At 43.2% G+C, this 59171-nt stretch overlaps 2 protein-coding genes across 4 annotated transcripts; both read right to left on the bottom strand.

Annotated features, from left to right (window-relative positions):
- Positions 1-11559: 11559 nt before the first annotated feature.
- Positions 11560-16569, bottom strand: Them5 (thioesterase superfamily member 5). Of its 2 annotated transcripts, XM_034500472.2 has the most exons (6): positions 16310-16568; positions 15242-15443; positions 14157-14295; positions 12642-12752; positions 12223-12347; positions 11560-11940 (listed from the first exon to the last, which is right to left on the bottom strand). In XM_034500472.2, the coding sequence occupies exons 1-6, from the start codon at positions 16430-16432 to the stop codon at positions 11891-11893; spliced, it is 750 nt and encodes a 249-aa protein (XP_034356363.1). In that variant the 5' UTR covers positions 16433-16568; the 3' UTR covers positions 11560-11890. The 2 variants fall into 2 exon arrangements, with proteins under 2 accessions (XP_034356363.1, XP_076788963.1); XM_076932848.1 differs by having other exon boundaries at positions 11560-12347; positions 16310-16569.
- Positions 16570-25232: 8663 nt separating this feature from the next.
- Positions 25233-57534, bottom strand: Them4 (thioesterase superfamily member 4). 2 transcript variants are annotated; one of them, XM_076932847.1, is made up of 7 exons: positions 57333-57495; positions 49392-49578; positions 42910-43069; positions 41801-41908; positions 34200-34324; positions 32656-32707; positions 25233-25348 (listed from the first exon to the last, which is right to left on the bottom strand). In XM_076932847.1, the coding sequence occupies exons 1-6, from the start codon at positions 57402-57404 to the stop codon at positions 32667-32669; spliced, it is 693 nt and encodes a 230-aa protein (XP_076788962.1). In that variant the 5' UTR covers positions 57405-57495; the 3' UTR covers positions 25233-25348; positions 32656-32666. The 2 variants fall into 2 exon arrangements, with proteins under 2 accessions (XP_076788962.1, XP_034356172.1); XM_034500281.2 differs by lacking the exon at positions 25233-25348 and having other exon boundaries at positions 31704-32707; positions 57333-57534.
- Positions 57535-59171: the final 1637 nt, after the last annotated feature.

Below are 59171 nucleotides of genomic sequence, written 5' to 3'. Positions count from 1 at the left end.
ACATAAATTGGTATAGTTATGCTCTAACTGTATTTTGATAGAAAAGTTTTATTTTAACAGGAAGGGTGATATGTAGGAGGAGCTAAGGTGGGAGGAGTAAGGAGAGGAGGAGGAGAAGGAGAGGAGGAGCTAGGTGATGAGAGAGAAAGAGAAAGGGGGCAGACATGGAGGCAGATGTTCACATGTCTCTCCCAGTCAAAGATAGTTGATATATCTAGGTTGGGTATTAGGTTACACTTCTGATTGATATTGAGCATTACCAAATTTATAAAGCCATTGGTTAATATTAAAAAAAATGTATAACAGCAAAAAGGAGAAGGGGATATGGGATAGGGGTTTTCTAGGGAGGGGAAATGGGGAAAGGGGATGGCATCTGAAATGTAAATAAAATATCCAATAAAAAAAATAAAAGAAATCTCTATGTAGTGGAAGAGGACCTCAAACTCTTGATTTTCCTGCCTTTGATCACCTTTCAATTGCTGGGATTACAGATATGCACTTTCACACCCAATTTATACAATAATAGAAATTGAACCTACAGTCTTACATGTGCTATGTAACTACCCCACCAACCGAGCCACACATTCAGTCCTAGTGTATGTGTATATGTATATGTATATGTATATGTGTCTGTCTATCTATCTATCTATCTATCTATCTATCTATCTATCTATCTATCTATCTATCTTGGTCTTTCAAGACAGGGTTTCTCTATGTAGCCCTTGCTGTCTGAACAGCCTGGCCTCAAATTCAGAGATCTACCTACCACTGTTGGGATCAAAGTGTGTGCCACTATTGCCCGGCTTGTGTGTTTTAAGATTTAATCTTTATTATTTTTTTGTGTGTCTGGGAGCTGGGGGAGAATGCCTGTGGAGATCAAGAGAGGACATCTGACTCCCTGGAACCAGAGTAGCAGGCAGTTGTGAGCTATTTGATGAGGGTGCTGGGATTCAAAATTGGATCCTTTGGAAGAGCAGCAAATGCTCTTGACTAAGTACCTTCTTTCTAGCCGTCAACTACAGATTTCCATGTGTGTGTGGTGGGGTGTTTTTTTGACACAGTGGTTAACAACTACATGTAACTTCAGTCCCAGATGACCCAGTGCCCCAGATATCTTGGAACTTCCTATGTAGACCAAGCTGGCCTTGGACTCACAGAGATCTGCTTGCCTCTGCTTCCAGAGCGCAATGATTTAAGGCGTGGTCTCTTTTTTTTTTTTTTTTTTTTTTTTTTTTTTAAGATAGGATCTCATGTAGTCTAGGCTGACCTTGAACTCACTACATAGCAGAGACTGTCCTTGTACTCCTGATCTTTCTGCCTCTGCCTCCAAAGTGCAAGCGTTACAGCACTCATCTCAGGAGAGTTTTTAACTGAGCCTTGTTTGTATGCTGATATGAAAAGTCCAATAGAAAAAGGTAAGAGTTGAGTTTAAGAATGTAATGTTAGAATCTAGCTGCTGTTTAGGCCACAAATCCTCTGCAATAGCTTTCGCCTTTACAGAGATACCAGCCAGAGCCCTGCTGAGATATTGTGAATTCCTAGCTAACAGACATCTGGGTGCTGGGCTCCTCACCCTGCTCTCTACCCACTGCCTTCTGCCTGGAATCAGAGAGCCTGGCTGCAGGCTTTTGTGAAACTTCCCCCATCTTTAGAAAGGTATGGAAACTCTCCTGCTGAGCTCTGAATCCTCTCTTGAGAGATCCTGCCATGCTGTTTCTTCTGTCTGTCCATGGTGTTGGTAACTTTTCTAAGAAATTCCTTACTCCCCAGGACTCTGTCTCAGTGCCCCTCTTGAAGTACCCCCATCTGAAACCATTCAGTGAGCTGCTTAGCAGCTGAAAGCTCTTGGCACTGCTACCATTCTTGACAATGTCTTAGTTCATTTCCATTGCTATAGCAAAGTTCCAGAGACTGGTTGGCTCTTAGAGAATCATTGTTTTGGCTCATGTTTTTGGAGACTGGAAAGTCTGAGAGCTTGGAGCTGGCCTCTCTGTAAGAGACTTGGGAACAGTGGGCATGCTGAGAAGAACATAAGGAATGACCTAACATGAACAACCTGAATAAACTTACCCTTTCTAGCTCTTTCTGAACCCTGGCTGGCTGGTCAACTACAGCTGTTCTGGCTCAAGACTCCTCTCCACACTAACTGATTCAATCTGGCTTCTGTCTCTCAGCCTGTCCCAAATTGCCTGGCTTGGTCTCATACTGACTTTTGCAATATGTTCCAATCTTCTGGCCCCGTTCATTCTCTGGCCCTTTCTGTCTTCGTGTGTGCCTCGCTTGTTATCTCTTTGCAACCTGTCTTTGTACAACTGTCCTGATAAAATTGCCACAGATCTCTCTGCAGGGCTCTTTCTTAAGTAGCTTCCCTCTTTCTTCTCTTGTGAGTGTTGGGCATATCCTATTCTGTCAAATCTTTCTCTGATTCATTACTTTGTCTGCCATTCAATTAGACATTGATTTTAAACATGGGTGCTTCCTTCTCCAAACCAACTTTATCTTCATTATTTGGGATTTAAAGTGTGTATTAAAGGTTTGTCTGTGCTCCAGCCAGAAGGATTAAAGGTATGTGCTAAGGGCTGAGCCACAACACAACTAGAACAGTTTTTTTTTTTTTTTTTTGTCAGTGAATTACACAATTTTGGGGGTCACAATGTGATCAAATATCCTGCAACACAATCCACTTTTACAAGAACAAATTCTTAAAGGAAAGGCATTGAATGCTCTAAACAAATAGATAGCTCAGTGGTTAAATGTGCCTGTTGCCAAGGCTGATGACCTGAGTTGGATCACTGGTGTAAGAATTTGAGTTGTTCTTGCAAACCCCACAGTTCTTATCTTAAAGGGAATAAGGGATAGTTTATTCTGGAGCCAGGTTGAGTGACTGTGCTTGGGAAACACATACTTAGTTTACTCCCCAAATTCCATGTTCCAGCATGAAAGCAGTGTCACAGAATTTTTATAGTTTTATAGAACAAAGGAATTAATAAACTAAGGCTGAAAGGATTTTTCTTTTGTATGTGTGTGTGTGTGTGTGTGTGAAAGAGTACCTTGATAATTGGGGCCAAGGAATGTTGCAAAATCACACCAGGAAACAAACCTCATGCAAAAGACTTACTGGGGGAGGGGGAGGATGCAAAAGGCTGCCTCTGAGTGGGGATGGAAAATGTGTGTGTGTGTGTGTGTGAGAGAGAGAGAGAGAGAGAGAGAGAGAGAGAGAGAGAGAGAGAGAGAGAGAGAGAGAGAGAGATGGTGTGGGACTTATAGGAGATATGAAGCATTTGAATGGGGAAAATTCGCAACAGTAGAAGTGTGTTCTATTAATGATGGATTGCAGTCGGGTTGGGGATGAAGAAGCACCTGGTTCCAGAATGTGGGTGGCTCTTAGTTGACTAACAAAGGGAATTTCAAAAGTTGGTCTGTATGTCAGAGACACAGGTACTTGAAGATGAGGACAGCTTTCCTGTATAGGCTCAGATGCTATCTGGTGTTGTTTTCAGATTTTGGATTGATAGAAGCTAGTTGCCTGCTAAATTATTAGATTCCAATCTCTCCATTTTTAATGAAATTTTAATCAGTCAATCAGTCTCTGCAGACTCAGACTCCTTTCAGGAGTTTGTTGTTGCTGTTGTTTTCTTTTGTTTTGTTCTTATTTTTCTGAGACTGGGTTTCCGAGCCTTGACTATCATGGAACTCACTCAGTACTCTAGGCTGGCCTCAAACTCAGAGAGCTGCCTACCTCTGCCTCCAGAGTGCTGGGACTAAAGGCATATGCTACCATGACCCAGCTCTTTTTGGAAAATTTGAACACAGAGTTTAATAGCTGGGCATAGTATCTTATGCTTTGTAATATCAGCAACCAGGAGGCAGAACTCTGAGTTCAAGGCCAGCTTGATTCTGAATAGCCAGAGCTACATAGAGAGACTTTGTCAGAAGAAGAGGAGGAGGAGGAGGAGGAGAAAGAGGAGAAGGGAGGAAGAATGAAGAAAGAATTTGAGTAAATGGCAAAATAAAGAATGAGAGTTCAACCTTAATGCTGAGACTAGCTTTATAGTCTAAGAGACAGTGCCCTGCCTGGACAGCCCTGCAGGGTTTGTAGTTGGAAATAGGGTGGGGCAAGGCTTTGCTAAACCCAGAAACTGCTTTTCTGGAAAAACAGCTTCTCCTGCCCCCACCCTCATGAGAATGGTTTCTCCTCCTTTCAAAAAAAAAAAAAAAAAAAAAAAAAAAAAAAAAAAAAAGTACAGAATGAGAGATCACCACCTCTTTTTGCAACCTTTGGGTTCCAGGGTTGTTGGCTACTTTTCAAATTTTCATGGATGGTATTTTTCTTGGAACCTTGGCTTGTTTTACAGTTCTAGTTTGGGGGACTTCCCTTGCCAGGGATCTGCATGGTAGAAAGAAAGAAAACTGACTTCTGTAGATTGTATGATTGTACGTATGTACACACATGTACACACACACACACACATATGCACACACTCACTGTAATAATGTAATGAAAAAAGGAAAACTCTCCCAATGGCCTAATTATCCCTTAAAACCTTACTTTCCAGTCCAGTCTAATGGAATCGAATTTCAACATGACTTTTAGAGGAGACAAAGCATGTTCAAACCATAGCAACTTCTCAGGTGTACCAATCTTGCTGGTGCCACTGCAGAACACTCGAAGGAGTGAGCTAGTACTGAGTCTTTCCCTGGGTCAGAGCCAGACAGGAGATTCATACAGCACAGGTCTTTGTTTCTAGGCAGACAACTGCTAAAGACTCCCTGTTAAACAGACAAAACAAAACAACAAAAAATTAAAAGCAAAAAACTAAACCACCACCACCACCATCACCCCCCCCCCCCAAAAAAAAAAAACAAGCTGCTTTTGGGTATTGCTCCATGTCTTGAGGGCTGTGGGGGCCTCAGGCAGAATGAATTGGCTCACTGGTGATCAACTATGTCTTATGGTTCCGACTGACACCCAGGACCTTTAATTACTGGCCTAGCTCTGCAATCTCAGTTCCAGGAAGGCTCTTTCTTTAGAAGCTGGTATGAGAAGCTGATGTCTTCTGGTTTCTTAGATGGCTAGATCTTGTGTGCAATGGCTGCTCGGTTTTTCTTGACTCCAGACTCAGGCTGACTCAGGCAGCATATCCTCTGCTTCAAGGAGAATAAGTTGTCACTTTTGTCTGGATGGTTGTCTTAGTCATTGTTCTATTGCTGTGAAGAGACACCATGACTAAGACAACTCTTATAAAAGAAAGTATTTAATTGGAGGTTTGCTGTAACTTTAATTTTTTTCAAATCATATTTTTAATGATGGTTCTTAAATGCTTTAACCTCCCTTGTAGCCCACAACCCACCAGAGGTAGTGGAAAAGAAAGGATATGGGGGAAGTGGACTTGTTTAGAATGGTTCTTTGGAGCAACTCCTGTCTATGTTGTCTGGAAATTGGCAGTTCTGTTTGCAGGTTAGCAGGCAGCCGAAGCTTGATCTACTTGCAAACACCTCATGGATACACCAGCAGTCCAGTTTGGTTGAGTCGGGTTAGCAACAGCCATGACATAACCTAGCAGAGTCAACAAAGCTAGACCTCAGCCTCTGCTTGAGTTAGCAGGAGGGACCAGCAGGAACACCAGAAGTTCTTGGCTGTGTCTCTCTCAGAGAAGGGAAGATCAGCGAAGATGTGAGACTGACAAGTGTTGCACAGCTAGCTGTACCAGCAAGCTAAGCTCTCTCTGTTACTCCATAGAGTCCTATTCGTACCCTCTAAAAATCATGTATCCTCTATGTGCCTTGATTCAGCACGGGTCTTGCCTCAGCATGTGCATCCAATCAGCCCAAGTCGGAGGAGTCCTGACAAATGGAGCTCAACTATACAATGTAAGGTGGACCAATACATACATGTTGTTAGCAAGGAATCCTTCATCACATGTGCTTTCACATGTTTGCTTTAGCAGAACATCCCCCCTTTGTGTCTGCTTCAGTGAAATTGAAGACCCCCAAACTCGGGAGACCCTGCCTCAAGTCTCAGGAAATCACGACCACCCAAAGATCACAAGAAACCATACCTGGATGCAATCAGCAGAGGTTTATTGGGGAGTTGGCTAATCAAGGTTAAAACTGCTTGTCCACGAAGGAACAGAATTTTGACAAAAGGCCAGCAAGCTGAGGGGTTTCTTTTATAGGGAAAGGGAGGAATTTTCACGCGGTTACACATGATTGGTTGCTTTACAAAGTTTGAACACCAACAGATTGTAACACTGGAAAGACCAAAGGGGGGGGGTGTAACCCAGAACAGTGGAACATTTCAGAGGAACCTACCCTAAACTATCATAATCAACTATTTCAGGTAAACTATTTTTCACTTCTTCTGGCTATAGCCCCACCTAGATGGCTTGCATCTTTCTCTGTGATCAGGAATGTGTCTTTCTAAGCCTTGGGCTTTTCCCACCCACAGGTGGGGTCTACTCCCTGAGGCTTGAGGAATGTAATCCAGTAAGTGTCCTCTGATTCAGGGATAATGTCCTCCACCTGGAATGTGTCCTGGGGCAGTGAAGGCCTGAAATCTTATTTTCAGTTCTGCATTCTGGAACCTGCACTTTTTCTGCCCAGGTCTAAGGGCAAAGAAAAAGTCTACATATTTCATAAAATGGTCTTTATAATTTTTCACTCTACAAAATGTTCCTTCATGAGTCTGCCTTAGTCTTTCACCTGTGTCCACTTCAGGGAAAACACTCCTTTACGTGTTTGCCCCAGCAAAACACCATCCAACACAACTGACTCTCCAAAGAACCCGTAAGTTTCCACTTGAGCTTGCTTGTAGTTTTAGAGGTTTAGTTCATTATGATAAGGTGGCATAAACAGTGCCATAAGCAGTAGCTGAGAACTACATCTGGATCCAAGGGCCAAGAGAGGGAATGGGCCTAACAGATCCCAGAGACACACTCTCTCTAACAAGGCCGTGCCTACTCCAACAGGGCCACACCTCCTAATCCTTCTCAAATAGTGCCACACCCTAATGACTAAGCATTCAAATATATGAGTCTATGGGGCCCATTCTTATCCAAACTGCCACAGTGATCTTCCTCTCAGTAGCTGTGTTCTAGATGGATACTATGTGAAGGAATAGGTTTGCAAGGAATAAGAGTCAGAATCTCATGTTTCACCTGGATGGGGCTGCCAAATCTGCTCCCGAAGGCCTCCACTGGTCGAACTGCTAGATACTAAAGAAGTGTCCTAATCCTGCTGATCTCTTTCCCTTTTAGAACCCCTGCATGCCAGCTAGCCTTGCCACGTCAGATCTGGCCATGGACCTGTGCCTGAGAGACTCCCAACTCTATAGATTTCCACAGTATGGCAAAGTGTCAAAATGCAACCAACTTATTTAACGTATTAAATATTCCATAGAACTCAAGCATAATGGTCTCTCTCCATTTTAACTGCTTAAGACAGATGAAATATATTCCTATTCTTCTGGGAGTTGTTTGGATGAATAATGAACTCAACTTGACTACGAGTAGAAAAAAAATCCATTTTTCAATATACAGTGGTTTAGACTCTGAATTTAACAGAATATTAAGGGCAACTGTGAAAGCACAAAGATGAAAGGAGAAAGGGTTTTAATAGAAGTGTGTGTGTGTGTGTGTGTGTGTGTGTGTGTGTGTGTGTTGCATTGGCTATCACAAAGTATCTCTGTCTCTAGCTTTTGGGAGGCACTGGGCCAAGGCCCTTCAAATCATGTCTATCTATCCTTTGACTATCACTTGAGACTGACTGCTTAGAAGCAGGTTCCTGGGAAGATCCATCTTTTTCACCACTGTTGCTCAGATTGTACACAACTCCATGTTACACCTGCAAAGGGTTTCATTCTCTCTAATCTCTCAGTCCAAGCCCCAGATCCTAGAACCCCAGTTTAGGTTTGAAACCAAATCCTTCACTTGTTAGTATAAGATTTTGAGCATAGATCCTCCTACCGACTCCTTTCAAACAGAGGCAGGAGCTACTACTATCAGCTTCCTTATTAAAACCATCTCTCTTTTATTTCTTTTTAAAATTAAAATACAATTTCATCATCCCCTCTTCTTTCTTCCTCCTCCCTCCATTTTGTATCTTTTAAATTTTTAATTATTTATTTTTATGTGTATGGGTGTTTTGCCTGCATGTATATGTATATATGTGTATATGTATATATGTGTGTCTGTGCACCACTTTCATGCCTGGTGCCAATGAAGGACAGAAGAGGGTGTCAGATCTCCAGATTGGTAGTTATATGTAGTTGTGAGCTGCTATGTGGATGCTGGGAATTGAACCTGGGCTCTCTGGAAAAGTGGTCAGTACTTTTAGCCATTGAGACATCTTTCCCTTTATCTTTTTAAGCAAAACAAAATTGGAATTTTTTACAGAGGGTTTTTTTAAACACAGGTTTAAGTGTGGGTGTCAAGGGAGTGAGGGAGCTTAGAAGAAGGGCAGTACACAGCATAAAATGCAGATGCAGGCTGTGTGTGTGTGTGTGTGTGTGTGTGTGTGTGTGTGTGAGAGAGAGAGAGAGAGAGAGAGAGAGAGAGAGAGAGAGAGAGTTGCCTCATTTCCCTCCTCTTTCTCTTCCTCTTCTTGCTTCTCCTCTTCTTCTTTTTCTTCTTTTGGTATTTTGAGACAGGGTTTCCCTGTGTAGCTCTTGATGTCTTGGAACTCACTCTGTAGACCAGGCTACTTTGAACTCAGAGATCTGCTTGCATCTTCCTCTCAAATACTAGATTTAATGTTGTATGTCACCATGCCTGGCTTCTCCTTCTTCTTTAAAATAAGTTAGATCATATTTTCAAAACAAAACAAACAAAAACAAACAAACAATAAGCACCAATTCTTAGCTTCGGGAGTACTTGAATAACTTTGAGGCCAGACCCCAGCATCCCTTCTATGTGGACTCTCCCTGCTTTTATCTGGACACTGGAAGCCAGTATGACTTTTGCAGTCATGGATTGAATATGGGAGAACTTTTGTCAGCCAAGAATGACTGCCTCCCAGAGCCTACTGTCTGGGATAAGAAACACTGTCTGTAGAAGATCTGTGTGAGGCTACAGAGATTTAAAACATTTGACCTTACCATATCTTTGTGATATAGCCATTTGAAACTTTCTGAATTTTAACTTTTTCCCAAACATTATCCGCTCACTGGCCATAATGGAGCCCTCTTCTTGTGCAGCCTGCCCTGTGGAGACCCCTTTCTCCCCTAGGTTCTAAGGAGACTCAGGCTTCTTCCAATGCCCGTTGCTCTGTCTATGCTGCTGTTCTCTTCCACAACAGGCATTTTCTCCTTAGACATGTGCACTGCCACACTGCCTCCATTACCACTGCTACACACAGCTTCTTGGCCGCCACCCTGGGCAGTACTGGCTGGCTCCCCCATTTGCTCTCACATGGGCTCATGCCACTCCAGATACTGTTTTCCACGAGAGCGGGGTACTCAGCATGACCATGTCATGGACTTGGTGAGCTGGGCTTCCTGAGGCCACAAAGGCTTTCCCAGTCCTCCTTCCCAGCCTTCTTTTCCATCAGAGGTCATGCCACTCACATTAGATGAAGCTGAGGTGCTCTGTTGTGTGTTTCCTCAATCCTTTTGATGCACTGTGTAACTTTTTGTAACTTTTGGTCTCAGAGTCACTTTGATGCTGTCCTGTGACGCCTGTCTCCATCTGTGTTCTTGGTTGTACTCAAAGATCAATTTTGAATCAATTTATAAGTATAGTCAAATTTTTTTCCTTAAGGAACAGTAACAACAAAATTCCCAGAAAGAAAAATATGTATTCACTTCCTCATTCCCCTTACATTTCCTCATTACTTTGTCTCCTTCCTTAATGTCATGCTCTGAAACCTCCCATTATTCCTAGTATCCCTCTTCCTCACCTTCTCTTCTTGTCTTTAGTAGGTCCTTGGTCTTCCACATGACTTTAAGCTTTCAAGTGGGCCCAGGGCCACCTTTGGCCCTCTCTGTTCTCCCATCTGCTCCCTTCAACATCATTCCTCCTGCTTCCTTTGACCTTTCACTGGGCATCAGCCACTTCCAGCGGGACCTCCCCCACTCCATGTTCCAGTACCCAGGCTCTTGGTACTTCCTACTGGGTGGGAGTTCCCTGAGCACTTCACACCCAATGTGGAATACCTTGAGTGCACTCTCAACCTCTGCTTCATACTTATCTTCTCCTTCCTAGGAATGCCACTTGGCACTCGCAAACCAGACAGCACCCTTCACAGATGCAGTCTGTAAACTGGTCTAAGTCCTGAACTTCTTTTATTCCCCAAAGCTCTCATGACAGTGAGTCTGACCTGTGTAGCCCTTACTATCTCCAGTTCAGAGACCCTCAGGGGTCTCCTATCTAATGCTTGGCCCTTGATCTTCTTGATTCTTTCCTGCCCCCAGTGTCATCTTGATAAAAACCAGAACTTTATGCTACCCATGCCCTCCCTAGAGCCTTTAAGGTTCCTGTTGCCTACAAGGCAAAGTTCAGGCTCAGGGTGAGGCTGGGAGCTTGGGGTGAGGGTTCTGAAGCATTCAGGGCCTGCACCTGCCCTGCTGTGAACCTCTTTCCTCTTGCCATTCAGTGTTTTGGGGTTCTTGAACCTTCCCCCTGTTCATTCACCCTACTGTGCCTCTGCTCTTACTATCTCTGTGCTTAGAAGAGCTTCTTCACCTTTGTTCTATCCACTGGTGCCACATGGCATTTTCCTTGCAGTGCTGGTGACAGAACCCTGGTCTTGTACACTCTAAGCTGCTACCCTACCACTGGGCTATGTTCTCAGCCCACCAACTCTCTGTCTGTCTGTCTGTCTGTCTGTCCATCTTTATGTGTACATATGAGTCAGTGTGGAGGCCCAGGTGTGTATGTAGGGAGGCTAGGGATCAACACTAGGGTCTTCTATCACTACTTTGGTTTTGAGGTAGTGTCTCTGACTAGATCTAGAACTTTCTATTTAGGTTAGACTGGCCCCAGCAAGTCCCAGGACATGGCTGTCTTCACCCCATCCCGGCTGGGGTTAAGATCCTTGTTGCCACTCTCATCCACCCCATCTCCAGCCCCCATGGGTTCTGGGGATCCAAACTCAAGTCTTCACACAAGCACTTTACTTACTGAACTTTACCCCATTCCCTGTTGTTTTAAGACAAAGCTTCACTATATAGCATAAGAAGGCTGGCGACTCAGGAGCCTCCTGTTTCACTCTCCCTACTTCTGGGATTACAGCCATGTCACCACACTACTTAGCTTTTGAGTTTAATTCAGTTTAGGCAAAGCTTCCTTCTGATTATCTCTGGTTCATGGATTAAATAGACCTGGCTCCTTTTTTTCCAGCATACACTGCTTTGCTGACAGGAACCAATGATGGATGGGAAGATCTTGATATGATGCCCTGTGCTCCTTCAGTGTGTGTCTCTAGGCCAGTAGCCCTGATTCGAATTGTAGTTCGCCAGGTGCCTGGTTCAGTGCCTGACACTTGGCAGGAGCTCTGTAAGTCTCCTCTGTTGGTACTGATGGGAGGAGGACATTGGAAGATTAAAAAAAAAAAAAACTAAAAAAGGTTTAAAACATTAATTTATTTTATGTATGTGGGTGTTTGGTTTGCATGAAAGGCACTGTATGCATGCCCGGTACTCCATGGGGGCCAAGAGAGGGCATTGGATTCCCTGGGACAGGAGTTACAGATGCTTGTGAACCACCATGTTGGTACTGGGATCAAGCAGCAGCCACTGTTCTTAACTGCTGAGCTATCTCTGGCCTATGGACAATTTTGATTCCAACAACAGAAGGTTCTTGGACTGACTATGGGGCCTTCTTTTCTCTCGTCTGCCACCCGATTCCTGGGGACCCTTGCCTGTTGTGTGGCTGCTGAGTCATCAAAGACACAGTCAGTGCTCCCTGGACTGCTCTTCTTCCAGCTGCAGCTGAAGGAAAACACCTGCAAGAAAGGAGTGAACGAAGCGCCTGGACCACGAGAGCAGGAGTTTGCCCTGGATTAGCTGTCACCTGAGACTGCCCTGCGTTGGCGCAGGCTGGGTAACCCTCACTTAGAAAAACATTCTACTTTTGCTCTTTCTCTGCAACCATGTCTCTAGCAAGAACACATTCCCACTCCTAAAAGTACTAGACTCTAGCTTAGGACTTGATCTTTAGCCCTCTTTCCTCCCCTTTGTTGTGGGTTGGGCAGTGGCAGGCAGGCCCAGGCTGCAGGTTTCTTTACCAGAGGATTTGGCATAGACTGTCTGCTTGTCTCTGCTCTGGGCGATGCAGGACATGTAGAGCTTCTGGTCCTCAATCTTTTCTACTTGAACGTCCAGAACAGCTAAAGAGCCCACGGGGATCAAGCTGGAAGAGGCGGGCGGGAAGTTGAGTTCGTTTCCCCACCTGCTCCCACACTGGCTCCATTCTTTGCTCACTTCACCCTGCCTCCCAGACTCAGAAGCAGCCCCAGGTCTGGGTCTATGTGTTGGCTTCTGGTGTTGAATGTCAGAGGTTGTATTCTGGCCTGGCTCTAGGGATATGCTTGCTGGGAAAGGAGGGAGACAGGCAGGATCTTCGCACTCAACTTGCAAAGCTTACATAAACTCATGATAAAAACAGAACCCAGACATCAGCCATGGCGAGAGGACCCGCACTTACTTTTTGAACTTGATGTTGAGACTTAGCGTGAATAGTCCTTCACCAGCCAGGTAGGCAGTTTTAGAATACGTCTCATCCATCAAGGCTGCCAGTGACCCTCCGTGAGCAAATCTAGGGATCAGGGTGGAAAACGAGACTAGGGTTAGGGCTGCTGGACAGACCCTATGCTGGCCTTCCTCTCCTTACTGTGCCAAACCTCCCAAGCATTTTTCTTTCTGAGAGTTCCCCAAAGGTGGATCTTCCATTCCAGGCAGCCAAACAGGAACGGACACAGAGATATGTCCTGTGGGCTTCACATAACTAACTTCCCTCCTTTTTGCTTCAGCATGTGTTAACTGCTGATACAAGCATTTTATTTTATCAACAGGATTTTTTTTTCCTTACAAAATTAATAGAGGCTATCTTTCTAATCTGTCACCTAGTTGCTGGCTGCAGCTGCCACATTTTAGAAGGTGGCACATGTTGAAAGGAGTGGGAAAAGCCCGAACTTTTTGACTTTGTCCTTTGTTGTTTTGTTTGTGGGAACCCAATCTCGCTCTGAAGTCTAGATTAGCCTTGAAAAACCTTCATTATCATTTATGTAAACTGACCTTCATGACACACCTTTGTCACTGTTGGTTAGACAGGGAGAAAGTATTGGGGCATCCTAAGTTAATATGCAAATGACATAAAACAGACCTGGGGTTGGAAAGTAAATACAATTTGTCATAGACCCAGGTCAGCCGCTCTTGCTGCTCTGCCAAGGCTGCAGTGGGATCCCAGGCCCCTCCCCTCCTGCTTAGGTGACATCACACCACCTGGCTGGATTCCTAGTTCTTGAACAACTTACTGAACCATTCTGAGCCTTTGTATTCTTACCAGGTATTGTAAATAAAAAGAATCACTATCTCATTGATTAACTTCCCCAAATCTCACCCACACCCCTGGGCACTTACCTCCATTACTGTGAAGAGAAAGTGAGTTGATGCCAAAGAACCCAGACCTTCTCTTGCCTCTTTCGTGTTCCCTGGCCAGACAAAGGATCTATTGGCAAAATGCTGATTCTGCAGAGCAGTTCTTAGCCAATGGGTAATTTCTTCCCATCCCCATGCCTGGGACCCAGTGGATGTCAATCTCTTCTCTGAACTCTCTTAGTCCACTGACTGGCCTCATCTGTTCTGCCTTTTTTTTTTTTTTTTTTTTTAAATAGTGCCACATATCTCTGAGTGAAATTCATCAACTCGTGCAACTTCTCTCTACCCTGTTTTGGGAATTTTGTTTTTAGAAAGGAAAAGATCCTTGGCCTCTCAGGACTTTTTGTTTTGGAACATTCTGCGGCTTCAATAAGGGGGTTCTTCATACATGCACAGTGGAGCCTGGATAAGCTAACCCAGATGGTCCTTCCAGACCTGGCATTGAAAAGTTCTTGGTACCCCATAGGTCTCTTAGAAACTCCAGGACCTGGTGAGTGCTGGACTCATCCTGCTGAGCCAAGCCTGGGAGGTATCATCCACCCTGGTTTGTGTGCAGTCTTACCCCGGTGCCCCCTCCAGGTAGGGGCCTGGCTGGAAAAGACAGACTGACTTCTTCTCAGATGGGTGGAAAAAGATGACATATTCATAGCCTTGTCCTTCCAGTTGGATGGACCTGGTAAAGAGGCGCCAGTCCTGTTTGTCTAGGGAGAGATCACAATTTGAAGCAGAGATACTTCAGGGCATGGGGACCTGTCAGGACATGTGAATTTAGCAAGAATGAGGAGAGAGAACCAGAAGACATCTAGGCTCTGTTGTTAGGGAGCCCTTCCACAGAGGAGGAGGGGGGCAAAACATGGTCCTTATCTTCAGCGGGGATGTGTCTTGGAGGAACAAACTCTAATAAAGCCCCCAGCTAGGGATGAAGGCAAGATCAGGACTAGACAAGTGTCCCATCACCTGAGCCATATCCTCAGTCTGGAAATAACAATTTTTGTTTTTCAAGCTCTGGATGTCTTAGAACTCATTCCAGCCAGACTTCAGCTGGATGTGCTCCCCTTCAGAGGGAAATAAAGGGGCCAGCCAGAGAAACCAGTGCAGACATGCTTCCCATACAAGGCTGGTTTGCAGAAGAGGGAGGTGTAGGTAGCATGGGAGAACTGGAGGGGGGCTCCTGCGTTTCCTTCCTGAATGTCTTAATTTTTTTTTTTGTAATTAATTCTTGGGGAATTTCATACATGTGTTTTAATCATATTCACCCTCTCCCCTTTGGAAAAAAAATTCTTACTCTGTAGTCCTGGGTGGCTTTGCAGACCGTATTTATCTGCCTCTGCATTCTGAGTGCTGGAGTTTGTATGTCACCATGGCTAGCCTTCCTGAATGTCTTCGAACCAGAGGAAGGCAGCAGGCTGAACTGACTGAGGGTTTCAGGCAGGGCTCCCTCTTTGTGTGTGTGTGTGTGTGTGTGCGCGCGCGCGCACGGAATTGTGAGTGTGTATGTGGTGGGGAGGGTATATGTGTTTGTGTGTGTGTAGTTGTGAGTGTGTATGTGGTGGGGAGGGTGTGTGTGTTCATGTGTGTGTGTATGTAGAGGTGTGTGTTGGGGGGTGCATGTGAGTGTGCTCCTGGATCTCTCAGACCTGGTCTTACCTGAGGCAGCTAGCAGCCCAAATGGGAGCTTAAGGCCCTGGATATGTTCTCTGTTGGACTTGAAGGAGGGTAGTTTAATCCAGCTGCCTGATTTGGTTTTCTCCAGAAATTCTTGGTACAGGCTCAGCATATCTGGACACCAGCTGGCATTGGGAAGAGCATAATCCTTCAAATCTGTCTTCTCTGGGCAGAATCTTGCAACCTAGGCAAGAAAATTCAGCATGACATGATGACATCTTGGAAGGTTGGGATGTTCTTGGGTAGGGGATGTCTCTTTCTGGGTTTGGGGCTTTCAGTCCTGTTGGCTGGGGTGCTGAGCTGAGAGAAAGACCCCATCTTCCTTATAAGGAGCTTGGGAACCTCTGTGGATAAGTAGGGTGTGAAAGACAAAGAAGTGGGGATGTCCGGGATGGAGATGGGGCTAGCCATTCCAGACAAGCTGTACGGAAGTGCAGCATTATTACTGTGGGTAGTTCCTTGAAGGGAGAACTGCTACTATTAGACCTGTTGAACAAATGGGGAAACTGGTGGACTATGATTTAAAGTTGTTACACTTGGGGGAGAAAGATGGTTGAGCTAGACACTGTTTTCCTGAGGGATAAGCCCACAGGTGGTGAGAGATATTTAATTAGCCCCTCACTACAGGGGCTAGTCAGCATGTGGGCCTGTCTAGCAGTTCCTTTGAAATGCTTTCAGGCACCAAGGAAGTGTGAAATTGTGGCCAGAGTGAGGAATAATGTGTTTATCTGCCAGATGTCATGTATTAGTCACTTCTGTGGATAATAAGCAAGCCGATTGCCAAAACCACAGGCAGGAGCTTCTGTCAGGGGATACCCTACCTATCGGTAGCAATGTAAACTCTATGAAATATTTTCCAATGGCCACACAGGATTTGGATAAGTATTTGTCCTAGTACTTTTAGTTCAGGATATGGCTTATGTAGTAACTACCTCAAAGCATTTTCCCTTTGCCAAACCAAACTGGTCCTTATCACCCCAGATATTTAGGGTGCTCAAGCCCTAGGCCCTTAGAGAGGAAGGGAGCTCATCTGACTGCCGGGGAACTTACCAGGGAATCTGTGGAGGATCCAAACGATGAGGCCAGGTGGAGTCTGGGCAGGATATGGGGGCTTCTGTAAAGAGCTTTGTGATGGACAAGTCTTGCCACCCCATGGAAACCTGTCCTCATCATGGCTGAGCGCCAGGATCCCGGCTTTCCTTGGATAAATAGTCCTCTGACTGCAGAGGACAAGTGAATGCCAGGCAGCCTTAGTTAGACCAGGCACTCCAAGCACGGGCTTTCTTCTAGCAGAGAGCTCCCACTGAAGAAAGGAAGACTGTGCAAGACTAGGCTGGGCTGGTGCAACACCCACAGGTGCTTTTAGCTAGCTCCAGAGCCCTGCCCAGTGCTGGGGTGGGGTAGATGTTGCTTGAACCTGAATGGGCAGGAGGCTTGGTCTGTGCACAAAGAGGTAGAGAGCAGCCCTGGGTTTCTGGGGGCAGAAGGCAAGAAAACTTCCAGAAAGATCACAGTACTTTTGTTAGAATCTAGATCAGACTGCACAAGCCACAATCCCTGAGGCAGCCCTTCCCTAGGACCTACAGATCCTGACAGGTCTGTGACTGTTACTCTTCTGCTCATAGACTCCCAGATTTCTCCCCTGGGGGATATCTGTGGGACATCTGTGGGTTCCTGCACATCAAAAGGCTATGAATGGCCACAAAGCCTGCTTCCCCTCCCCCTTCCCTGATGCCTGCTGGGAAATCAGAGAACCTGGCTGCTGTCTCATGCTGTAAATGCCTCTTCTTCCTCAGGGACCCAAGGAAGGAATCTCCATTTTGGCCTTGTGGGCCCTGATTCTACTGAACAGAGTCACCACACTGTCCTCAGAGTTCCTACCATTCTGTTTCTGTCAGTCTGTCCATAGCAAATAATGCTTCTTCTTCTTAAAAAAAAAAAATTATTTATGTATGTGAGTACACTGTAGCTGTCTTCAGACACACCAGAAGAGGGCATCAGATCCAATTACAGATGGTTGTGAGCCACCATGTGGTTGCTGAGAATTGAACTCAGGACCTCTGGAAGAGCAGCCAATGTTCTTAACAACTGAGCCACCTCTCCAGCCCCACAAATACTGCTTCTAGTAAACTCTATAACCCTAACCATCTGTCTCACTGTTCCACTTGAACCCCCCACATCTGAGACCTTGCACGTATGTCCCTCAGTGGGAGAGTTTGATGGAGCACTTGTGGCATGTGCTCTGCAGCACAATTTTGAAAGTTCTGATATGATCTGGGGACCCAATAAAACAAAGAAACAAACAAAAAACAAGAAACCCAGATCACAGCCTTAGATATTTTCTTCTATGTCCCAGGTAAGAGATAGCACAACAAGGCTTCTCTTTGCTTCTTCTTCTTGCCTAGTGATAGGAGGCGATGTGGAGTGGGAGTGGAGTGCAGAAGGTGGCTGAGAGGAAGCTGCTTAGCAAAGGACCTTGTGTGCACTGGAACTCCAGGAGGGGTAAAGGCAGCAGACAATGCACGAGGTGGGGTGGGCAGTGGAGGCATCGCCAGGTACACGTGTTACAGGAAACCCACTAGGGATGACCACTCAGACACAGTTATAGTTGATTGAACATGTTTATTCCAGCTGGCTGGGACTGCACTCAGGTATTTGGGGACTCAAGTGTAGCCCTGAGAATTTAGATCAAGGGGCTTTAAAGGCCTGATATTTTTCTCAGCAGCTGCAGGGGAAGGTTTACATAAGCAAGCAGTTTAACAGAAGCTAAGAAAAGTTGGCAGGGGTGGGGGTTGGGAGGGCATCTTGATTTTGGGTTCCTAGACTAGAGTTGGGTAGTTTTTTGTGGGGTTCTCCATCAAGGAGATCAAAATCTTGTTAAACCTGAAATGGCCTCAGCAGAAATACAAGCTGGAAGAACCTTTGCACTGTCTTTCTCTGTCCCACCAGCAAGCCTCAAAGCATTTGAAGCTCATGTGATGTGAAAGACTAGGAGTTAGACTAATTAGTAGTCTAGTCTACTAGTAGTAGTCTAGTCTACTAGTAGTAGTCTAGTCCCAGTCTAATTAGTAGGCAGCCAGATAGGGAGAGGGCCCATGACAAGTTCTAAAGGTGATGAATTTCCAAGATGGCTGGCCTCTTCCTTGCCTTTCTGACCTGGGACAAAAGCCTGGCAGCTTAAAAGAAAGGCCTTGTAGGTCTCTGTTTTCCACTAGCAAGGCTCCTGCTAATGGATCTTCTCAACAAGTTCAAGGCTGGTCAAGACACGTTACACAAGAGCCACAGACTAACCAGCCATCCTATCTTTATTTAACCACCCAAAGTAACAGGAGGGAAACTCTTCAGAAGTTATAAAACCCCAGCCCTTAAGAAAAGACTGGGTTTTCTTCTTTCTTCCTACATTGCTTTTCCTTTTTGCAATGACAATGTCCCATCTTTGTATATTGAAAGTACAAAGATTCAGTTTTTTTTTTTTTTTAAATTTTACGAGGGCTCACTGTTCCTGTTCTGCTTTGCAGAGGATGTTTGTCCGTATGTTTGCTGTGCACATGTGTTCATTCACCCCCAATAAACAACTTTTTTCACTGCTGATTTTGTCTACTGCTGTTTGCTGTGTTTGAGAGTTCTCTGTTGCCACCTGTTGTGTTCCACCTGTATTTCCCCCTGACTTTTAATTCTTCAACTGGCAGAGAAAATGAGTCCTATTAAGACTCCCAGACTGTATCAAGTGTTTAATCAATGCCTAAAAGGTTATGAATTTTTTTATTCTTTGGTGGCATTGTGGTTTTTGTTGTTTCATTGTTGTAAAATTAAAATCACTTTCTCCCTACCACTCTTTCTTTTATTCTTGAGAGAGGGTCTTGCTTTGTATCTTAGGTTGGCTTTGAACTCATGCTATGGCTTCCCAAGACTACAGGTGCATACTAACAGATCCAGCCAAAATTCCAGCTTTCAACAAAAGTTCTTAAAATAAAACATGTTCTAAAAAATCAGAACTGTACAAAGATAGGGTAATAGTGGAAATATTTTGGCTGGTCCTGAAAGATCAAAGTGATATATTATGAGTGGTAAAGGCTTGTTTAATTACCAACCAAGGCCATTTTATCAACCACACAAAATACCAACCAGGGAGAAAATGGTTTCAAGAAAGAGTTTACTAGGATCGATCCTTACTAGGATTTAATGCTTGCCCTGTTAGGTGTAATCCAGCTTTAGTCCATCCTTCTTGCTAATCTTATTTTCCCTTTTAGGAGTGGGAACGTTCACTATGTGCCTGTCCCATCATTGCATGTTGGAAGTGTATAGGTTTGCTTTTTAATTTTATAGGGGTTGTGCCTCAGAGTTTGTCTCAAGTCTCAGAGAAGATGTTGGACTTGAACCCTGAGCAATGCTGAGACTATTAAAACTATGGGGGCTCTTTGAGAGCCTCTGGACAAATTTTGCATTGTCAATGGCCTAGGGCCTTTGGGAATCAGGAATGAAATGTTGCAGCTTAGGTCTGGAGTGCTCATGCATTGAAGGCTTGGTGTCAATGCAACAATGATTACTGGTGATGCTTTTGGGAAAGAGATTGGATCTATGCATTAATTGGCAGGTGGGTTCATAGCTTGAGAAGGATGGGAAGGAAATGGCACTTAGGAGGTAGGACCTAGTTGTAGAAAATGGGTCACTGTAGCCACGTCCTGAGGGCCATGCCTTGCTCCTGGCCTCTCTGGTTGTCTTTCTCTGCTCTAAGTGGCATGAGGTGCGCTGGCTAGCTCCATCACACCTCTGCCTTTCCACAGATCTATAAGCAATAGAACTAGCCAACCATGGTGGAAAGCCTCTGAAGCCACGAATCAAAAGAAATAGATCTTTCCTCCTTTCAGTTGATTTTCTATGGTGTTTTGTCAGTGATGGAAGGCTGGTTAAATAAAATTTTAGGTATTTACATAATTATGGTTATGCAACTTTGTTCTCAGTCTTGCCACATACCTAATGATGGTCCCTTTCTTGTGTAACTTGTATTCTTCTTGTGTTGGTAATTAGTAAGGTTTGGCAGGAAAATATAGGAGAACAGCAGGAAACAAGTCATTGAGGTAACCAACCTTAATTTCCTAGCTGGGAAGAATGGACATTCAGAACGGGGAGAAAAAAATCCCTCTGGTGATATCTGTCATAGTTGGAGAACAGCCTTAGTGGACTCAGTGCACATTGAAGTAACTAGAAAGATAACTAGATAGAGACTCTGAATTAGAAGGCTGGAGAGGGGAAGAGCCTTGGAAAGCTATCTCAAATGAGGAAGACTTGGGCCTCAGAAAGCTACTGTTCCCCTCTTTGTTTCTGTCTACCACTACACGTATCATTGTGGATGCTTTTATGTCTTATGAATGCTTCCTGTAGAATGGGGCCCTTCTTAGCAAGGGCTTTGATTGAGGCCAGCTGTCCAGGGAGGTAGAGGGGGTGCTTGGCCAATGCCTCAGGTGAGTTTCATTAAATCATACACCCTGGTTCAGATCCTTCTCCATTTGTAGGAATTTAGTTTCAAGAAAAAAAAAAAAAGAATTTAGTTTCAAAACCAAAACAAAACACAAAAGCAAGTAGAAAAAGAGTGAAATCAGTGGGACTGACACAACCAGAAACTCCCGTCAAATTCAGATTAAGTTTGTTACCCTGTTTGGTCTGTTACCAGTTGTGTATCCAAGGGTGACTTGAGTTCTGTGTCTTTCTTTGCTGATTAAGGACTTGAACCTATAGGCATAACTTGGGTCTGGCAGTCTGGAGAGGACCCAGCAGTGGTATGCTGAGGCATACACACTAATCTGCTCTGGGGTTAGGGACAAGGCAGCAGTGACCATGAAGTCTGATTTGCAGAATTAGCCAATTTCTGTGGTACGGAAATTCCCTCTGTGGCTGATTTTCAGTCCCTGTCTCCACTGTATATCTGGACCTCAGTGTGCACAGTCAGTTTAGGTTAGTGGTGAGAACTGGCTGTTGTAGGTCACAGTTTGAGTGACAGGCTTGGGCTGAAGTGAAGCAACTGCCTTGACAAGGTCTCAGCAGGTTCAATAGACTGATCTTTGCTCCAGATCTGAACTCACTTCCATTTCAGTATGTTTTGGACTCTTGTCTTTCCAAGGATGACTAATGGTTAGGACTTAGTCTCTTTAGCTTATCCATTTTTTTAAATATTATTTTTATTTTATGTGTTTTGCCTGCATGTTTGTCAGATTTCTTGTAACTGGAGTTACAGACAGTTGTGAGCTGGCATGTGGGTGTTGGAAATTGAACCCAGGACCTCTGGAAGAGCAGCTAGTGTTCTTAACCATGGAGCCATCTCTCCAGCCCCACAGTCTTTATTCATTTTGTTGCCCCTCATACAAATGTATAGGATATTTAATCACTAAGGATAAACAGAAAAATTATCAACATTTCTAGAAATCTTGCCAAGTCTAACTTATCTTGGGTGGCTAGAAAGCCCTGCTCAGATAAATCTGAACACAGGACAGTGTTCCTCTGATGTTGGCTGGCTCTATGCTGTGATGTGGGATTCTCAGCACTTTGGGGGGTTCTGTCTGGGATGACTGCCCCCTCCCCCAGCCTTTCTGGATGAGGAATGAAGTTCCTAGATGCTATTCCTAGGAAACACTATACCCTCTGGAACTACATTCCCAACTCAGACATCAGTCCTAAGTTCAGAACCCCACTGAATGTATCCCGAAATCTTATCATGAGGCATCTTGTAAGGGTCTGTCTGGAATGGCTCATTTTTCTTTTAGCTATGGCTGGCTGCCATGCTCATGCTGAGACTGGCCTACTCTTACGTGAGCTCTGGATCCAAGGCCAAGTAGGCCAGAGTAGTTGTGCATTATAATGCTGGTAGGCTCCCACAGGTGGCTGAAATGGGACCACAACAACCCAGTTCCCCTCATACTGTAGGCCCAGATATAAATTCTGAGAATTTTTAGAGAACACTTGACCAGAACCTTTTGGCCTTGACTCAGGGTCTGGAGCTGCTATGAAACTTAAATGAGATCACACGGTGGTTACTATGTATAAGCTTAGCTCATAAGACTTTCACCACATATTTTCATGCTAAATAAAAGCTAATAGGCTGTTTCCTGAGACTTCTAGAAAAGTATCTGGGAAAGGAGAAGACCATATTCAAAGGTCATATGGATCTCAGCCTTAAGGATGAAGTCAGCAGGAAGAAAATCAAACCATGTTACACAAAGGAAACAGGGTTATCTCAAGGGCAGCATGGATCAAGCAGACAGCAGCCTTTGTCGGGGACAGCTCTGCCAAATGTTGGAACTTATATCTGGGCCTACAGTATGAGGGGAACTGGGTTGTTGTGGTCCCATTTCAGCCACCTGTGGGAGCCTACCAGCATTATAATGCACAACTACTCTGGCCTACTTGGCCTTGGATCCAGAGCTCACGTAAGAGTAGGCCAGTCTCAGCATGAGCATGGCAGCCAGCCATAGCTAAAAGAAATGTTGGAACTGCACTGCCCCAAGCTTTGGGGGCTAAATTGTCCTGGCTCATACTGCTGCTCTGGTCCAAGGGTCAGGATTCAGCAAGAGAGAGAGAGTGAGGGCAGATGTGAAGAATGGAGACCAGACAGAGTATGATTCAGTCCCATTTATTCTCAAGTCTCTCTTCTCTCTTTCCAAGTTTCTTGTTCCTAGTTCAAGTCCCAAGTCTCAAGTTCCTAGTCCCTAGTTCCTAGTCCCTAGTGCCTCCAAGTTCCAAGTTTCCAGTCCCCTCTTCTGTCTGCCTCTCGCCTTTTATAAGTCTCACTTCTTAAGTCATGCCTTTAAGTCACACACACACACACACACACACCCAAGGGAAAATCCTGGGTATATAAAACAAGATGTTATCAGAGTGTGCTCAGCTGTTGTAGGCTGTTGAAAACAAGTCTCTTATCAGGGTATATGGCTCAAGATGGCTGCAAGGATGATAGCCACCTTCTGTCGGCTCCCCACAAGCCTTGGGACTTATAGTGGGACCATAGCTCCTTATAGTGGGAAGAGTTGGATCCAAACCTGCAGCTCCCCCAAGGTCCTGGTCCCAGGCTATTCTGGCTTTGCCAAGCATGTTCCTGATTTAAAGAAGCAGCTATGTTCCTTCGAATTATCAGGGCTTAGGGAAAGCCTTAGGTTGGTACTCAATAACTACCCCTAAATTATTGAGGCAAGATACTGGAAGTTGTTGATACTTGACCATTCTGAGCTTCAAAAATGGCAGTTTCTCATGGTTTAGTCTAAACTTTCAGTAAAAAGAGAGAAAGGAAGAAAAGAGAAGCCCTCAAAGTATCAATTGCCTGCATCAAGAAGCAAAATGTGGCCCTGTGAGCTGTAGTAGTAACTGATGTGGAAAGCCATATCTGTGGATTCAGTCATGGTGCAGATGTTATGGGGGTAACCAACTGTTTATTGAGTGGATTTAAGGCCTTTGCCACAGGAGAAAACATATGTCTGGCACTATAAATATGGCCAAGAACCCATTGTTGGGGAGCTTTGTGGGCCCCCAGGTATCTACTATTATTTTGCTAAAAGTGTCTCTGTATACATAGATCAGTACCATTTCAGACTTCATCAAATAAGTTTCTTTGTGCAGTAGATGGTAGTTAACAAAGAAACTCTCAAATGGTTAAAGTATAGTGCACGAATGTCTGTGGAGTGCTCAGCTATGAATGGGTCTTCTATACCCTAGCCACTTCTCACAAGGCTCAGGGACCATTGTGGAAGAGGGGGAGGAAAAGACTGGTAAAGCCAGAGGTCAGGGAGGACTGGAGAAAAACCAGTGTCTTCTGAACATGATAGTGGTACTGTCCTCCCTGGAGCAAAACAGTGTTTTCTGAATATGACAGTAGTGCTGTCCTTCCTGGAGCAAAATGGTGTCTACTGGACATGACAGCACCACTGAATCCATGAACTGACAGCAGCTGTGGTTCCCTTCATAAGCCCCATACAAGATCAAACCAGTCAATATCCCAGAATGGCTTACAAGTCCCTAGCCCTAGCTAAGGAGCCACTGACAAGTGGGTATCTTCTCGGGGAGGGAAAAGTCACTTTTCTTTAAAAGGTTGTGGCTTTTAGTAGGTTGACCATGCTCCAGTGGATGGCCTCTCACTCACATGTGTATGGGTAACCAAAATTGGATTCAGTGGATTATTAATTTTAAAAAGAGAGAGTAGATAAAGTTGGGAGGCAGTAAGGGTGGATCTGAGAGGAGTTAGAGGGAGAAATGGGGGAGAAAATGAGCAAAATATATTGTATATATCTATAAAATTATCAAAGAATTAATAAAAATATTATATTAAAAAGTAAAACATTGGAGGCTAGAGAGATGGTGTGGCAATTAAAGAGCAAGTACGGTTCTTACAGAGGACTTGGGCTTGATTCCCAGTTCCAGAGATCTCACACCTTCTTCTGGCCTTTCCACACGCCCACGCACAATATACACTTACACATCCAGATACACATACACATAAATAAAAAGAAATTTTAAAACAGAGACTCACTTTGAATACCATACTGTCGAATTTACAGAGATCCACTTGTCTTTAACTCCTGACTGAAAGGATTTAAAGATGTATATCACCAACCAGGGCCAAAAATAAATCTTTAAATCAATCAGTCAATCAAACAAACAAGCAAGCAATAGCAAAATATGGTGGCTAAGCCCATAGTGTTAACAAACACCCTTAGCCCCAGTATTAAGAGGCAGAGGCAAGTGGATTTCTGTGAGTTCTAGGCTAGACAGCCTGGTCTAATTAGAAAGTTCCAGGAACCATCTCAAAAACCAAAACCAAAACCAAAATAAAAACAGACAAAAATGACCAAAAGAAAAACCAACCAACCAACCAACCAACCAGCCTCCTTCCAGTTCATACTTTTACCACAATCACAGATCTGCACCCAACTGCCCACCTGGAAGCTCCTCCTGGTTTCTACCTGGGACACCCAGGTGAGACACCCACACACCAATTCCTCCAACTGCTGGGATCCCAGTAAGCTCAGCAGATGTGAGCTCTGCCCCATCCTTCTGGAGCTCCATCTTTCTTCCAGTCCACACCTGTCTTAGTTAGGGTTTCCATTGCTGTGAAGAGACAACATGACCAAGGCTACTCTTATAAAGAAGAACATTTAATTGGGGCTAGCCTACAGGTTCAGTCCATTATCTTCAAGGCAGGAAGCATGGCAGTGTTTAGGCAGGCATAGCACTGGAGATGGAGCTGAGAGTTCTACATCTAGTTTTGAAGGGAACCAGAAGACTGACTCCTAAAGCAGCTAGGAGGAGGATCTTAAAGCCCAGCCCTACAGTGACACACTTCCTCTAGCAAGGCCACACCTATTCCAAGAAGGCCACACCTCCTAATAGTGCCACTTCCGGGGGCCAAGCATATTCAAACCACCACAATACCTGTACCTACAATTGCATATCTGTACCCTACTGCCCACCCCACAGCTCTGCATGCCTCCCAGAATACCTGCTCTCATTCAAGACATCCAGATGAGACACCCACGCCCCAATCTCCAGCCTGCAGGGACCCCAGCAAGCCCAGAAGCTGTGAGCTTTGCTACATCCTTTCAGAGCTCCATTTTCCTTTTGCAGCTCCATCTTCCTTCCAGTCCCCACCTCTACCTGAAATCACTCCCCAGCTCACAGCGCTGCCTCCATCCCAGAAGGCCAGCTTCCACTTGGGACACCCAGTACTATCCATCTTCTGGTCTACACCTCCACCTATAATCAAGGATCTGCACCCCACACCACAGCCCTCAGCTCTGCCTTTCTTTTGGGAGGCCTGCTGCCATCTGACACAACCAGTCCCAGAGGCTTGCTACTGCCAGGGATTACCAGGCCAGCCAAAGAGATTACCAGATGGCTAAAGATAAGCTCAAAAGGATAATCAACAGAACTCAGTACAATAAGGCACCATCAGAGCCCAGCTTTCCTACTACAGCAAGCCCTGGATATTCTAACACACCTGACTATATGTTAAGACTATGATCTTAAATCTCATCTAACAAAGATGATAGAGGCCTTTAAAGAGGATATAAATATATCCCTTAAAGAAATACAGGAAAATACGATCAAACAGGTGAAGGAAATGAATAAAATGGTCCAAGATCTAAAAATGTAAATAGAAGCAATAAAGAAAACACAAATGGGGACAACCTTGGAGATGAAAAACCTAGGAAAGATAACAGGAACTACAGACCCAAGTATCACCAACAGAATACAAGAGATGAAAGAGAATCTCAGATGCAGAAGATACAATCAGTCAAAGAAAATGTAAATGTAAAAAGTTTGTAACTCAAAACATCCAGGAAATTTGGGACACTATAAAAAGACCAAACCTAAGAATAATAGGAATAGAAGAGGAAGAAAATTCTCAGTTCAAAGGGCCAAAAAATATCTTCAACAAAATTATAGAAGAAAACTTCTGTAACCTAAAAAGAAGATGGCTATAGATGTATAAGTAGCCTACAGAACACCAAATATATTGAACCAGAAAAGAAAATCCTCCCACCACATAATAATCAAAGCACTAAATGTACAGAACAAAGAAAGAATATTAAAAGCTACAAGGGAAAAAGGCCAAGTAACATATAAAGGCAGACCTATCAGAATTACGTCTGACTTCTCAACAGAGACGTCAAAAGCTGTAAGATTCTGGACAAATGTCTTGAAGACCCTAAGAGACCACAGATGCCAGCCTGGACTACTATACCCAGCAAAACTTTTAACCACTATAGATGGAGAAACCAAAATATTCTATGACAAAATAAAATTTAAACATCTTTCTACTAATCCAGCCCTACAGAGGATACTAGAAGGAAAACTCCAACATAAGGAGGGTAATGACACCCAACAAAACAGGAAATTAATCATCTCACAGAAAAACTAAAGAAGAGAATCACATACTCACACAGAACCACCACCAACATCAAAATAACAGTAGCTAACAATCACTGCTCATTAATATTTCCCAACATTAATGGACTCAATTCACCAGTAAATAGACACAGGCTAACAGATCAAATACATAAACAGGATCCATCATTCTGAGACATACAAGAAACACATCTCAACAACAAAGATAGATAATACCTCAGGTTACAGGGATAGATAAAGGTCTTCCAAGCAAATAGACCCAAGAAACAAGCTGGAGTAGACATTCTAATATCTAAACAACAACAACAACAACAACAACAACAACAACAACACCCAAATAGACTTTCAACTGAAAAAAGTCAAAAGAGATGGGGAAGGGCACTTCATACTCATCAAAGAAAAAATCCATCAAGATAATGTCTCAATTCTGAACATCTATTTTTCTTTGAGAAAATCAACAAGATAGATAAACCCTTAGCCAAACTAACTAAAAGGCACAAAGACAATATCCAAATTAACAAAGCCAGAAATGATAGGGGAGATATAACAGAAACTGAAGAAATTCAAAATAATCATTAGAACTTACTACAAAAACCTATACTCTATAAAACTAGAAAATCTAAATGAAATGGCTGATTTTTTTCTAGACAGATACCACTTATCAAAGTTAAATCAAGATCTAGACAGTCCTATAACCCTTAAGAAAATAGAAGTAATCATTAAAAGTCTTTCAAACCCTCCCCCCACCCCCACCCCCCAAAAAAGCCCAGGGTCAGATGGTTTTAGTACAGACTTCTTCCAGACTTTCAAAGAAGAGCTAATACCAGCACTCTCAAATTATTCCACAAAATAGAAACAGAAGGAACACTGCCAGACTCATTCTATGAGGCCATAGTAACCATGACACCTAAATCACACAAAGACTCAACAAAGTAAGAGAATTTCAGACTAATTTCACTTATTGAAGACTTATTCATATGGAAGCAAAAATACTCAATAAAATTCTCACAACTGAATCCAAGAACACATTGAAAACATCATTTACCATGATCAAGTAGGCTTCATTCCAGGGATGTAGAGCTGGTTCAATATATAAAAATCTATCAACCTAATCTATTATATAAACAAACTGAAAGAAAAAAAATCACACGATCATCTCATTAGATGCTGAAAAAAGCCTTTGACAAAATCTAACACCCCTTCATGTTAAAAGTCTTGGAGAGAGCAGCAGGGATACAAAGCACATACCTAAACATAATAAAAGCAATATACAACAAGTGAATAGCCAACATTACATTAAATGAAGATAAACATAAAGCAATCCCACTAAAATCAGAGACAAGGCAAAGCTGCCCACTCTCTTCTTACCTATTCAATATAGTACTTGAAGTTCTAGCTAAAGCAATAGGACAAAAACAAAGGAGATTAAGAGGATACAAATAGGAAAGAAAGAAGTCAAGTAATCACTATTCAGGGGTAATATGATAGTATACATAAGCGGCCTCCAAAATTCCACCATAGAACTCTTAAGCTGATAAACAACTTCAGTAAAGTGGCTGGATACAAAATTAATTCAAAGAAACCAGTAGTCCTTCTTTATACAAATAATAAAAAGGCTGAGAAAGAAATCAGGGAAACAATGGTCTTCACAATAGACACCAATAATGTAAAATATCTTGGTGTAACTCTAACCAAGCAACTGAAAGACCTATATGACAAGAACTTCAAGCCCCTGAAGTAAGAAATTGAAGAAGATATCAGAAGATAGAAAGATCTCCCATATTCATGGGTCAGTGGGATTAAAATAGTGAAAATGATCATCTTATCAAAAGCAATCTACAGGTTTAAAGCAATTCCCATCAAAATCCCAACATAGTTCTTTTTTTTGAACATATACAGAGTATTCTTAACAGGCCTTGAAAGAGCAATTCTCAACTTCATATAGAAAAAGAAAAATCCAGGATAGCTAAATCAATTCTGAACAACAAAAGAACTTCTGGAGGAATCACTATCCCTGATCTGTATGTACTACAGAGCAATAGTGATAAAAAAAAAAAAAAAAAAAAACCCACATGGTATTGGTACAAAAACAGACAGGTTGATCAATGGAATCGAATAGAAGATCCAGAAATAAACCCACACACCTATGGACACTTGATTGTTGACAAAGAAGCCAAAGCCATACAACAGGAAAAAAAACCATCTTCAACAAATTGTGGTGGTCCAACTGGATGTCTGCATGTAGAAGAATGCACATAGATCCATATTTATCACCCTGCACAAAATTCAAGTCCATGTGAATCAAGGACCTCAACGTAAAACTGGATACACTAAGTCTAAAAGAAGAGAAAGTTGGATATACCCTTGAATGAATTGTTACAGGAGACAATTTCCTGAACAGATCACCATTGGCTTAGGGTCTAAGACCAACAATAAACAGGACCTCTTGAAATTGCAAAGCTTCTGTAAGGCAAAGGACACTGTCAAGAAGACAAAATGGTGGCCTACAGATGAGGGGTGGGGGAGATCTTCACTAACCCTACATCTGACAGAGGGCGAATATTCAAAATATATAAAGAACTCAAGAGGTTAGACTCCTGCAAACCAAATAATCCAGTTAAAATGGGGTTCAGAGCTAAACAGAGAATTCTCAACAGAGGAATCTCAAATGGCCTAGACGATCTTAAAGAAATGTTCAACATCCTTAGTCATCAGGGAAATGCAAATCAAAACAACCCAATCAGAATGGCTAAGATAAAAAATTCAAGTGACAGCACATGCTGGACAGGCTGTGGAGAAAGGGGAACTCTCCTCCATTGCTGGTGGGATTGCAAATTTGTACATTCACTCTGGAAATCAATTTGAAGTTTTCTCAGAAAGTTGGAAATAGTTCTATCTTAAGACCCAGCTATACTGCTCCTGCAAATATACCCAAAAGATGCTCCACCATACTACAAGGACACGTGCTCCCTTATGTTCATAGCAGCTTTATTTGTAATACCAGCAACTGGGAACAACCCAGATGTCCCTCAGCTGGAAACAGAAAATGTAGTTCATTTATACAATACAATACTATTCAGCTATTAAAAACAAGAATATCAGGAATTTTGCAGACAAATGGATGGAGCTAGAAAATATTTTCCTGAGTGAGGTAACCTAGACCCAAAAGGACATGCATGGTATATACTCACTTATAAGTGAATATTAGCCACTCCATGGACCTAAAGATCCTAAATAAAAAGGAAGGCCCAAGCAAGGATGTTTGAATTTCACTTCGAAGGTGTAATAAAATAGTCATAGGAGGCAGAGGGAGGGAGGGAATTGGATGGAAGGGGGGGGAGTGGAGTTTGGGGAGATTAGGATCAGGCATGGGGAGAGACAGGAGAGAGGCCCAGAGGGCCAGGAGAACTAATGGAAATCTGTAGTTCCTGGGGGTGAGGGATGTGGAGGGAATCTGTAGGCAGTCCCAGAGACCAGGGATGGGGGAGTCTCCCAGGAGTCAATGTAGATGACTGTACTTGAGATGCCTAAGAGTAGGGATATGGAGCCTAAAGAGGTCACCTCCTGTAGCCAGGCAGAACCCCTAGTGGAGGGATAAAGACACCAACCCACTCATAAAACTTTTGACCCAAGATTTGTCCCGTCTAAAAGAAATATAGGGACAAAGATGAAGCAGAGATTGAAGGAGTGGCCAACCAATATCCAGCTAAGCTGAAACCCATCCCACGGGTAAGCACCAATCCCTGACCCTATTAATGATGCTATTATGCTTGCAACAGGAGTCCAGCGTAATTACCCTCTGCGAGGCTCTGCCCAGCAGCTGACAGATACCCACAGCCAAAGATTGGAAGGAGGTCCGGGACTCTTAAGGAAGAGTTGGGGGAAGGACTGAAGGCTCTGAAGGGGATAGGAACTCCACAGGAAGCCCAACAGAGTCAACTAACCTGGACCCCTTGGAGCTCTCAGAGATTGAGCCACCAATCAACGAGCATATGTGGGCTGGGCCGAGGCCTCCAGTACATATGTAGCAGATGTGTAGCTCAGTTTCCAAGGTTGTCCCCCAACTGAAGCAGGGGCTGTACCTAAAGCTGGTGCCTGACTATGGAGTTCTTTTCCCAAGAGGTCTGCCTTGTCTGGCCTCAGTGGGAAAGGGTGAGCTTAATGCTGCAGAGACATGATGCACCAGGGTAGGGGATACCCAGAGGAGCTTACCCTCTCAGAGGAAAAGGGGGCAGGGGAGGAGGCACTCTGTGAGGGGAACAGTGTTTGGGATGTAAATAAATAATCAAAAAAAAAAAAAAAAAAAAAAAAGAAAAAAAAAAGAAAGAAAGAAAGAAAAGAAAAAGAAAACCAGATTTTAAACAGAGAGATGGGTCAGAGGGTAAAGGTACTTGCTAATAACTGATGACCTGAGTTCAGTCTTCAGGACCCACATATTGGACAGAGAGAACCAACTCCCTTAAGTTGTCCTTTGACTTCTCCACATACACTGTCATGACACACATGCTCCCACACATACTATACAAATAAATGTGAACACAAGAAGCAAATATGCTTTCTAGAACATTAATCTCCCAATTTATTTTAGCACCTGAACATACACAACACTCAGACGAATAAATAAATAAACTTTCACAGAGAGAAATTTGGATACAATAGAGAGAAGATGATAAAGAGATACAATTAGAAATTATGCTGTGACTAAAAGCCAAGGAAAGCCGGACACTTCCTTGGTAGAAGCCAGGAGAGAGATGTGAAAGTTCCCGCCAAGAACCTTGAGAAGCAACATTTTGTTAATACTTTTAGACTTCTGGTGTCTGGGACTCTGACAGTGACATTTTTGTTTGTTTAAACCACCTAGCTTGTAGTTCTTCATTATAGTCCCAGAAAGCTAACAGAGCCTTCTTCCAGGGATGACAAACTACAGTGTTTCAAGATACAATAGCACAGGCAGAAAAAAATGAACAGTATTTTAATCTCTAGGGCCCCAGACAACTGAGGTGTGGGGGCCATTCCCATGGAAATGAGCTGTGTTCCCTAATATGACCAGAGAGATGTTTGTTCAGATACAACAAACCTAGCTTTGTAACATGCAGTGTGGCTTGCGCACACATGCACCCCACTCACTACACTCCATACATTTGTCCCTGCCTTTGGTTGTCCTTGCATTTCCACATTTGTAGTCAAAGCTTCAACACAGTCTTTTTCCTCCCCCGCGGTCCACAGCAGAGCAGGTCATATGCTTGTTAGCTTTAAAGTCTGTTCACCTGTTAGGACCACACATTTGTCCTAGGGAGATACAGATTATTGTCAAGACTCTCCTGGGAAGTACTTCTTATGAAAAATCCAGAAGGTGGAGAGTGAGTCCCTGCAGCCTTATTTCAGAGGCTGTTCTGAAGGGGATTGAGGGCAGACTTTCCCTGGGGGATTCAGCCGCTGTGACAGGAGTGGAGATAGGTGCCGCTTCTGGAGGGGGAGAACCGCATGCAGAACAGTGTGGAACTCACCAGAAGTTCTTTTATGTCAAAGGTTTGTCAGGATCCAGCTTTATAAATAAGGCTAAACCAACACAAGAACAGATGATTGTAAGTCAACTGGTTTTTATTTGATGAAATCAAGCAAGGAGATACAGAAAGACATTTCTTGTATCTCTATCTTTCAACTTTCTTAAAAAACGTAATCAACTTTTGGCTGGTGGTAGTGACATACACATTTAATACCAGCTCACAGGAGGCAGAAGCAGGGTAATCTTTGTGAGTTCAAGGTAACCCTGGTTTTTATAGTGAGTTCTAGGCCAGTGAGGGCTACACAGTGAAACCCTGTCTCAAAAATAAATTAATTTTTGGCTCTTGAAATCATTACCTTCCTTCACCTTTACCATGTCCCCCACTACTTCATGATTCATTAATACTTCTATTAAGAGGTAGCCTGAGCCAGCTGATATGGAAGGGTTTAGTGAGTATCCTAATAAACTTTTCTTGTCAACCTCTCAGTCTTGGCACATGAGAAAGGGGTCTCAATTGAGGAATTGCCTATATCAGATTGGTCTGTGGGAGCACAAGTTCTGGGCTAAGAAGGCTAGGCATGAGCCTGCTCACTGAAGCAGCGTTCCTCTGTGGGACACTACCTTGAGTTCTTACCTGGACGTCCCTCAATGGTGGACTGTGACCTGAAGTGTGAGCTAAAATAAATCTTTTCTTTCTTTAAACTGAATTTGTCCAGGGCATTTTATTACAGCAACAGAAGCAATCTAGAATAGAAAGACTTGGACGACAAGCTTACAGCCTGGAATGGAGCTGCAAACCGACTGTGGACTCAGATCATTAATACCAGTTTTCCACTGACGTGAATCTATGCTTTGCTCATTTTTTTCTTTCAATTGAAAATGAAGTTGGGATGCACCAATCCTGGAACCATAGCAACCTCCTATGTTGCTATGCGATACAGTCCTGGAATTGGATCAAAGGATATCTCACTTCCAATTCTGATGGATACTGGCAAATAGGCCTTTCACTAGCAATCTATAAGAATGCCTATAGCCACAGATCTGGGTATATAGCTCAGTGGTCTAGTGCCTAGCATGCACAGCCTTGAGGTTTGATTAAGCACTGAAATATACCCTACCTGCAAAACCAAACCAAACCAAACCAAAAACCAAAATCAAAACCAAAAACAAAAAAAAACCAAAAAACAACAACAACAACAACAACAACAAAACCCAACAAACCTAAGCCAGGTTTGGTATCCTAATTCAAGTCTGTAATTCAGGTACTCAGGAAGTAGAGGCAGAGGATGGGAATTCAGTTATTCTTTGCCACATAGCAATTTCAAGGCCCCCCAGGTAAAAAAAAAAAAAAAAAAAAAAAAAAAAAAAAAAAAAAAAAAAAAAAACCTTGTCTCAAACAATAAACACTCAAATTAGAATCCAACTTCAAAGCATTTAACTTGTTCTGTGCATGGCATGAAAGTCAAAATTTCTGCGTGTTAAACAATGAAAGCAAACAATCCTAATGCAACCCAACCTCCAAAAGAGACAGCGGCAGCTTCTTACCTGTTGCCTCTGTGTATAAAGTCTTCTCATCAATACTTTGAATAGTACAGGAAATAAAAAGTTTCCTTCCTTCAATTTTTTGAAGTTGGCTATTTACCACAACAACAGAAAGAAGGGGGATAGGTCTGCAGAAGGGAGAAAAGTTTTTTTGTTAGATCTATGTAATACCAAAAGATTATCAGGTGCACAACAGAGTGGAAAGTCATACCCAATGCCAGTGAGTGGTGACTATGTTAGCTTGAACATTCCTTAGAGTTCCCACACCAACAGTTTCTCCTGCTTCCTTTCTCCCACACTACTGCCTGCAGGGAGGAGCAGGCATGTGGTCCCAGACTGGGCTTCTGGGCTTCAGTTCAAAGAGATTGTGGGAGAGATTTTCCCATTAGGAGACCCAGAACCTAGTCTGATGCCAGTATCATGAAGACAGGAAAACAGGCCATGGGGGTAGTCCTTGTCAGCTTCTCTCCTCTTCTCAACATTTCTTGGGCCAGTTAGATGGCTCAGTAGGTGAATACTTTTGCAGCCAAACCTAATGTCCTGAGTTCAGTCTCAGGGACACACATGGTAGAAGGAGATCCTGCAAGTTGGCCTCTGACCTCCACATGTATGCTGTGGCATACATGTACCCCACCCAGACATAATGAATATATAGATATAATTAAAATTTTTCTTATCTACTTCTTTTTGGAGCACTTGTCTAGCAACAGCCAGTGCTATCTGTAGAACTTGCTATGATGATATAAACATCCCATAGCTGAGCTGTCCAATGTGGTAGCCACATGTGGCTACATCAGATCACTTGAAATGTGGTTAGTATAAATGAGAAATTGAATCTTACAGTTTATTCCATTTTAATTAACATGTACTTAAATTTAAGTAGCTACATGTGCCTAGTGGCTAGTCATTTGGGGAATCCTGGAGACAGAATTGAGTATCATAATGAAAATGACCTTCTTTGAAGGTCAGAGGCTGATGTAAAAGTCATGGAAGTGTCCTGTGCTCCAACAGCACCACCATGTGGACGAAGGGACTCTAAGACACAAGGAAGTTGTCACTGTGACTGCCCACTGGCCCAGGTGTCCCTCTTGTGACCTTTTAACATGCCCTCTCCTTTAGCTTTTGCTGACCCCATTGATGGAGAGAGACATCAGGATTTCTTTTCTCTTGGTATCCCCTCAAGATTTGTCAAGGTCCTGGGTTGGGGATATTTTGCTTTCTTTTCTGTTCAGCATCAGATTTTCTTTTTAAAAAAATCTTTTTAAAATTTTAAAATTATGTAGGCTTGTTTTTGTGATAATATATGCAGGTTAGTGCAGTTTCCCAAAGAGGCCAGAGGAAGACACTAGATCCCCTGGAACTGGGTTACAGGTAGTTGTAAACTCAATAATGTGGGTGCTGGAAACTGAACTCTGGTCCTCTGCAGAGCAGTAAGTGCTCAGCCTCGCACCCATCTCTCCAGTTCCCTTTAAGACTTCTATTTACTTGTCTACTTACTTTTTGTGTGTGGATGTGTGTAGGGCAGATGTGTGTGTTTTATGGAGAATGTTTATAAGGGAGGCCAGAGAACAACTTTTGAGAGTTGTTTTTTTCCTACCTTGCTAAGGTAGGATCTACTCCAGGCTACTTGGCCTGCACATTGCTGGCTGATTCTATCTCTGTCTCCCGTTTTAATGCAGAAGTGCTGGGTTACAGATTCCTGCCATGCTCAGCTTGATTCTTTAATTATTCTGAAGCTGTTCTTCTGTACCTACTATCACTTTATTTATTTATTTTTGAGTACAAATTGATTTTTGCTTATCCCAGTTTTCTTCTGGTTAACTTTTGTCTGATATATCTTCCTTCTTTTAAAACTTTGCTGTGTCAGGCCAGGCATAGTGCTGGACACCCTTAACTTAGCACTCAGGAGGCAGAGGCAGGAAGTCTCTGTGAGTTCAAGGCCAGCCTGATCTATATACGGAGCTCTAGGCCAGCCAGGGATACATAGAGACCTTGTCTCAAAAACAAAAACAAACAAAAAAATCTCATTTTCCCTGTATTTTTAAATGTATCACATGGTTCTCAGCTTTTCATATTTAATTGGATTTTGTAACCTGTCTTCAGACTGATGTAAGTGTACTGACTTACTTGCTACACTATCTTACTTTGCCTTCTATCTGATTCACATTTTCTGATCTTTTTATTCTTCTAGAAAATTGAGGTTTTTCCTCGTTTTTATTTGTACTTTTCTACTGCTTCATTTATTAATTATCACTCATTTTAATCTGCTCCCTATTGAAAAATAAAAGGACTTCTGTTTGGCTTCTCTCCAACTCTGTCATTGTTCCCGTGTTTCTGCTTCTTGCTATTCTGCAGGATGCAGACACTTGCCCTGCTGCTGAGACCGTGTTCTGTACATGCACCATTGACTTGCCCACTGTCTTCTTCCATTGTCTGTCTCTGGTCATCCTGTCATGGCTTTCCCTTCTTCTGTGCTAGTCGTCTGTATGTTCTCTGAGCACTGCCCTATTTTTCCATAACCTTTCTCAAATTTTGGCTCAATGAAAACCACTTGAGGTGTAGACTTTGTCTCTGCTGTTGCTGTTGGAAGGTTTATTGCTAGGGTAATGGTGCCCTCTTGTGTCCGAGATAGCTCTCTTATGGATGCTGCTTCTTTGTCTCTGGTTGGTTGGTTTTTGTTTGTTTGTTTGTTGTTGTTTTTTCTTTTGTTTTTGTTTTTTTGTTTTTTGTTTTTTTTTTTTTGAGACAGGGTTTCTCTGTGTAGCCCTGGCTATCCTGGAACTCACTCTGTATATCAGGCTGGCCTCAAACTCAGAGATCCCCCTGCCCTCTGCCTCCCAAGTGCTGGGATTAAAGGTGCAGACCATCACACCAGAGCTGTCTCTAATACTTTTCAGAGCTCTGCAGCTTCTCTAGAATACCTGCATAGATTACTGTTATTTATCCTAATTGATACCTGTTGTGTTTTCTGTGGATTTAAATTGTTCTTTCATTCTAGACCAGAATATGTGTTGGGCCTTGGACTAGGTAACTCCATTTAACCTGTGGATCTTCAGTCATGTAGCACACAGGTAGAGGGCGTGATTAGCATGTCTCCACCTCCAGAGGTTAAAATATTAATGAGTTATCTAAAGGCTGGGGGGGGGGCATAGCTAATTAAGTTATTCCTGCCCCTTTTCCCTTTCCCTATAAAAAGCCAGGCCCCCTGACTTTTGGCGGGAAGCATACGCCATCTACACCCACTCACCACGCCATGAACAATAAAGCTTTGGAAAACCGGACTCCACGTGTCTCCTGGGCCTGCCGCTGCCAGGTTCCCAGCCCTTGGAACCTTGAACTGCAGCCACCAGCCCGAAGTGGCTGTGTGAATGTGGGGAAGGGTGCCCGGGACACCCCCCCCCCCCCCCGCTGTCGGACCCCCGCCGCTGGACTCTTCCTCCACCTCCCCGCGAGTTTTTTTTCCCCACAAATATGTTCATCCATCATTTTCTTCTTCTTTGTTTTCTTTGGAAACCATTACCCTTCACCCCCGACACACACACTATTTTGGGACTTTTACTGGAGCTTTGACCTGTTCCTGTTATATCCCACCCCCTTCTCTCTATACTGAATTCAAAGCATCTCTCTCCCTCCCCTTCATTCTTGAAATACTTTTAAGCCACTATTTACCATATTAAATTGCCATCTCTGTACATCAGTAGTCCTAACATCCTTCTAGGAAAGGTGCTCTCACCTCTAATTGGATCTGAAGGTCAGAGAGTAGCCAATGCTGTATTAACTTGGTAGAATCCATGTCAAGCTGACTGGAATTCTGCTTCTCACTTTGCATTTAAGCTTGGTATGTCTGCCATTAGTTTAGCTGCAGTGGGCATGTTAATAAAATTGTGGGATATACTTGAGCACCTCACTGAAATAATGGAGCAGATGAGTAATGCTCACCACCACCACCACCACCACCACCACCACCACCACCACCACCACCAAGCATTGCAGTCTGTTGAATGGAATCTGGAATAAATTTTAATAGAAGAGGAACCATCATGTAGGGAGATATGATTTGAGGTTACACTGGGTTATGAGATCATAGAGGTTATGAGATTATAGAGGATGTAAGTGAATTTTTGGTGAATAGCACAGGGCGGGATTTAATTCAATTGTGAGCTTCCCGAGTGTGTAACCAACTGCACACCCTGACCTGAACTTCTGAAAGGCATAGTATTCACACTGAGAACTCTGAGAACAAAGTATAGCTGAAACTCTTATGGGGACAAAACCCATCTAGCTAAGGATGCCTACAGCCATTCTCTTTTCTCTTAAAGAACAGGAGCAAAGCTTTGCTTTAAGTAATTGTAGTGGACTAGCTAGCATTACAGAGTGATTTTCTAAGCAGTAAGGATTCACTTTCATAACCCTCATGTGGTAGTGAGACCCTCTATTCAGATGTACCACAAGATGAGTCAATTACAACAGGAAAAGAAAAGGAAGCTTGGGCCATGGGTTTGAATTTCTCTCTCTCCCTGTCTCTCTCTCTCTGAGATAACGTTTCTCTGAGTTGTCCTGGCTGTCTTGGAACTTGCTCTGTATACCAGACTAGCCTTGGACTCAGAGATTCTCCTGCCTCTGCCTTTGCCTTCAGAGTGCTAGTATTAAAGGTGTGCACCACCACCATCCAGACAGTATTTCTGCTACATGAAATCAGAAAGCCCAATGTGATATGTCATGAAGCAGTTACAGGCTCAAACACAGCCCCTTTCTGTAAGCCGCTGACCTGATGGCTGACTAAACGGAGCCGCAGATCTGTCGGCTGACAGAAACGGTGCCTCAGATCTGCACATGTGCAGTGCACTTTGGAATTTGGCTCCAGCTCCTCCCAAATGGGGCATGCAAATGAGGTACCACTAGGGTACCACGAACCTGACCAATCACCCCCTCCCGGGTGGGATATGCTGAGGTGTATGCATATGAGGCACCGCAAATTGACCAATCGTGCACCTCCATGCGCTTTGCCCCGCCCAGGGCTGAGGGTATATAAACAGTCCGTTCTGGGCATTCAAGGTCTCTCCCAGAAATCTAAAAGAGCACTTCCAATAAAGGATGTTGAGAAGGATCCAGTTTGTTGCATCTTCCTTGCTGATCTATCATGGGCACGACACCTTTCAGCACCACCAGTTTTGAGCTGTTTTGTCCAATGTATTTAGAGACAAGAAAATAGCATAGATAGACTGGCTGGCTGGAAGCTGAGATGACTAAGTTTTGCTTCTTAAAAGTAAAAAGGTGACTGAGCACGGGGTCCCCAGTGGAGGAGATAGAGAAAGGACTGAAGGAGCTGAAGGGGTTTGCAACCCCATAGGAAGAACAATATCAACCAATCAGACACCCCAAAGTTCCCAGAGACTAAACTACCAACCAAAGAGTACACATAGAGGGACCCATGGCTCCAGCCACATATGTAGCAGAGGATGGCCTTGTCGGATATCAATGGGAGGAGAGTTTGAAGGCTCAACGTCCCAGTGTAGGGGAATGCCAGGGCAAGGAGCTGCGAGTGGGTAGATGGGTGGGTGGGTGGGGGAACACCTTCATAGAAGCAGGAGGAGGGCAGATAGGATAGAGGACTCTGGGGGGGGGGAAACCAGGAAAGGGGGTAATATTTGAAATATAAATACAGAAAATATCCAAAAAAAAAAAAAAAGTAAAAAGGTGTGGGACTGGAGAGACGGCTCAGTGGTTAAGAGCACTGACTGCCTTTTCAGAGGACCTAGGTTCAAATCCTAGCACCCATATGGCAGCTCATAACTGTCTGCAACTTCAAGATCTGACATTCTTACACAGAATGCATTTGTGCAAAACACAAATGCACAGAAAAGAAAATAATTAAAATAAAAGAACACCCAACCTTTTTTCAAAAATTAAAAATGCTATTCTGTGACTTGGGTGGGAACACAACCCATCCCATTAGAGTGACCTTGAGAAAGAAGAAAGCTGGCTGCAGCACAATATTTGTTGATTTCAGAATACATTACAAAGCTGGACAGTGGTGGCACAGGCCTTTGAGGGGCTCAGTGTCTGGTGTCTTTCTTTCCATTTTATTTTCTGAGCCAGGGTCTCTTACTGAACCTGGAGCTCACTGACCTGCTGAGACTGTCTGGTTAGCAAGCCAAAGACTCCTCCTATGTCCATCTCCCCAGCACTGTAACTGCAGTCATGGGCACTGTGCCTAGCCTTTTCTAAAGTGGGTGCTGGGGTTCTGCACTCAAGACTCTCATGCATGCACAGCACAACCCTGACCAACTGAGGAATCTTTCCTACCCCATAGTAAGGGTCAAGAATGGGCACAATGGGGAAAATACAAGTGGAAAAACTGGATATTTATATGTAAAAGAATGAATGTAGACCCTCATCTGTGGGAGCCTGAGTGGCTTGAGACACCTTTCCTAATTGCTCTTAGATGATAAAGTGTATAAGTAATTTTAATTTGAGGTTACTATTATTGGCCACTAGAGAAGAAGAGTTAAAATAGCAACCCCTGCTTTTGTTGGAGGGAAGGTAAGGGGCAGCAGAAACTACAAAAGAAGGCAAGTAGCTCTGTCCCCTTTCTAACTGGGCTTCTGGGTAAACAGTGCAGGGCTTGGCAACTACAATGGCTATGGTTTTATAAATGAAGTTTTATTCGGACAAAGCTATCCCTGCACACTATCAGAAAGTCCTTCTGTGCTTCCATGGCTGTGTCTCAGCCTACACAGATCACAAATATAAAATATTAACAGAAAAAATTTCCTCACCTCTGAAATAAACTTTTCTATAGGATGATCTTAGTGTACTATAGCTAAGGGTTATCTATAGAGAGTAAACTTACAATCTATGAAACATGGCTTCCAGACACTAGTAGTCAAGTAATACAGCTTTTGTGGCCCTATAGTTCAGTCTCTATCCCTTGATAGAGGCTGTTCTGTCGTTTGGTGTAGGACTGTAGCTGGATGGTGAAGATCATGGTGAACCTCCCTTTTGATGGATTCAAACTCATCTTAACTCAAAATCAAAATCATCGATTTTTCTGTGTGAAGTTATGAGAAATCTCTCTCTCTCTCTTTTTTAACAGGTGGGGAATATTTGGTTGCTGCTGAGCCTGAGGGTCTGGGTTTAATCTGTGGGATCCACATGGTAGAAAAAAAGAGCTGACTCCCATGGGTTGTCCTCTGACCTCTGTATGCACAACATGACATGTGCCCTTCTCTCATATATACAAGGTAATTAAAAAATAAAAACGAATTATTTCCCTAGATAATGTTCTATTTGAACACAGAGAGCCAGGGCAGTCCTCATCCTACAACTGGCATTGATTCCAGCCACCTTACTGATGGAAGAACTAATTCTGAAGCATACATTTCTCTTTTCAGAACTTCTTTGTACAGTTTGTCTGAAGCTCTCTGCAGAACTTTGAGAGCTCAGTCTTGGTGGCTTCCTCAATGTCCCTGTTCCTGCTTCTCCATGTCCCTTGCCAGTCCTTGGGGAGTACTTACTGGATAGCAACAGCCATACATCTTGACTTAGGATCTGCCGCTGGGCAATCTGACTTAAGAACGTAAGGAGAATTATCACAGACTTACTTTTTGTAGTTGATGTTGAGGTTGGCAGTCATGGCAACGCCCTCAGCAATTGCACACATGCCGGTAGTGATGTCAATGATGGTTGCAATAGCACCTCCATGAACAAATCTAGTCACAACAGCAGCGGAAGAGAAAGTTTAAGAAGTTCAGGAAACAGCCTCTCAAGATAGAAATTATTTAAGTGTCTTTATACATTTACCTTATCTTCAGTATATTTAAAATTAAATAAAATCCATAAGCTTAACTTTGTCCATAGCAGAAAGGATACTTATAATAAAACTGGAGCTTAGTGGTAATCATATCCACAGCACAAAAAGCTAAAATTCATGTAAGAAACACTATGCTTGTATGTATACACATTCCTTGTTTAAGTTTAAAAAGTGAGGCTGGAGCTGTGGCTTAGCAGTTAAGAGCATGTACCCTTGCCGAGGACCGAAGCCCAGTTCCCAGAACCCATGCTGGGTAACTCACAAACACCTGCAACTCCAGCTCCAGCAGGATCTGACACTTACATGAGTGTGCATATAAACACACATATACACTCACACACATACACACACTCATATGCACACACACACAATCAAATGCACACATACCTGCACAGATACACTCACACACACACATACACTCACATACACACACATACACACTCATATGCACACATACATACTCACTCATACACACATACACACTCATATGCACACATACATACTCACTCATACACACACACATACACACACATGCACACACACAGAGTTTAAAATAATAATAATAAAACAAATCTTTAAAGTTTAGGAAGTACAGATAAATAGAAGGAAGAAACCTTAAGGACCTTAATACTACCATTACGTCATGGCCAAACCAATACAAATGTGTTCATGATACTCCATTGCTCTATGTCCTGTAACAATATATTATATGCATCATTTAATAGTATGTTGACATTTTCAAATGTAACCAATATAGATAATTTTCAATAGTATGCTATAGACATCTTCCCATTTCAATAAATATATATCTACATTACCATTTTAATATCATCTTTGTAGTCCCTGGATATGTGAGAATAAAATGGTATCAGCTTGATGCTGCTAGGACACGGCTCTTACCCAGGTGCTCCTTGCAGGTGAAGACCTCCTTGAAACAAGCAGACCATCCTCTTCTCAACGTTATTATAGAACATCACATACTCAAAGCCTTGCCCTTCCTCTAAGCTTCTGGAGAACTGTTGGGCCTTGGACATTTGTTCTTCTTTCTTAAACTTCGAGTCTGTAAAGAAATTGGGATATGGGTAGAGGAGAGAAAAAACCAGATATAAGATAAATGCCATGCAAGAATTAAGCTCCTATACCCTGACAAAATCATATGTGGATGGATAACTGATTAAAAGGAATGGAGACGTCACAAGGAATAGCACAGTGGCCAGGGATGTGGTTTAATTGGCAGAGTGCATGCCTAGCATGCTCAAAGCTCTAGTTTCTTGAACTCCAGTACCACATAAAACTGTATGGAATAGATGATTATAATGTTGGCATTAGGAAGTAGACGATGAGAAGTTCAAGGTCGTCCTTGGCTACATGGTGAGTTTGAGGCTAGTCGGGACTACATGAAACCTTGTCTCAAAACTAAACAAAACTCTGGGTGGTGGTGGCACACGCCTTTAATCCCAGCACTCAGGAGGCAGAGGCAGATGGATCCTTGAGTTTGAGGCCAGCCTGGTCTACAGAGCAAGTTCCAGGACAGCCAGGGCTACATACAGAAACCTTGTCTTGAAAAATTAAAAACAAAACCAAACAAACTAACAAGTCAACCTACCAAAAACCAATAATAAAAGCAAAGAAACAAAACATACATGTGAACATGCATGGACAGAATAAAAAAGAAAGCAAAGTACCTACACACACATAAAGTACCTACACACACATGAAGTACCTACACACACACACAGGCATTAGTGAATATGGTAAATAAGTGCTAATAGTAAACTGAGCAAAATTGTGAGGTACAGTCAGAAACCCTTTTCGGTGTAAGTCCGGTTTAATGGACTTCAACAAGAACGAATAACCCAATACAAAGGAAATAGGTTTCCTGGTGGACGTGAATGTAATCTGCTATCCTGAATCAGTAACAGGAGTAGTTCAGCCCAATAAGTTACTGTATTTGGGTTAGAACCATTCAGGCTCCTGAAATCAGCTTAGGAGTTCAACATTTGTGGTCAAGAGCATCAAACTGTGAGGGATCTCGTAAAAATGAGAAAAATAAGTCAAACAGATTTGATAAGAGAGTTTGAGCTTCTGGTTCTACCCCTGCTTAACTGAGGCAGAATCTGTTCTTCTGTCAAAATTCCCAGGGGTGTAATATTTGGGTTAAAGCCCAAGACTGGAGATCACTGAGGCAGTAGAGCAACAGCAGGAGACTGCACAATGAAGCACATGACTACGGGTGGGAGGAGGGATCAGATGAAGTACAAGAGGTGAGGGCCAACTTTACACTAGAAAATGAATAATGGCCACCAAAATTGTCACGTAGACCAGTAGTAATGGTTTCCATGTTTAGATCATTTCAGTAAAGCTGACCAGGTAGAAGCCAGTTTCCACCATGTCACAAAAGCTGTATTACTTGAGTACTAGTTTTGGAAGCCATGCTTCATAGATTGTAAGTTTACTGTCTATAGAGAATTCTCAGTTGTATTATGCTAAGATCATCCTATAGAAAAGTTACGGGCATTCAATGAATTGTGTGATGTCAGAATAATTTTAATTGAAAAAAACAATACTATTTTTATAGTGCCAGGGATCAGACCCAGGCACTATAAAATACACTGTGCACACTAGTCAACTCTTCTAAAAAAGTGAATCTGGTGGAATGGGGCAGGGGTTGGTTTCAGTTAGGACTGGATCTATGTAGCCCAGGATGGTCTCAAATTCTCATCCTTCTGTCTGTGTCTACCGAGTATTGTAACTAGAGACATCCTCTACCATACACAGCATTACAATTTTTTTTTTTTTAGGTAATTTAATAGGTAAAATTTAATAATGTTAGTTACTTAAAAGTTCTTTTTTTTCCCCTTTGATAAATAGACTAACTCTTGGCTCTAAACTGAAGAATCTAAACAGACACCTGAAAATGACCAACTATTCTTTTAAAGTAATTTAACCTTTGTTTCCTTTACCCCTTCAGCCATGAGGACACAGAGACATAGAATGGGAAAGTACTTTACCCAAGCTCACAGTTTTCTGTGCTGTGCAGAACCAAAATTCTAACCTAAGTGTGTATGAAACTTAAGTGTTGTGGTTAGTATCTGACACAAGCTGAAGTCATTAGGGAAGAGGGAACCTTAACTGAGAGACTGCCTCCATCATACTGCCCAAGGTCAAGCTCCAGGGAAATTTTCATTGATTGATTTGGGAGGGCCTAGCCCACTGTGAGTGGGCACATCCTTGGGTCCTGGGTGGTATAAGAAAATGGGCTGAATAAGCCACACGGAGTGTTGTGGCCTGCTCTGTTCTGCAGGTCAGGGTTTAGCAAGAGAGAGAGTGGGGGGAAGAAGGGGAAGAGACTCGAAAAATAGAGACAAGCCAAAGGATCTGTAGTCAAGTCTCCTTTATTGTCTCTCACAGACTATATTCACACCTCCTACTGACCACCACACACACACCACTCCACCTACTATTACTACACCACACCCTTATAAGGAAATCCTGGGTATTTATAAGTACAAACAGGAGAACACAGGTGAAAACATTTTACCACATGCACCATGCAGCTGGGGTCACTAAACAGCAAAACAAACTATGTGGGATAAACAAGATATTTATCAGAGTGTGCTTCAGCTGTTGTAGGCTATTGAAAAACAAGTTTCTCATCAGGGTATATGGCTCCAGATGGCTGCAAAGTTGATAGCTGCTTTCTAGCCACTTTCTGATTAAAGTCAGCTCCTAACAATGGAGTAAGTCAGAAAGCAACCTTCCTCTGTGGCTTCTGTTCTTGCTTCACTTTATGACTGGTTTTTAAGCAGTAAACATGAAATAAACCCATTCCTCCTCAAGTTGCTTCTAGTCATGGTGTTTACAACAGAAAACAAGCCAGTTCACTAAGTTTCAATGATTAACTTGAGAAATGATCAGCTTTTGAACAGCTCCTAGGACCATGAGACCAAAGAGAATTACAATGATAAAGAATACTGTGTACTGCAGAGCTTACCCTGCTTATAGGAGTTTGTGGTAAGCTGGCCCAAGAGTGTGAGCATGGGAGAGTTGGCCCTGCCACTTGTCTGCCTTGGGGTGGGGTGGCATGGGCAAAGGAGAGATGCCCACCCCCCAGCCCTAACCCCCGAGTAACCCTGACCCTGGGTAACCCTAACAGTAGCCACCCTCTACCCCCACTACCTACAGTAGATAGATGATGTACTGGCTGGTTTTGTGTGTCAGCTTGACATAAGCTGGAGTTATCACAGAGAAAGGAGCCTCCCTTGAGGAAATGCCTCTATGAGATGCATTTTCTCAATTAGTGATCAAGGGGGGAGGATCCAGCCCACTGTGGGTGATGCCATCCCTGGGCTGGTAGTCCTGGGTTTTATAAAAAAGCAAGCTGAGCAAGCCAAGGGAAGAAATTTAGTAAGTAGCACCCCTCCATGGTCTCTGCCTCAACTCCTGCCTCCAAGTTCCTACCCCATGTGAGTTCCTGTCTTGACCTTTGGTGATGAACAGCCATGGGGAAGTATAAGCTGAGTAAACCCTTTCCTCTCCAAGTTGCTTCTTGGTCATGAAGTTTTATGCAGGAATACAAACCCTGACTAAGACAGATGAGTTGGCCCCAGGGGTTAAGAGAGCTGAAGAGCTAGCCCTGTTCCTCACAGGCTGTAGCACTTGGGAAAGCAGGCACTGTACCTGGGCTGGGCAGCACAACAGAGCTGACCCTGCTGGTGTGGGCAAGGGTGAGCTATCCCCAATGGCATGATAGCAGGGGAGCTGGCTTGCTTCTTGCTGGCTGTATCACTGGATGAGCTAGGTGGGGCAGGGCTGGAGAGCTTTCCCACATGGTGTGGGTGCAGGAGAGTTGGCTCAGCTACCATCCAGGTCTAGATCCAGGGTTTTTGAGTTGGTCTACTCCAACATCTACCCCATCGATAAACTGCTAGAGCATGTAAAGAGGCCAGTTCTACATATCCAAAGCTGCAGGATCTCTATGACACATGGCAACAACAGGATAGCCAAGAAAAGTCGTAGTGAGGATCCAATGTTGATAGTATAGCAGAAACCAGGGGTCTTGAACCAGACCAATGACTCATTGTAATGAACACTTGCAAGTAAAGCTATGTGGACAAAAGGGTACACTGTGGGACACAGTGTGACACACTACTGCTTCCACAATGAGATTTTCTTTTTTTGTGTGTGGGAGGTTGCAAGGGTGGAGGCAGGCATGAGAGGATAGAGAAATGAGTGGGATTGGGGTGCATGATGTGAGATTCACAAAGAAGCAATAAAAACTAAATTAAAAAAAGAATACTGTGTACTGAGAAATGGGTACACCCTATGAGAGTTGGGATGGTGGTGTATTGGAGAATTCCTGAGAGACTAGGAGGAGTAATGCAGTTGTGGAAGGTCTGTTGCTGACAAGGTGTAGCAGGGAGGAATGTCCAGAGCAGGCCAAGGGAAGGGGACACAGTGCACAAGTCATTCATGGTCAGTTCATTCTTGCAGGGCAGAAGCAGATCAAGCTTAGTATAAAGAGGAGGGGACAAGAGGTGGAGAGAGCTTGGAAATGTTCCTCTGTTGGCTTTCATTTTCATGTAGTGAAATAGAAAGCAAGACCTGCTGAGAGACCAGGGAAGAATTAGAGGTGTGAGTAAAAAGAAAGGCAAGAAGCAGGCATCCAGAAGAGCAGGGGAGTCAATAGACCAGGAAAACAGGAGCCAGACTGTCAGGAAACATTAAGGGCTAATTTGAAGTCATCAACTTCAGAGAACCAACCAACCAACCAACCACCCACCCACCCACCCACCCACCCAACCAAATAAACCTCTCTGAAAATTAAAATACTTATTTGATTCAAAGTATGTTTAAAAAGCAAGCAAGCAAACAAACAAACTCAGAATGTCAGGAAGTGTAATTTCTGAGTGTTGGGAATGAGGTAGGTTGTCATTGGGTTTAAAGTCTGAGAGATTAGAGGGTGTGCTGGCTAGTTTATGTGAACTTGACACAAATTAGAGTCATTAGAGAAGAGGGAGCCTTAATTGAGAAAATGTTCCAGTAAGATCTGACTGTAGGGCATTTTCTTAATTAGTGATCAGTGAGGGAGGGCACATCCCATCTTGGATCTATGATCCTGGGTTCTATAAGAAAGCAGCTTAAGCAAGCCATGAGAAGCAAGCTCGTATGCAGCACTCCTCCATTGTCTCTCTATCAGCTCTTGCCTCCAGGTTCCTGCCCAGTTTCAGTTCCTTTCCTCACTTCCTTTATAGATGATATGTAACGTGCAAATGTAAGCCAAAGAAACCCTTTCCTCCTCAACTTGGTAGGTGAGATCATGGTGTTTCATTACAGCAACAGTAACTCCAACTACCACAGATGGTGATTCAAGTGTTCTGACCTTCTCAGAGTGATGGAGCCAGATTCTGAGATAAAGAGAAAAGAAATTGGTGGTATCAGCCTCAAGATGCCAGGTTGGGATTGTAACTGTTGCAGTTCTGAAGAGAAAGGCTTTGCCTGCAGTTACAGCTCTGCTCTGGCTGTGGAGAAGGTTTCCCCAATGCAAGTGTAACAAGTCTGTTCCAAGAGGTATCCTGGCAATCGGGAGCCAAGGAATACTACAAAGTTACACTGCACAACAAACCTCACAGAATAAATTTATTGCAAGGGAAAATTCCCCTAGGGTGACTTCTAGATGCTGCAGGGAACTGAACAGAAGCCAAGGGTTACATGAGATTTCTTTGGAGTTGGGGTGGGGTAGTGGAGCTTCCTAGGGTGGAAATTTCCAGAGTGAGAACTGATGGGATTTCAAGTGCTGAGGTTGGGGTGAGATCAGGGATTGGTGGGTTTTTTTTGTGCTCATGGATTGGCAGCATTCTGTGGCAAGCTTGGTGATTGGTGGGATTCTGTTTCTTGGCCCTGGATTTGGGCTTGGGGGTCAAGTTCAGGGTATTTTTCTTTGGGCCCTTTTATCCTACAGGGATCATCTCATTTTTGACAGTATGTTTTATACTCTCTCATAATCCACAAAATTTAGCGAGATTTCAGGCCTATAAAACTGGGGACTATCTTTCTCTATAACCTGCTTTCCATGTTCTTTCTTCTTTCTTTACCTTTCAGTCTCTCCTTGCTCTGCTTTCCACCCCCTCCTTTTATACTTCCTCCCCATCCGGAAAGGGGTCTTTCTATGTAGCCCATGGTCTGGAACATGCTGTGTGGTCAGGCTGGCCTTGTGTTCAGGATAGTCCTGCCTCATTCTACTGAGAGGGATTATACACATGGAAGATATACCATGTCTAGCTCTTCCTTCTCAATAAGTAGTAATCAGTGCATCAGTATGTAACACTTCACACTGATATTCAAATATTATTTATGGGGAATAATTTATGGATCATTCTTACCAACAAACCGGGTTTGGAACTCTTGAAGGGTTTGAGTAGGGGTTTGTCTGTATGAAGGCAAACGTTTCCAGGAGCCATCTTCACATTTCTTCATGAACTGGTCAAAAAGGAGTCTCAGGTCCTTAGTCCAGCTGGGGTTAGGGAGAGCATAGTCCTTACGAATGACTTTCTCAGAAGAAAATAACCTCTAAAAGACAGAGACAAGAAAAAGAAGAATAGGAGGCACATAGTATTTCATACTTTCTGCAACTTCCTAAGACTACAATGCTGCTTTTCTTATTGCTAGAAAATGATCACTTCAAAATGGTTGGGAACTTCAGAGCTCATTTGTCCCACATCCCTTCACAGAAATGAGAATGACAAAGAGTCAGTGATTTGCCTAACTTCTCCCAGCTAGTTACTGGTGGGGATAGCATTAGGCCCAAGTGACCAGTCACCAGACATAGAGAGATGGATAGATATTATCAAAAGCACACAGGCGAGGCCCACATAGGAGGTTGGAACACAAGGGAATAAATAGTATTGCTTCAGTATTTGGCTCTTTGACATGAATACTAACAAACAGAAAGTATCATCTGGAAAGAGTAGTGTATGTAAAACCAAAACCAAAACCAACCAAGTAAACAACAACAACAACAAAATCCAAAACTAATTTGTACAAATCAAGGAGGCATGAAATAGTTTTGAAGGGTTTTATTATATTCTATGCAGTAGGAACTGACAATTATCCCCATTTTACAGATGATAATATTAAAGTCTACAAGAAGCTAGGCAATGTTAAAGTGTAAGAGAAGGAACAGAGTCCTGAGGGCCTCCCCTATTCCAGGTCTCTGTAAGTTTTTAGAGGTTCCTCCCACTCCAGCCCCAGCCCTGGCAGCTGTATATTTTCATTCATTCTCCTGGCCCTCTGGGCTTCTTTCCTGTCTTTCCCCCCTCATACCTGATCTTACCCCCTTTCCCCCTCCTCCTTCCCTCACCCATGCAGGTCCCTCCCTGCCTCTGTCTCTCATGATGATTTTGGACTCAATGTGAATGACCTTAGCTAAAATGCCCAATGGTGGAGAGATGGAACCTGAAGAGACCACCTACTGAAGTTAGACAGGACCCCCAGTGGAGGGATGGGGACACCAACCTACCTTCAAATTTTTTTGACCCAAAATTGTTCCTGACTAAAAGAAATGCAGGGACAAAAATGTAGCAGAGAACTGAAGGTAAGGCTGTCCAGTGACTGGCCCAACTTAGATCCATTCCATGGGTGGATACCAAACCCTGACACTATTTCTGATGCTATGTTGTGCTTGCAGACAGGAGCCTAGCATATCTGCATTCTGAGAGGCGCTATCAGCAGCTGATTGAGAGAGATACAGATATAAGAGCCAAGCATTGGGCTGTGGTTGGAGACCCCTATGGAAGAGTTAGGGGAAGGATTGAAGGAACTGAAGGGGATGGCAACTCCATGGAAAGATCAACAGTGTCAACTAACCTGGACCCCTGGGAGCTCCCAGAGACTAAGCCACTAACCAAAGACCATACATGGGCTGGTCAGAAGCCTCTGGCACATATGTAGCAAAGGACTGCCTTGTCTGGCTTCAGTGGAAGAGGATGTGTCTAATCCTGTAGAGACTTGATGGCTCAGGAATGAGGGATACTCGGGATGTGGGGGAGGACCTCTCAGAGTTGAAGGGGAGGGGGAAGAACTCTGTGAGGGGGGACCAGAAGAGGGGGCAACATTTGGTATGTAAATAAAATAATTTATTAATAGAAAAAGAGAAGGAGCAGAAGGATGTAGAGGTATAGGCAAAGCCCCAGTGCTAAGCTAACTGGTTTGAATTCTATCTGCAGCACTCTCAGATTATTTAAGCAGGAGTGATGTGATCAGACTTGGCCATAATAGAAGAGTGGCAATGTCCAAGATTTGCAAATGAAGGGTTCTACTTGGAGACAGCTGGGTAACTCAGTGAGAATTATGAGATTGTAAAGCAGAACTTAGGAACAACTTCCATAAAGCAAGGAAGAAATAAGATAAATGCTGCAGCCAGTCCCTGGTGTATGAGTGGCACTGTGGAAATAAATGACAGTTAATTACAATAAAGAATACAAGAGGGACAAGAGGAAGCCAGGAGAAGAGAGGTTGGTGTCATGGTAACTGCGACTTCCAGCTACAATACTTATTTGGAGCACTGAGTGTTGCCACTGTTCCAGTCAACAACTGGAAGGTTGGAGGCCCAGGAAGACAGGGTGTGATCTACAGAAGAGCATATTCACATGCTCCCAGACAGCAGACAGGAAAGCTGCTGCAGAAACCTCACAACAGTTATGACTACAGATGGTATGTACATGTGGGGTTCTACTTGTAGCCACCATTCTGATTACTGTATGTGTCACTTGGACCACACCCCTGACACCATGCTGCACTCACTGATGGGAGAATCAGCTTCTGCTGATGCCTGGGCTGACTCCAATCCTGGTTCAATAGGAAAAACAGAGGGAACCTGTCTCAAGTACTCTATGAAAATGAAAACAACAACAACAACAACAACAACAACAACAAACTTGATTGATGAGATGGCTTGGTGGGTAAAGGGTAAAGCCTGTACCAGACCTGATGACCCCTAGCTGGATCCTTGAAACTTGTATGTTGGGAGGAGTGAATGAACAGTTGTCCACAAAGTTCCACTCATAAATACATAAATGTAAACAGATCAACAACCAAACCCTTTGTCAGAAATAAAAAGGAAGTCCTGATTTTTGTGGTACTAGGGAATTGAGGAAACAAACAGAAATAACACTTGCCTGTAGCTCAGGATAAGTAACTTTATTTTCTATGCCACTTTGATCATTTTATCCTTTCAGAACCCAGCCTAGATAATCTGAGCAAGACAGACAAACTCCACCCATTATTTCTTACTCTAAATACAACTATGGTAAAATACTGATGCATTTCCTCCAATGTCTTTCCATTTACTGCCACACCTGGATTTATACTGTTAAGGTAGTGCAGTTTACATTTTCTTGGCAAGCCTCTGGCAGCAAAGACCTTCTTGCATAGTTCCCAAATAGTAAACTTCATTCATCAGGTTTTTTTTTCTTTTTATACTGCTCATTCCCATTGAAGTTGCCATCCATATTTTGTTTAGTTTTTCAGTGAAAAAAGTTTTAAAGGAGTGGACATATTATAAAAGCCAGAGGATCAGGGCTTTGCTATGAGGCTCTGTTTCCTAGTAATGTCACAAGCTAGTAAAATCTCGAGTAAAATCTCACAACGTGATTGCCCAAACCTGAGCTGGACAGGGAGGACACCAATAAATATGCTAAACTACCACAGTGAACAGCCCAAGAGGCTTCGGCCCTACACAAAGAACTAGGAGAGAGAGAGAGGTGGTCTTCCCCAGGGATTCCCCAAACAAATCAGCACTCAAAACATACATACAAGCGACATCATATGGACTCAACAGGCTATATGTCTGGGATTATGTACGAATATATAAATGCATATAAACATACAGAAACAACTGATCTTAAAAGAGGTTATGAATTTAAAGAAGAATGGGGAGAGGATATGAGGTGCTTAGAGGGTAAAAGGGAAGGAAGAAATGATGTAATTAAAAAGGAATCTCAAAAATAAATTAAAAAATTTATTTTATTTTGTTTTTGAGGCAGGGTGTTGCTATAGTCTTAAGTTTGTGATCTTCCTGTCTCCCAAATACTGGGATCACAGGCATGTACAATGGTGTCTAGCTTGAAACCAATCTATCTAATTTTCCTCTTTCTTTCTTTCTCTCTTTCTTTCTTATTTATGTATTTATTTACAGATAGGGTCTCACTATATGTAGCCTTGCTTGGCCTGGTACTCAATATATAGACCAGGCTGGCCTTGAACTCAAAAATCCAACTACCTTTGCCTCCCAAGTGCTGGGATTAAAGGCATGCCCCACCATACCTGACCTTGTTGGAGGAGGTGTGTCCCTAGGTGAGGGTTTTGATATCTTTAAGCTCAGACATTCCAAGTTAGCTCTTTGCCTCCTACTTTCAGGCAAGGGGGTACGCCCTCTGCAGCACCATGCCTGCCTGCTACCATGCACTCCACTGTGACAGCCATGGACTCAACCTCTAAAACTGTAAGCCCCCAATATACTCCTTCTATAAGTTGCCTTGGTCATGGTATCTTCACAGCAATACAAAAGTAACTGAGACAGGCAGGAAGAACTCTTAACCACTAAGTCATCTCTCTAGGATCCAGGAATAACCGTTTTTGTTTGCTTGTTTTGATGCAGGGTCTCATTATGTAGCCCTGGCTGTCCTGAAATTCACAATTATGGTCAGGTTGGCTTCAAACTCACAGAGGTCAGTCTCCCTTTGCCTTTGGAGTGCTGTGATTAAAGGTGTGTGTCATATCGCAATGCTCAGTTTAGACATCACCCCACTATCCCCCTTTTTGAGACAGAATTTCTCTGTGTAGCCCTAGCTGTCCTGGAACTTGGTCTGTAGACAAGGATGGCCTCAGAGATCTACCTGCCTCTGCCTTCTGAGTGCTGGGATTAAAGGCATGTGGCCTCTTCCACCACAATCAGAAAAATAGTTATACTCTTCTGACTGGGATTTGAACCCCAGCCACACCAGGGAGAGTACTGAATCCTAACCACTAGACCACCACGGATGCTGGTTTGTAATTATGAATCTGGGTTCATTTCATCCTCAGGTCTCTTTTCTTTTTTAATATTTATTAGTATGTATGTGTGTGTGGTATGTGTGTGTATGTATGTGTACATGCCATGGCACTCATGTTAAGGTCATAGGAGAACTTTGTGGAGTCAATTATTTCCTTCCATCTTTACATGAGTTCCTAGGATTGAATTCAGGTTGTCAGGTTGCAGGACAGATACCTAGCAAGCCATCTTGTTGGTTCCATTCAGATCTCTCAGTTAGGAAACCCCTGCTTAGATCAGTTTTCACATCCTCTTATGGGATAGAGAAATAGAGCTAATTGAAGACTTTTAGCCATCAGAATGCTCCCTGGGCTCTTCTACTTATCTAACTTACAGTTTTATTATTCGAGACAGGGTCTCATTGCTCTGAATCTTCCTGTGTAGACCAGGTTAGCCTACCTACTTCTGCTCTACCTACTGCTTCCTGAGTGCTGCTGGAATTGAAGGTATGCTCCACCACACCCAGTCTGATTTTAGCTTTTAAACTAAAATCCAATAAATTGTTCTGAGTTCTATTATGTACCTTCTTTTTATACAGGGGACAGGAAAGACAAAAAAAGAAAAGACCTAGGCTCTGCCTTTAAGTGTGAGCAGCCTCAGATAATGGGAAATACAATTAGACACAGATATGGATACAAGTGCTTTCATGGAATACTTAAACAAACAAACAACAGGCATCAACAAGAGACCCAGACTGATTTCTTCCAGCCAAAGTTCCGGAAAGAGAGAACTAAAGGCTACTCTAAGCAAAGGCCCAGAGGATGAAATGGCTACAGACACACTGGAGGGCTGCTAGGATCTCAGTCTTCACACATGAAAAGTGCACAGAAAGAGGTGCAGCCAAACATGGTTGACAATACAAAAGAGGGTTCACAACTCGGGTCTTGAATTTAACCTTCTAGGTTAATGGTTAAAAAAACAATCAGTGTGAAAGGTGATTTTAGGTAGCACAAGAACAAAGATAAACATATGTTTTAAATACTATAAGTAACATAGTATATAATTACAGTAATAAAAATACTTTATATATTCTTATGTAACACAGAAGAAAATGAATAGCACATTACACTTGTTATAGCAAAAGTGTTTTTACTTGGGATGAAACTACATAAAGAGGCAATCATGGGGCTGGAGAGCTGGCTCAATGGTTAACAGCACTGGTTGTTCTTCCAGAGAATGCAGGGTCAATTTCCTGCACCCACATGGCTGCACAACTGTCCATAACTCCATCCTAGAGAGATACAACACCCTCATCTGGTCTCTATAGGCACTGCCACAGACATACAAGAGGCAGTGCACACATAAATAAGCAAATTTAAAAATAAATTAAGTTTTTCCCTGCTTTTGCATAGCTTTGTTTGTTTTTATTTTTATTTATTTATTTATTTTGGAGACAGAGTTTTCTTGTGTAGCCCTGGTTGTCCTGGAACTTCCTCTATAGACCTCAAGGTCATAGAGATCCTCCTGCCTCTGCCTCCTGAGAGCTGGGCTTAAAGGCGTGCACCACCACTGCCCAGCTCTTTTTTTTTCCTTTTTCATAAATGGCAATCATGAAGTTGGTGTGTTGAAATGTTGACTTTCAAAAATGAGCCTTTAGCAAAATAACAACATTGGTTTTTAGAAAGTTTCACCAAGTGCAAAGGATGAGTTAAAATGGTGAGAAAAAAGAGAAAGTAGCACAGATCGATAGACATCAGGGTTAGCTATGGCCCAGAGCTGAGCTAGGTACAGAGAAACAAGAAGAAAAGGTTTAAGTGACATCCAGTACTAGAACCCAGGGAAATGGCAACTATTAACCTCTGGACAGAGTCTCGGGTGATTCCAGACTTGTGGCTTGGATGGCAACGTTAGAAGGAAAAGATGCTTGTTAGCGTGCAAGTGCAGATGGCTGAGAATGGGAGTGGAGCTACTAATTTTAGTTGGAGGTATGCCAAGTTACCTTAGATGGACTCTACAGTGTTGTGGGAAATAAAAGCAACTCAATTTTCGGTTCAAAGAGGTGAGACCTAAGCGCTGCTTGTGGTGAATGCACTTGTAAATTCATAGCACAGACTATGAATGAAAAACGAGCTGTAGGGATGATCATTACTCTTTGTTCTCAGTAGAGGAAAGGTCATGCTTGATCTTTAGTTATACATTTATGAAAGTTGGGTTTGTAAGTAAAGTTATAACTTTTTATGCCTCCTTTTAAGAGATAAGTTACTGAATCGAAAGCAGCACAGATAAAGCCTGTACGTGCTGCTGCTTAAATGGTCTCAGCACAGACTGCCGGGTTCCAACGTGCAATTAAACTAAGTTATATTTCTTGTAAGATTAGCACAGATCATTTTCTTTCCTCATCGGTAAGATGGTACCTGACTGATGACAAGCCATCAACATTCACTATTATTTTAAAATTGTGTGTGTGTCCATCACTGAGGGCCTCCAGTCCTCTCTTATTGTCTAGCAGGAAGCTGCAATAGCTTGAGAGAGATGCCACAGTCACCTAATAACCAAAGTTCTTTTTTTCCATTCTCAATACAGAACGGTTCCCGGTTGTTCTTTATTATAACACACAGTATACAAACATTTGATTTGGCAAGTCAAAATGACCCCATTCTCTCTAGACCGTAAATTCCTTGAGGAAAACGTTTTTTCTTTTTCCTTATCTAACTACAACACGTCTTACTTATCATCAGTGGCCAATCACACCTGACATACAGTTGGAGCTCAACAAGTATTGATCACATCAGTGAAACAAAGCAGGGAAAAAATAAGGGCAGACAACATTTAAGATTTACATTCCAGGTATGCTAAATGCTTCCCTTGCATTATCTCATTATAGTCAGTCCTATAACACCCTCCAAGATGGTGAAAACGGGCTAGAGAAGGTGTAATTGATTATCTGACAATCAAAAGTCTCCTCTCTCTTCCTGAATTGGTTATAACGAATCAGAGTCTATTAGGAGTAGATCCCTGATAAGGATAAGTGGTCTTCTCCAGGGGTCAGTAATGGTTCTTTCACGGTTTTCTGGGTGACCTTGCTTATCCTTTATTATTATCTCAGTAGTAGTAGTAGTGGCGATCCCATCCCTGCTGGCCTATTTCAACCTTGAGTCACTTTCCCTTCCGGCTCCTCCTGATTCGAATCTCAGGGCTGAAGATACCGTGATTACAGCTGGGGACAGGTGTTAGCTTAGCCTCAGTTGGGCTGTCTCCCCTTATCGACCCACGAAAGCAGCGTCCCGGGACTTACCCTCGCTGCTCCAGGGCGCCTCGCAGGCGTGGCCCCAAAAGTGCGCAGGCGCATAGCGCAGCGTCTCAGCATTGCTCAAGCCAAGGGCAGGACGCTGCTGTCTCCTCTCATCCAGAAAGAGCCACACTATCGCACAAGCTGATTCCGGACTATTAACTGTGGAGGCGGGTGGAGGGCGGAGCCACGCGCCGCCTTGGACGCTGGCGCCTCCCCGAAGCCGGGCGGACCAAGTCCTCGCTGCCCGCCTTTGGTTCCGGGAGATTTTGCATCCGGCTCTCAACAGGCGCGGCTAGACAGCCGATACATTTAGTTCCTTGTTTCCAGACAATTAACGCTCCAGACAGCAAAAGACTCATCTCGGTCGGACAGCAGCACAGACGAAGCGAGGATAGCCACTGGGTGCTGGTTAATGGTGTTGAAATTTGATCTTCTGGTTGTAGGACACTTGCACGTTTAAAACTGTCAGTCTCTTCTATTTAACGTGACACTCTTCAGTTGTCCCCTCTCTTTCCGTGTGTGTGTGTGTGTGTGTGTGTGTGTGTGTGCGCGCGCGCATGTGCGTGTGTGTGTGTGTATTCGCGCGGATGTGTGTTTGTGTACTGAAATTGTATACATCAACTTTTACTCTAGCAAGAACCGTCTCTACCAAAGAAATTGCTCTTGGGTTGGCTCAATAGAGTTAGCCCGAACTGTCTAATGGGGGCCTGCTAGTTTCACTGCTTTTTCTTTCTGTGCTAGGGATTGCTAGATAAACAGAATAATCTCCATGTTCCACAAAGGAACACAGAAGCAAAGCAATTATTTTTGTCGAAAGGTGCATCAAGACTCAACTAGAGTTAGCAAGCATACAGGGACAGATAATGACTGCCCTACGCTCCCCCCACCCCAATTGCCCGGAGTCTGTCGTGATTGGCTAGTTTTTAACATAATAATTACAAAGGAAATGAAAAAACAAATGGAAGGGGTTGGCCACATAAAGGGAAGGCTGCAGTCTTTATGTAAACAAAATTTTATCTGGTTGGGCGTAGTCTAACGTTTGGATAATGGTGGCATAAGCATTTAATTCCAGCACTCAGAAGGCAGAGGTGGGTGGATCTCTAGGCCAGCGCGGTCTACACAGTGAGTTCAAGCCAGCCAAGACTATACAGTGATACCCTGCCTCAAAAAAAGAAAACAAAAACAAAGAAACGAACAAAAATCTGCATACAGTTGGAGAGATGGTTCATAAATTTAAAAGCACTGGTTAGATTCTGAGTGCCCGATGGCAGCTCACAGCTGTTTGCAGTTCCAGGGGATTGGATGTCTTCTTTTGGTTTCTATGGGCACATGTGGTACACAGACAAAACACCCATATAGATAGAGTCAAATAACAATAATAATTGCTCTCTACTGTGTTTTACAGAGTATGACTTCAAGTTTATATACCTTCAAGTTCACTAATCTGGAACATTCAATCTTCTGTCCATCCTATCAAGTATCTTTTACCTAAGATATTCATTTTTATCTGAAAGTTTTCTCTTTTGTTGGAGGATAGAGCTAGAAGGACGTGAAGGACTAGAGTTGGTTACTTACCACAATTCTAAACAACAGTGAGAATACAACAGGAAAGGGATTATGGAGTTTATTTTTGAGTTCCTAAGGTCAGAAAGACAGTGGTCTAGTGACACCCCGAGAACTGCCTTCAAGGGGCTAGGAACAGCTGCAAGATTGTACAGTACCCCAAAATGTGGTTGGGGACGGAAACCTGTAGTAGTCTTAGGCTCTGGTCTGGTGGATCCTTGTCTGAGGCTTTATCTTTCAAGGTCCCTATTGCAACTGGGAAATTATTAGCTCTTGTGG

This window comes from Arvicanthis niloticus, chromosome 4 (assembly GCF_011762505.2).
Source record: "Arvicanthis niloticus isolate mArvNil1 chromosome 4, mArvNil1.pat.X, whole genome shotgun sequence".
In the NCBI taxonomy this organism is placed as follows: Eukaryota; Metazoa; Chordata; class Mammalia; order Rodentia; family Muridae; genus Arvicanthis; species Arvicanthis niloticus.
The sequence above is the reverse complement of the archived record's forward strand: the minus strand, read 5'-3'. Positions and strand labels throughout refer to the sequence as shown.

Coding starts and splice junctions, on each gene's coding strand:
- Them4 (XM_034500281.2), bottom strand. CDS start 57,404: ATGCTGAGACGCTGCGCTATGCGCCTGCGCACTTTTGGGGCCACGCCT. Junction 49,579..57,332: donor GGCGCCCTGGAGCAGCGAGG/GTAAGTCCCGGG, acceptor TCTGTCTTTTAG/AGGTTATTTTCTTCTGAGAA. Junction 43,070..49,391: donor GTTCCAAACCCGGTTTGTTG/GTAAGAATGATC, acceptor ATTTCTTTACAG/ACTCGAAGTTTAAGAAAGAA.
- Them5 (XM_076932848.1), bottom strand. CDS start 16,432: ATGATGAGGACAGGTTTCCATGGGGTGGCAAGACTTGTCCATCACAAA. Junction 15,444..16,309: donor GATCCTCCACAGATTCCCTG/GTAAGTTCCCCG, acceptor TTTCTTGCCTAG/GTTGCAAGATTCTGCCCAGA. Junction 14,296..15,241: donor TGGGCTGCTAGCTGCCTCAG/GTAAGACCAGGT, acceptor ATCTCTCCCTAG/ACAAACAGGACTGGCGCCTC.